The 72089-nt window shown below is 40.1% G+C and overlaps 2 protein-coding genes across 2 annotated transcripts; both read left to right on the forward strand.

Moving 5' to 3' along the window:
- Positions 1 to 24590: 24590 nt before the first annotated feature.
- LOC148037959 (uncharacterized) lies at positions 24591 to 25264 on the forward strand. The gene has a single exon (XM_087677375.1). The coding sequence runs from the start codon at positions 24601 to 24603 to the stop codon at positions 24958 to 24960; it is 360 nt and encodes a 119-aa protein (XP_087533501.1). The 5' UTR covers positions 24591 to 24600; the 3' UTR covers positions 24961 to 25264.
- A 16471-nt stretch (positions 25265 to 41735) lies between these two features.
- Positions 41736 to 44596, forward strand: LOC148037960 (uncharacterized). The gene is made up of 3 exons (XM_087676997.1): positions 41736 to 42414; positions 42708 to 43326; positions 43553 to 44596. Exons 1-3 carry the CDS (start codon positions 41794 to 41796, stop codon positions 43933 to 43935), a joined length of 1623 nt encoding a protein of 540 aa, XP_087533123.1. The 5' UTR covers positions 41736 to 41793; the 3' UTR covers positions 43936 to 44596.
- Positions 44597 to 72089: the final 27493 nt, after the last annotated feature.

The raw sequence follows: 72089 nt of genomic DNA on the forward strand, positions 1-72089 counted from the left end.
ATCATGGTTGTGGTTGACATGCTTACTAAGGTTGCGCACCTTATTCGAGTAAAGACAAACTATAAACCCTCAAACATTGCAAGGTTGTTTATCAAGGAGATATTCAAGCTACATGGGCTACCCATAAGAATCATTAGTGATCCCGATTCTCTCTTCACATCACACTTCTGGAGAGCTATCTTTGAAGCCATTGGGACTCAACTCTGTTTTAGTACAACTTACCATCCCCAAACTGATCGCCAAATGGAGCGCGTCAATCAAGTCATTGAGGATATGTTAAGGGCACACTACTGCCATGAAAAAAAAAGGTGGATTCAATACTTGCCTCTGGTTGAATTTTCCTACAATGCTTCTTACCAACAAAGCATTCAAATGACCCCTTTTCAAGCATTGTATGGTCATGACTGTCGAAGTCCCCTAAACTTCTCAGATCCAACCTTGAGGGTTGAAGCTTCAAGGAAGATGTTGGAAGAGATGGATGACCAAATAAAGTCAATAAGACAGGACATCCGAGGTGCCAAGGATAGACAAAAGGCATACGTGGATTTGAAGCATCAAGATAGAATCTTCGAGGAAGGAGACATGGTCTTCATTTGCGTACGCCCAAAGAAGATTTTCCTATCCTTAGGAGATTGCAAGAAGCTAAGTCTAAGGTATTGTGGACCATACAAGATCCTCAAGTGCCTAGGACCTAATGCTTATAGACTGCAACTCTCAGAGAACCGAAAGGTTCATAATGTATTCCATATCAGCCTATTGAAGAAGTATGTACCTAATCCTAACCATGTACTTGATGACCAACAAGTTGTAATGCCTAGTCAATGAGTCCTTGAACTAAGGCCTGACAGGATCTTAGATGTTAGGGAGAGACAATTGAGATCCAGAACCTTGAGAGAATGCCTCGTCCAGTGGAAAGACTATGCTGAGGAGGATGCCACTTGGATAGATGAAAGTTCTCTCAACCATCAATATCCCCAGTTTATCTTGAGATGAGGACATCTCGATTCCTCCAAGGGGGAGAGAATGTAATATTTCTGATTCCTCACCCGTGTTCTTCATAAGGACCTCCTCTTGATAGGAGGCCAAAAGGATAATATTGCAATAATGGCAATTTTTTTAAAAATTATCCCCTCCTTCTCCCAGCCGACGGTCGTGCTGGAGGAGAGGGAGGGGAGGCGCGATGACTGTGCACCGCATTGGATGCCATGGGGGGGGTGAATGTCATGCAAATGGCCGTGTGGGGGGACAAAGGTACCTCTCCCTTCCCTATAAAAACCCCCTGTGGGGGGGGAGTAAGGAGGAGGGAGATAGAACGGGACGCTGCCAGGCCATGAAGGAGTTTGAGATGGGTCGAAGCTACCGTTGTGTGCCGAGCTTTGAAGGAGGAACTGCCGCCGAATTCCGCTGTGCCCATCATCTTGGTCCTACCCGCCATTAACTCTACAAAATCATCTCCTCTTTCCAACATGGTTAACTATGACCACAGAAGCTTCCAAGAAGCTTCTTGGAAGCTTCTAAGGGGAGGGATCTAAGCCCCCTTTCCTATTGCCTTTACAAAGAAGGTTTTTTTTAAACCCCATCCCCGGGATTTAACCCCTTCACAGGCAGTCATTTACACTCCCTTTTCCCCCATTTTTCAAATCCACCAAGTCCATTCAGAACCCCCCCTTTCCCGTAGGGGTCCATCCAAGCCCCTTTAAAAGCCCATTTACCCCAAGAATTAAGCCCCTTTTCCCCCTTTTTCTTTTATTCCATTAGCCTAGGTTTTAAACCCCCTTTCTGTGGACCCTTTTCCCTTTATCCCTACAAAGTGGTTTTCACAAACTGAGGACTTAAGCATCCTTTCACCTTGCATCCTCGGAAATTGAGTACTTTCCCTAGAAATTCCAAAAAGCTCTTTTTTACAACCCCGGTTTCCTTTTAAAAGCCTTCCATTTTCAAGTCTTTTAAATCCATTCTCTACTTCGAGGAGGCAGCTTTAAGGCCTTCTAAGGCTCGATTCTGAAAGACGATGGAATCAATCAAGGAAGCCGATTCACAAAGGGAGTTTCACGTGCGAAGGAGACGGACAAGATCATAAATCTGTGTCCAAGGCAAGAAGGCCGAATTCGCGATGGCCCCTAAGAAGGCACAAGGCGCAACCCCAGGAGGATCATCTCCTAACATTTCACCGAATCCACAAGTCCAGGTTTTTCTTCCTCATTTTGATTTAGGTCGTAATATTTCAAATTGTGCATGGGTCATTTATGAAATTAGGATGCATTTTTTCGATTGAAATACTTTGGCTAAATAGCTTACGATCAAAGAATCGGTCAATTGTATTTTCAAATAAACGAATGAAAAAAAAAAGCATAAGATCTCTATGCATTCCTAGCAAGTGATTTTTATGCATTACAAAGTAACGAATTTAGATCAACTAAAGATCATCTTTGAAAAATCAAAATTATGGAAGTACACTCCGATTATGCATGGAAAGAATAAATCGCATGTCACATTATTTGGCATCTTTCCTTCGAAATGATTCATTAAAAGAAGGTTGCTTATAATCCATAGGAATTTGCAAGACATGGAAATGGTTCTTGAGCTGCATGAAGTAGATCAAACTCTAGTCGATTGGCTTAAATCTCAATCAACTACGTAATAGTTACGAAAGGTGGTGTAATGCTCATTCAGCGTACGAATATCTCATTTAGAAAAGAAGTTAGAAAAAGGTTGCATGGTTCACATAAAACCCTAGCGCTTAGTAGCATGAATCTTGAATGCATGTTCTAGAAGAATCAATGGAAGTTATACCGTAACTTAGCATATGCATTGATTTTAACAAAAAAAGTAGGATTTGTAAATCTACTCATACGTAGGCAATGAATCATGTGGTTACGAAAATGGTATCGTAAATATCTTCAAGAATAGACAAGTAAATTGGTTTAACCTAAACACCTAAACTGCGAGGGACTTGTTCAAGAATGGTTAAAGCGATGCAACATATCCCAAGTGCTAACTGGGATTTAGCACGTTGAGGACATGACCTAATCGCTCTTATTGCCAAAGCTGAAACTCTTAAACCTAAAGACTTGCCCACATTCACGGAATGTAGGGACAATAGGACGTACTTGCGAGAGACGATCTAGGGTTTTTACCCTAAGGATCGCTCGCTAAAAGGAGGAAACTCCACATGAATTTGTAACCCTAGGATCGACAATGTCGACCTAGGGAAATCAGGAATGGATTGTTATGAAGACACCCTAACCCTGATTTTGTGATTAGAAGACGCCGTCTGATGGGTAAAATAGTCCCATGGATTAGATGCGACTTTTGTGCAACAAGTTGCAGAGTTGCATGATCTTGTGATTTGATCACAAGGGAATGGCCAATTCCTCGGAATAAGATTGGCAGATTCTTGTGCAAGTTATCTTGCAAGAGGATGAGTAGTCATCCTGACATAGCACCTTTCTTGGGAAATATGACCAAGACAAGGAGATTAGATATTTGCTTGGAAGCAAAGGACCAAATCAATAATTTGGAGCAACATACTTACTGTTAATTGAACTTAAGGTATTGGTTAAGTTGGGTTAATAGGGTACGTCCCTAACCCAAGGATATAGGGTTAACAAACAAACCCTTGGGAATCTTGCCAAGTTGCAATTGATCTCGGATTGAGTGCTAGATGCATTCGGAAAGAAGAATCACTCCTTAGCAGTTGGCCAAAAATAACGACCAATGGAAATGATTGTGCTTGTAACAGTTTAAAGAGCACTATTTTGCTTTGTTTTTTTAAAGAATTAAAGGATAAAAAGATATCTAATCCTTCAGGTTGAAGGCTTGAAGGGAGAGGCAGCTTTAGTTACCCCCGATTGCCTGCCTGACCCTAACCAAGGGGGTTGTTAACCGCGCCGGGAAGGTGGACCGAACCTGCTGCGAGAGGTCTCTCCATTGAGTGCTACTTGGAGAAGGAGGACACTTGGGTGCCAGGGGGGGCGATGGCCGCAAATCCCTCGCCTTCCGGGCCCTGCACAAGAGGCCAACATGACTCGGGATTGGATCTCGAGGTCCGCATACTAGTCTACGGGCAGAATCTTGGATTAGTAATCCCTGTGGATTGTTGGATAGCCTTCGGGCGAATCATGGATAAGCCTACAGGTTGGATTTTATGAATGTTTTTCAAAGATAAATATAATAACATGTTGAAAAGGAACTTGTTTGATGCTATTTTTCTATGTCAAGTGTTATGATTATGTGAAGGAACCAGTGTTGCCTAACGGATTAATTAAGGAAGATGATTGATACATGTCCAACTAAATGTGGTAGGTAATTAAATAACTAAAAAAACTGAGGAAAATGTGGTGGATGTGGCCATGGGTTCGTCTTACGAATGGGTGGTCCCGGTTGGCCGGGAACTTTTCTCAATCATGATGGATAGCAAGAAGATCATTTCAAAGGACACGAATAGCAAGGGCGCTGACCTAGAGTCTAAGTTACAATAATCCTGGTTGATGCTGTTTTAGGGGAACGGAATGGGACTATGCCTTATGGCAAAGAGATCGAGCCTTGTATCCCTCTCGTTTCCTATTCTGCTTCAGATTTGTCCTGGAAATATTGATGGCAACTCAAGGTCCCCTTCCTAGTCAGATTTGTCCTGGAAATATTGATGACAGGACAGCAAATGTAGTCCCATTGCCAATTTTTAAGGGAGAGTACAATGAAGACCCTAATCTTCATGTAGCAGAATTTATGGTAGCATGTGTGGCTAACAATGCCAGAATCCCTGAGCATTGGTTAGCAATATTTCCCGCCACTTTCAAAGGCGTGGCATTTCAATGGTATGAGAAACAAGCAGCAGGAACTTTTGGCACATGGGACAACCTAAAGTTGGCCTTCCTCACTAAATTCAGGCGTGAAGGTTTTGAAGAGTGGATGCGAGAGGAGTTCATGAACCTAAGTCAGTTCTCTAGAGAATGAGTAGAAGCTTATGTCTTGTGAATGGAATCCATCCTGAAGAGATGGACTAACCATCATTTGGACGAAGGTATCCATAAATGAGTGTTTCTCAGATGCTTACAACCAAAAGTTTGCAAGTTCGTGGATTTGAGAAGACCAGTCAATCTGCAAGCTGCAGTGGAAGGTGTAAGATTGTATGACGCAAGGTTGTTAATGAATGCAAGAAGAGGAGTCTTACCTCCTCCCATGCCATGAATGGTATACCCACCAAATGCAATCCCAAGGACAGTTCCCTACCCCTATCTCCAAATGCAAACAGTGCTGCAGTATAATGCACCTAATCCACTGTGGTCGTCACAGACGATAATGCTTCAAATGATGGTTCAACCACAATAACAGTGGCCTCAATGAGTTCCTCCAATGGCCACTCAACAACATTGGAACCCTACCAACTGGAATCAACAATCTCAAGTCTCAACAGGAGCTCTGAATTAGAACCAAAACATAGGACCTTTTGGATCAACCCAACCAGTGTATGCAATAATTACAGAAGCTTCCCAAAACCCTACTACAAGTACTTCAAGAGGTGAAAATCTGAAGGATTACTTATCCAACTCAATTGCAAGTATCAAGAAAGAGCTTATGGATGTGATTACTGAGCAATTACAGATGGTGAAGGTGAATACTGCCAATATATCCACCCCTACAGGAGTTGGGAGAGATGTAATGCGCTCTAATACATGGTGCGGAAAGTGTCATTAGGCAGGACATTTAGCCACTGAATGTACCCGAAAACCAACCATTCTTGGATCCTTTTGTTCCTACTGTTTGCGGAAAAACCATACAAAGGATATTTGCTCTCTAAAAGAGATGCACGAACGAGGACAGAAAGATGAAAATGCAAGATTCAACTTGCTAAAATCCAAAATGACAACACAGGATATTGGACCAAAGCCTAGGGAGTTTGGTCCTAATTTCAGTCCAAGGAGGTTTCCCTCTCAAAGTTACAGAGGACGAAAGTTTGGCGGTGGTCAGAGATCCAAGGTGGAATGTTAGAGATGTGGGGAAAAGGGTCATATATAACCAAATTGTCCAAACCCCAGAAGATGTATGGATTACAAGCCCTTATGTAGCCGATGCAAAGGAGAAGGCCACACTGCAAAGGATTGTCCAAGTCCAGCCCTTGTCAAGGTCAATGCCATTGATAGCCAACAGAAGGTACAAGAGCCTGCCTCTAATTTGGTAGAGTTGAAAGTTACCGTTATCACGAGTGCCAAGAAGAAGGAACCAGTTGTCCAGAAAGAGAACAACTCTCATGCCAAGACTGTGAAGTTCAACTTGCCAACAGACAGACAGAGCAGTACAGGACAAAACAATGCAGTACAGAGCACTACAGTGCCACAAAGAGTCACAGAGACAGTCCTAGAAACAAGACCAGAGGTCCAGGAGATAGATCATACAGAAGCAATTCCAAAAACACAAGAAATGTTGATGTTGCCATTGCTAGAAGAAAAAGGAAAGATGAAAATCGGTGTAGCCCCATTCCCTAGCAGGCTGGAGAAGCATGTGGATCCTATCAAAGATTATTACTTGGCTATACACTTTTAAACCTAACTTAACATTCTGGCAGCTGCTAATGCTGTCTCCTAGCTCCTGAAAGAAATTCAAAAGCATCTTGATAAGAAGACGCATACTAATGATTGCTCCCCCAACAACAATAAAGTCCAACAGAGCCGCAAAACTTGCAAAGGAAGTAGATGTGGCTAACGCCTTCCTAGATGCTTTATCTTAGATGCATTGATTGATGGAGGTTCATAAGTTAACATAATGACGGATGTGACAATGAAGGACTTAGGGTTACAAGGAATTCATCCTACACAGTGGCTTATCAGATTGGCAGACCAAAGCAAAATTAAATCGTTGGGCATCCTCCCATACATAAAAACAACCCTTGCAGGAAGAGATTATTGGCTCACATATTTGGTGGTCAAACCAAATTCTTATGGGACCTCATACCCTCTGCTGTTGGGAAGACCTTCGCTTTTTGAAGTGAGGGCCAGGACAGATTGGTTCAAAGGAACCCTAACCCTAGGCAGAGGACCCAACAAAGTGGTGTTTAAGTTGTATGGATCGCAAAAAGGCAATGGATCCACATCCATCGAATTCATAGTTGAATCCTCCAATGAGGTACACCAGGAGATGAAGAGGCTATTAAACAAATCTTTCCTAAGAAAACAGAGGCACAGTCCCTAACAGTGGGCACTGCAAGTCAACTATCAAGGGAAACAAAGTCCTTGTCCATGGGAGAATACCTCCTGTCTCAACTAGAATTGACTTCTGAAATCGCCTCTAACAGTGATATAGAGCATGGATGTAGTGTTGTTTCTATTACATGGCAGTCGTAGAGACAATAGTAGAGACAGAGCCAGAGGCAAACGAAGAAGTAGACACAGAGGCAGAAGATCTGCTCTTCTTCTACAGAGCCTCTACAGAAGCAGAGACAGAGCCTCTAGAGGAAGAGGATGGACATGATGAGGAAGAAAATGAAACAGGTTATGAAAGTGCAGTCGAAGAAGATCCTCTGATAGTGGATGATGTTTTTGAAGTCCCTATAGAGACCTCAGAGGTTGAAGATCTCGGGATGTTGGAGGGAAAACCCATGGTTCCATTTGGGTTGACCACAATAGACCAAAAAGTATGTAGCATTTGCATAAGCAATGGATCAAAGGCATAAAATTTAACTTCACCAGTGGCTCCTATCACCCTGACCGTTCAATCCAGATAAAAGATGATGATGATGCCCCCTGCCAACAAAAGCCAAAGCTATCAAAGCCTCGGCTTCTAGAAGGTCTGTGCTATGTGACATTTCTGGATACATCCTCTGAAGATGAATCCCTAAGTCTAGAAGAAATCACTACTCATATAGAAGCAAACAAAGCTCTGATACCCTTCTAGCAATCTCAATAAAAAAATGAGTCATCTGTTCATAAGGAGGACACTAGTCCTAGTGGAACATTAGACGATGACACTACTCCCTTGAAAGAGTGAGATCTCTATCCAGAAGCAATCCGTGGGACATTTATCCGCGAAGTGGAAGGTGAAAGACAAGTAACATCTTGGATACTAACGGTACTGAACGCCACCTGAAAGTGGGCCTCAATCTTCCAAAAGAAGAACTAGTGGTCCTGGGAGACTTATTAAAGAAGAACTTAGACGTGTTTGCTTGGTCATATAAAGATCTAAAGGGGATTGATCCCACAGTATGCCAACATCACATTGACCTAGAGCCTGATGCCAAACCTATAAGGCAAAGACAAAGGCGTATGAATCCTAATTATTTTGCTCTGGTAAAGGTTGAATTATTGAGGCTTCTTGAAGCCGAGTTCATTTATCTCGTGGCTAACAGTGAATGGGTTTGGTCCATTGTGGTAGTACCCAAGAAGAATGGGAAACTTCGAATATGTGTAGACTTTCGAAAACTCAATTCGAAGACGAAGAAGGATCATTTCCCTATCCCTTTTACAGACCAACTGTTGGACATACTGGCATGTCATAAGCTATATTCCCTCTTGGATGGATTCAACGGATATATAACCAAGTCCAAATCATAGAAGAGGACCAATCCAAAACAACCTTCACCACAGAATGGGGGACCTATGCCTATAGAGTGATGCCATTTGGGCTTTATAATGCTCGTACCACCTTCCAACGAGTAATGATGGCTGCTTTCCAGAATCATTTGCATGATCTCATTGAGGTATATCTTGATGACTTTTGTGTCTATAGCTTAATCCGTGAGCACTAGGGACACCTAGAGCAATGTTTTGACAGATGCCGAGAGTATGGGATTTCTCTCAACCCCAACAAATATGTCTTTGGCATCTCATCAGCAGTTCTTTTGGGCCATATTGTCCTTGCACAAGGGATTGCAATAGACTCGGCAAAGATTGAGAAGATTACCGCCTTGACATCACCAACAAACCTCAAGCAATTGAGAGGATTTCTTGGCCATGTAGGTTACTACAGAAGATTTATTGTACATTTTGCAACCAAGGTAGCCCCTCTGCACAAGCTCCTAAGGAAAGATGTGGAGTTCCTTTGGACTAATGAAGGAGCCTTTAATACTCTAAAACAGTGCCTTATGCAAGCATCTATCTTGCAGCCTCCTGACTGGACGAAGGAGTTTCATGTGCACACAGATGCATCAGTCGAAGGGCTAGGTGTTGTTCTATGTCAAAAGGGCCCCTCTAAATTAGATCAATCGATATATTATGCAAGCCGGAAGGTCACTGATAGGGAATGGAACTATAGAGTGATAGATCTTGAGTGCTTGGCAATGGTGTTTGCACTAGAGAAGTTTCGACACTATTTATTGTCAACGCGTTTCAAGTTCTACGTGGATCATGAAGCCCTGCCCTTCCTAATGAGCAAATCAGATGTTAAAGGACGAGGATGAGATAGTTGCTCCTATTCCAGGAGCTCAATTTTGAAGTGGTCACTAAGCCTCGCCGTTTCAATGTCCTAGCCGATCATTTATCATGGATCCCTTAAACTGCAGAAGAGGAACAAGATGATCCAGACCTTCTTGATGCTTCCTTGTTTCTAGTTGAAACTGTTACTCCCTCGTATGTAAACATAGCCAACCTCCTGGAAACTCAACAATATCCTCTTGGCATCTCAAGTCGTGAGAAAAAGAAGCTTCTGTTAGAATCAGCCACGTACACCTTACTAGGTGGTGCATTGTACAAGAGAGACAAAGATGAAGTGCTGCGAAGATGTGTTGTAGGGGATGAAATCGGCATAGTATTGAAAGCATGCCATGATGAACCATGTGGTGGACACTTTGCAGGAGAAGCAATAGCCAGGAAGTCTCTGTTAGCAAGATACTGGTGGTCGACCCTCCACAAGAATGCATATGACTATTGTAAGAGATGTGATACTTGTCAGAGCAAATAGGGAAACCCACCAAAACAAGTGCCATGCCACTGCAACCTATTCTTCCCCTAAAGCCGTTCAAGAAGTGGGGGATTGATTTTGTGGGTCCCATTGATCCACCGACCAGATGGAAGTAGAACAGATACATTTTAGTATGTACGGATTATGTCACAAAGTGGTGTGAAGCTAAAGCTCTGAAGTGGGACGATGGTAACAGCATATCCCTGTTCATGTACAAGAATATTATCACCCGTTTCGGCAGTCCCCTCAAGTTGGTAAGTGAGAGAGGTACTCATTTCCTTAACAAAATCATGGAGGAGCTGACAGAGCTATATAAGATCCACCATCGCAAGTCCACTCCCTATTACCCCAAAGCCAACGACCAAGTTGAAGTCACCAATCGCATCCTCTGCTTGATCCTTACAAGAACGATTACTGCACATCATCGCGACTGGGACGATCGACTTACAGAGGCCCTCTAGGCATACAGAACCTCCCATAAGGCAACTACATAACAGACCCCTTTCCAGTTAGTGTATGGTATAGAAGCCGTCTTTCCTGTTGAACTAGAATTGCCCTCTTTGCGAGTGGCAGTTAAAGAATGCTTGGGAGATGATGAGTCACTGCAATGCCACCTCCTACACTTGGAATGCTTGCATGAGATATGGAGAATGGCCCTATAGTATGGAAACCACTCAAGCGCGACGCAAGGCCTATCATGACAGTTTCATTAAGCACAAGGAGTTCAAAGAAGGTGATCTTGTCCTAGCCTATGATTCAAGATTTGGCAAGTTTCCTAGCAAGCTTCAAAAATGGTGGATGGGCCCATACAAGGTACTTGTTGTCAATCCTAATGGCTCTGTTCAAGTGCAGACCATTGATGCTTGTGATGATCCTTTCCTGATCAATGGCCATCATCTAAAGAAGTACTTCTCTCCTTGGGGATCTTAACAATCACAGTCGACCTACCCTTTCCCTTTTGGGCATCACACTGTCCTTCTCTTTGTGCTTCTGATAGCCCTTATGATTCTTCTCATGAGGCGGTCTCATTCTGCTAGCCCCTCATAGATACCTCTCAATCCGAGCTTGTTCTCTTCTCGTCTGATCCAACAACGGTAGCGAGGTTGGTCCTAACACATGGTATTTCTACCATTCTCTTTCTTAATGAAAAAAAGAAAAAAGAAAAATACAAAAAAAAGCAAACAAACATAACTGTTATGGGAGAAAATGAAGAAATTTCCTATCATAACAGGCCGCGTTCCAAGAAAAGGTGGAAACACCCTTGGGTGGGAAGCTGACTATGGAAAAGGTGGTAACTCCCCACAGTTTAGGATAGCTGACTCACGAGCCGCACCTTTTCAGCAAGTAATTTAAAGCCACCTCCCTTAGTGCGATGTCTCTGCAACATCAGTCTGTCTGTCCTACTTAACAAACAATCTTTCTTACAAATCATTGAAGTACGAGACTTGTTGGCTGCCTCCCTGGCTGTGCCTCCTCTTTAAGATCCTGATGACAACAGTTGACATGATCTTCATTACCAACTCCTTGAGTGATGTGAGCTTTCATCCTAACAGGATGGGGACGTGGGTATGGGCTACCCTTTGTATCTATCAACGAGTGAGATAGAGGGTGGGGTGAGTGACCAATCTTTCCCTTCAAATTAAATGAGAGGTGAGATGTGCGAACAGAGTGTTGCATGCACAGGATGGGCCTCTCAATGCACAACACACGATCTATTCCTGTACACTACACCATAAGGATCCCTGGCCTTACTTCTTGCACTATATGTCGGCAAACGATGGGATGCACTATTGCACCATTAAAAGCGCACAAGGCATACAAGCTCTACACAAGTGATAGTGAGGATTACATTAATGGGTTTCAAGAATGGGCTACCCTCTGTATCTTTCAACATAGCATGAGACAGAGAGTGAACTAAGTGTGCCGGATGTTTCTTCAATCAAGTATGGAGAGGTGAGGATTGAGGGATGTTACAACAATTGGAGTCTGGTACATTCCCGTTTCCCTCTACACCCATGGGATGGGTCTCTGCCATTAGCACAAGACACGTCACTGTGTTCTGTACACAGTAATGCAAGGCTCCCTGGCCTTCCTGCTTGCACCTATGCCAAACGGGGTTGGATGCACTAATGCACCATCAATTGTGCACCCTGGCATACTCCCTCTGCACCACCCTCTTTTTGATTCCTAAAACGGGTGCGAGATCTAGGTTTCCATCAATATTAACTCGAGTGATGTAAGTTATGGGGCGAGGTACTGTTCTCTCATTCCATTTGAGTGCCCATAAGTTGAGTGACTCTCTTTCGTCAACGACACCTCCCCCGATGGGCTTTATCAACTAGCTACCTCCCTGGGTGCTGCTGCATGTCCCTGCCATGCTGGCTGAACACTCGAGCAAGCCGTGGTACCTCTCTTGCAGCCAAGTCCAACCCTTTTGTAGCAGTGACGGTTCCTTCAACCATACGTGAAACAGGCCAAGTGTTCCTAATCTTACTTTTCTGTTTGCAAGGGTATGTGATGTCTTAAGTGTGGGAATGCCAACGTTTAGTTGGTTTAAAAGTCTGTGGCCATGTTGATTAGTCTACTCTGCCCGTTAAGGTTTTAAGTGTGGGGACACGTCCCTACGTGTCTGATGTGCATACCCCCTGCATATGCCTCAAGTTGATCATGCATGTATGCCATGACCTCTTTCTGCCCTCATGGCGTCCCTTTCCCACCCACCCATCTAAGTTTATCCCACCCTTTGGGCCGTTCCTTCCCTATTTCCCTTTATCCCTTGTTTTGACGTTTTGCATGTGAACGCATCCTACGTTCCCCGAAATCCAAATCCAACCTTACAGCCCTCTTTGTCCCTTTTCACTGCCCATTTTTCCTTTTTACCAACCCCTGTTTCGACTGATGGTTCTTGAGTTATTAATTTTTAAAGCATTTCTCGTAAATTAGACGATTTTCTATGTGAACGCACCTTTATTGCTTCCGAACAACAATCTGACATGAGAACCTTGTCCTCCATCTTCCTCTTGATCTTTTTTCTTTTTTCTCCCTATCCTTCCGATGCACGGTTCATTCGATATTAATTTTTGTGCGTTTTTGAGCCCTTTTCATGTATATTTTTAACATTTTTCCATGTGAACATGCCCTATTTTCACCAAAAATCCAATTTCATTTGATTGCTGTGTCCCGCTAACCTTTTTTCCCATTTTTCCTTTTTTCTCCATCTTATTTCGACTACTGTATTTTTCATTATTAATTTTTAACTATATTTTCAGTTTTGTTTTCGGTGTTTTTCTCATGTGAACCCCTTCTAACTCCACCGGACGTGAGTTTAGACATGATAGTCCTGTGTATCCCCTTCATGCATACATTTTCTTTTTTTACTGCCCTTCATTTTGCTGCTCGGTTCTTTCTGTATTCATCTTTGAGCCCATTTTCGAGTTCATTTTTTGGGTTTTTTCTATGTGAATGCATCCTCTCTCGGTCAAAACCGTGTGTTGATGTGATAGCTTTGCCAGGCACATTTTTCATTATTTCTGCCCTGCGTTTCGGTGAGCGGATTTTTTCATATTAATCCTCGTATTTATTTTTGGAACAGTTTTTCATGTTTTTCTATGTGAACACCCTAGTTTTGCCCCAGAACCCGTGTTGCAGTTTTATGTCATCTTCCCCTCGTCTCCTGGCACATTTTTCCTTTTTACGGTCTTTCGATCCGGTGTACGGTTTGGGTTTTATTAATTTTTCTTTCTCTTAATGTGTGGCTACGTCTCTTGTGTCGCGGGTGAACGCGCATGTTTTGGTTTTACACGCCTCGGGACACCCCCGTGACCTTTGTGCCTCTCATGTCATTGTGTCTGCCCTGTCTAATCCTACCGATGCAATTTTTTTTACTCCCGCCCCACGCATGCGCGCGGTTCGGGGGTGCGCTCACCTTTTAATGGATTTCAAAACAGAAAAAAAAAACCCTAACAATTCACCCCTACCACCAAAAACAAAAACCCAAAAAAACAAAAAACAAAAACACCAAACACAAAAACAACAGAAAAAAAACACAAAACAAACAAAAATACAAAAAAACCAAAACAAAACCACCCAACCCTCAAAACACACCACAACTCACAAAATAATACTAATTTTTTTAAAAAAAACAACAAAAAAACCCGCAAACACACACCCGCATGCCCCATCCATGTTATTTCAATAAAAATTACAAAAAAATACCAACTACTTACCTATTCGGCCACATCCTCCATCGCCTTCCCTTCGTCCATGGTCCTCTCCCACCATCGTCTCCCCTCCCTCCCTCGTCCTCTTCTTCCATCGCTTCCCCTCCTCTCCTCCCCTTCTCCTCCTCGTCGATCACCTTCACTTCCCTCCCTCTTCCTCTTCATCGCCGCCTCCTCCATCCTCCTTGCCTCCTTCGCATCACCCTCCCTCCCTCCTCTCCTCTGCCGCCTCCTCCTCCCAACGCCTCGCTGCCCCCCTCCGTCTCCTCCATCCTCCTCACCTCCTTCGCATCACCCTCCCTCCCTCCTCTCCTCTGCTGCCGCCTCCCACAACGCCTCGTTGCCCCGCTCTGTCTCCTCCATCCTCCTCCCCTCCTTCGCATCACCCTCCCTCCCTCCTCTCCTCTCCTCCGCCACCACCTCCTCCCAGCACCTCGCTGCCCCCCTCCGCCGCCTCCTCTTCCTCCTCTCACCTCCTCTTCCTCCTCTCGCCTTCTCCTCTTCCTCCTCTCGCCGCCTCCTCCTTCCTTCTCCTAACCCTCCTCTAGTTACCTAACCCTCCTTTAGTTCACTAACTAACTTAGTTAACTAAGTTAACTGACTTAGTTAACCTAACTTAGTTAACTAACCTCACTTAGTTCACTAACCTGACTTAGTTAACTAACCTGACCTAGTTAACTCACCTACCCCTCATTTAATTAACCTCCGCTGGTCACACTAACCTAACCCCCCTCTAACCTAACCCCGGTTTCCCCCCTTCTAGCCCCCTTTCCTACCCCTACACCACTCTACCCCCACCCTCTACACGCAGGCCACTTGCTGCCTGGTGGTTCCGTGTCTACGTGTGTTCGTGTGGGTGCCATAGCTTCTTCACATGATCGGGAGCTGCCCGTGCTGCGTGTTCATGCACAAGGACGCGTGTTTGATCTTCCCCGTGGGGTGGTGCGTGCCGTCTCCAAGCACATACAGTTGTTTACACGCAGCCCGGGTATCTCTTTTGATTTTTCATAAACCCGAGAAAAATACCTTAAAAATGCCTTAAAACACTTTAAAACATTTAAAAAATCATAAAAATTCAATTAAATTTTTTTTACAAACAAATTCCTTACTGAATTGGGTAATATTTTGGTTGATCTTGCTGATTATAATATAGAGAATTAAATGCAAAAAATTTAACAATATTTAAAATCCTTTTAAAATTCACTAAAAATTGAGAAAATTTCATTAAAAATCCCTAAAAATCAAAATTAAATCCAAAAAATCACAAAAATATCCATCAATGCATTTGACTGCTTTTGGGATATTTTCTGAGCTGAAAACACCTTGAAACATGATCATCCTATTATTTTTGGACCCAAATGATAAACTTTTAATCTAAATTCATTAAAAAATTTATTTTAAACTCCAAAAATAAGTTGCCAAATTACAAAATAATTAAAAAATTTTACAAATCCATTGTTGAAGCCTAATGGTTTCATTTCCAATTAGGTTTGATTGATACTCTAATAAATGAAACATTCTAAACTAAAAAAATATACAAAAAAAACACAAAATACAAAATCAAAACACACTTAAATTATAAATTTTTTTAAAAATAATAATATAAAAATAAAATAATGATAATAACAATTTCGCCCAAACACTAATCAATATTACTTAAACCAAATGTGATCCCACTAACATTACCTTGATATTTATTTTGTTTTTTTAAATAATAAGGTGTTTTATTTTTTCCAATCAGTGGTTTTTACTTTTTTGTTGGATTCCTTATATTTGGGACTACTCACTGCGTCCTCAGTCTCTTGCATACAGACCCCTACTAGGTATCTATTTTTCGTGCTTTATTTATTTTGGTCATTCCTTAAGCATAGTTAATTGTTAAAATGAACTTTATTCACCCACTTTTTTACGTGCACTCGCGCTAAACACACATTTTTCTAATAACTTAAAATCAACCCGCTGTTCACTTTGCATGCGCTACGTGCGCTTCAGATGCACTTTAATTTTTTAATAAAAACGAACTAGCCGTCACAAAAATGTATGCCCTAAAAAAGAAGAGCACTTCAGACACATTAAATTTTTAATCAATGAATATGCATTTAGACACTTAAGTCTGGGGATCACAGTTCGGGTTTCGTTAAAAGCACTGTTTCACATTAATAAATTGTAACTAACAATTTAAAAATGAACCGCCATTTTCTTATTAAGGTTTACAACCTAATAAAATTTCAACCATTGTTAATAATTTCTTAAAATGAACCCTTCACTAAAATCATTCCCCTCACTACACATTTTTTTTCCTTTTTAATAAATATGCTTTGTGGGATGGGTATGTATAGTCCTTTAAGGTGATATTGCTTATCAAAGTTTTGGTTATGTCCTGATTAGGTTTTTGAGGTATTATGGTTTGATTGTGTGATATGATTATGGGTGCAGTTTGTAGTTTTCCTTTTTTTTTTGCCTGCTACGGGGTCTTGGATGCCTGCTTGTTGCATAGCATGAAGCTTTCGATCGCATATGTGTAGGGGTCATACCGAAATTTTTCTAAGATGTGCGTTGTTTGGGGTTGTCAATTGGTTAGTTACGTCTGTGTGTGCTTATTTTGATCGATTTCTTTTTTATAGCTATTTTGTTGTTTTGCAGGCATTCTCTGTGATTGTCTGTGTTTGTGGTGTGTGTGTATATTCCATCTGAATGGCGCCTCAAGCTCCTCCTCCTGTTCATATGTCCCATTGATCAGTAGGGATTATTCTTCCCTACTGACTTTTGAGCCTATCACGAAAGTTGACCTTGCATCTTTTGTGGCTGCTTCACTCCCTTTGATTCTCGACGATCCAGCCCTATGTGATGAGTTTAATGTGTCATACAGTAAGAAATCAGGCTTGGTTCATGGTACTTCCATGGTTTTGACACCTAGAGGATTAGGGAAGGCTTTGTCTCTTCCCTACAAAGGAGAACCCTTTGTTACAGCCGGACAGTTATTCTCAAATGACGAGATTGTCAAGCTGTTATAGAAGCAGACTGAAGAGGTCCTCGATGTCAAGAAGATAATTAACACTTTAGGAGTGTCTTTTTCAATGATCACTGATTCTCTCTAGAAGCTAGTCTGCCAATTTCTCCAAGATAGGTTTATGCCTGCCAAGACACCATTCCACTATTTGTCCAAGGAGCTCTTCACAACTTCCAAGATGGTGTTAAAAGGGGTTTCCATTGACTAGAGTACTTACCTTCTTACAAAGATGGACCAACATTTTGTCAAAGTGACCAAAGGGAATATTACCAATGTAACCTATGGTTCATATTTATATGCTTTTTTGACATATTCCCGCCTTAAGAAGGGTGTGCTTCCTCCTCCTCCATCTGATCAAGTTCCTCCCCCTCCACCTTCAGAGGATTCAGAACCCATTGACATAGAGGATCTTGATTCCCCTCCTTCATTGGTAATTCGGCAGAAGCGCTTGAAGTGTGTGGCAGAGAAAATTCCCCCGGTCATTCCTTCAGTAACAGTTCCTGCTACCTATGGAAGTGACCTCCCTGCCTACCTCACATGAAATAACTTATTCAGGGCACATCAAGAGGGTTCTTTGAAAATATCAGTTCCTTCGCTGAACAGTTTATTGTTAAGGGATACCATTCCTTTCCTTTGTAACGACATCCAGAGTTCTATTGAACTCAGAATGACAGCTTGTGTTCAATAGTTATATGCTTCTTTCTCTATGAATAATTGATACAATCCAAAGATCAGATGCATAAGGCAACCACAGAGTTAGCCTCTGCTAAAGACACTCTTGCTGATCTGTTTAAGCAGATGGAGCAGCAAACCCAACTGATTGAGACCTAGAGAGAAGAAATATCTTCTTTGAATTAGCAAAGGCTCAGTCAAAGGTCACTAGAGTTTTGGAAGAGAAAGAGAAAATATCTAAAGCAACTCCAGAGTTTAAGACTCTTTTAGATACGAAACTGCCAGCTTTGAAGATTGCTCACAATATACTAGAATCCCAAGCTTCCTAGATTAAGCAGTTCCAAGACCAACTAGCGCAGTCACGGTCCATTCCTCCAAGCCCTAGTGTTCCTATGATTCCCTCTATATCTTAGTAGGACTTGGCAGTTCTCCTAGAGACATGCCACATTATATCTGTTGTTTCAAGATACAGTGGAAAGATTGCAGTCCAAGTTGGATTTATTATGGTCTACATTTGAACAATTTCAGGAGTATGTTCCTCGTGACCATTCCTTTTTTGTCCACTATCAGTTGCAGAAGTTGGCCTTCTATATTAAGCTCTCATCGATGGATCTCCCTCTTCCAAAGGATGGTTGGAGTGGGGCTTGGTTTTCTGATTTGCAGACAGAAGTTGTACGTATGGTCTTTGAAGATTTCGTGATGACGGATACCATGTTGCTATCTTATATGTATCTATGAGGTGATCTATTAATTTCAGATGATGTCGATCTGGCTTGGTATGTGGGAGATGTGGTCTTACAAGCTACCTTATATGTCAATCATCTAGAGTTGAGGATAGATGACATGTTCCAGTGCTATTCTTCTAAAGTGGCTACTTGCACTGACACTTTATGGCATTCAATGATTGATTCTGTAGTCCTGAACCAACGTCAGAATACAGCTTCTACTTATGTGCAGAGCACTAACCAACTAAGGGTGGATCTCCTAGCTTATCTTTCCAAGAACCATCCATTTGATTCATCCTTCTTTGATGCCTACCATCGACGATCTGTTTTAGGTCCCTCTGTTCCTAGCTTATTATACTACCAACAAATGCCCCATCACTATGATGCTTATTTTTCCCTTTATCAATCCAACTCAGTAGCTATCTTACCTCTCCTTTTCCAACCTTAGGGTTTTCCTCAAATTCCAATCTTTACCTATTGTTCTTTCATTGAAGATTGCGTCTTTTCCCCTACTCTGCCATGTCCTTCTCCATCTATCCATATACCTTCTACTTTTCCTGCTTATCAATTGACACCTTTTCTAACTGATCCGCTTAAATTTTCAGCCACTCCTTTAGCTTATTCCTCATTTTATGATTTTTCCTACCCATCTCTTCATCCTCTTTTACTTATTCCACTTCCATCTCCTGCTACTTCTATTTCTTAACCCCCTCAGTTGGTTAGTGGGTACGAAGGATTAGATCAGTAGATTCTGAAAAGAAGAGGATGGAGCTCAACCGATTCTCTCACATAACCACAGATTAATTGGCCATTAATTCCAGGGGACTAGACAACTACTAGTCAAGCATACCAAAAGTACCTCCATTTTTCTCAACAATATTCACAATCTCTAGATCCTTTAGTAAGACTGACAGCCCATTTTTCTTGGTACTTAACATATATGCATAGGCATTGGCCATTCCAAAGCTTTGTATGAATGTCAATATGAACATTGATTCCCAATAGTTGGATGTCCTATATTTTCATGCCCTTTGTCTACCTAGCAAATACCTTGTTTTGCTAGAACGGATGTGTTGCCTTCAATTCTTTCACAATCTTGCAAAATCTTTTCTAGACGATTCTTTATCCCTGGATCGCTTTCGTAATCATCCAGCCTTCAAGAGGGATCATCTTCATTGATGCCCCTGGATGTATCTTTTGTGCTTCTTGGAGGTGCCATTCAAATGGTTTTGTTTGTGTGTGTGTTATATTAATTTGTATGTGATGATTTCGTACTGGTTGAATAATTTGTTCGAGAGCTCTCTTTTCAACTATTGATGGTGATGGTGGATGGCAAGCCTATGATGGACTGAAGAACTTCTTATAACCTCTCCAAATTTGTTATGAATTTCTATTGTTTATAAGATGTGTTAATGAATAACGAAGTTTTCCTTTAGTAGTATTCTTTTCTAGAGATACCGATGATAAGTTGGGGTCATGGTGGAGTGATTGTTGAAGATACTAAAGAAGATCAAATTGAGCTCTTTAGTGAACTTATATTCTTCTTTTCCATAGATCACGAGGATGCTTTCTTTCTAAGTGTGGGGATATGTTGAGAGTGGAAAAGGACTGAATTTTTGACTATTTTTGTTATTTTTGAGGTCTAAATGATTGATTTTTGATGGATTCAGAGTGATGTATGGTTGTTAATGGAAGTGTTTGAGAGTGTTTTGGATTATATTGATTATGTTTTGGAAGCTCATGATGATTTTTAGTAGAAATATGAGGCTCTGTGATGTTCCGATAGGTTCTGTTAAGGTTCTGATTGGTTTTGATACCTTCTGTATAGCCTTTATTTTGTTCTGATTTTCTTCTGTGTGAAGCCTGGATTGATTATTGATGAAGGTTGAAATATTTTGAAATTTTATTGAATAGTTTTTTATAGTTTGGAATGGTTTTATTATGAGTTATGAGGATTTATTGTTCTATGATGACCTTCTGTAACCCTCTGTAAACCTTTTGTAGAGCCTCTGTCTTTGTTCTATCTTTGCTCTGTTCCTGTTTTATTTTGTTTTGTAGATCTTCTGTAAGTGTTCTGTAGAATGTATGTGTGACTTTGGAAAAGTTTTCTAAATTTTAGAAAGGATGAATCTAAGTTCAAAAGGGATCAAATAAATGGAAGAAGCACCTGCTGAAGACTGAAGAGAAGACTGAAGTGACAGAGACAGTAGTGAGCTAGGAAGAGACACTATAGTGGCTCTGATGCCTCTTCGCATTAAACATACCTCTTGAGAGGTGCATCCACGACCTAAGAAGCATTATTGAGAATCATTATTGAGTATTGTAGTGAGGATATGATGTATTATTGAGAAAGAGAGAGAGAGAGAGAGAGAGAGAGAGAGAGAGAGAGCCAATTCTATCAAAACAATGTATCTGTGTGTGAGAGATCGAGAAAGAAAAATATGAATACATTGAAGATGAATACTATGTGATTGATTTCCATTCAAAAATGGTGTATTCTTTTGTCTTCTTTGTTCTACTTATGGATTCTATGAAGATATTGAAGATTATGGTTGATTCTATCAAATCCGTGGGAGATATCTACTATGATGATGTGTGAAGATTTGTTGTTTTCTTTGTTTTGGTTATCAAAAGAATAAAATAAAAGCTTATTGATGTTACAAGATATATTTTCTTGCAGTAGAATGCCCTTTTCCTTGGTGTTCCTCTTGGGGCTCCACAATCCAAGGAAACAACGAGTTTCATTATGAAACAAATAGTTTTCCGTTCCAGTCCACCTAAAGAATTGGTGTCTAATTGTGGGACACATTATCTAAACAATGTTATAGAATCCTTAGCTGAAGCTTTAAGAATTAAACATAATAAAACCACCCCATATAATCCCCAAGCAAATGGACAAGTAGAGAGTACTAACAAGCAGCTTTTGTGGATTTTATCCAAAATTGTATCAGAGGGTAAGCAGGACTGGGACAAGAAACATCATGTGACTATTTGGGCTTACAATACGACACTCAAGAGAGCAACATGCCACACCTTATTTAAACTAGTATATAGGAAAGAGTGTATTTTACCCTTGGAAATTGAGTTACCTACTGTGAGGTTTGCGTTGAACCATTTTTTGGGTGAAGAGGAATCATTGCAAGAAAGGTTGACCTCCCTAGCATATCTTGATGAGATCTAATTGTAGGATTTGTTATATCAAAAGCACTTCATGACCTTTAAGCTAAAATATATAAATTTATGAAGGGATACTTGGTTTTATATTATGATACACATCACGAATCATTTCTTGGAAAGTTAGAACCTAAATGGGATGAGATCATTCGAATAGGAAAGCATGACTCTACAACCCTTTTAGTAGACTTGCAAGGGATAGAGTCTAAAACAAAAGTAAAATTTAATAATTTAAGCCCTATTATGTATAGGGGCTAACGTTGAACTTGGTACCTTTGCAGGTCTTTCAGGATCCAGTTAAACTTGTAGTAGGTGCCAAGGCAATTGGATAGGCAGAATCATTCCTTATCTTAAATATCCATATTAAGAGCAGCATTACCACCAAGGTTGAGTGATCTGGTGGAGTAAAGGTTATCATATTACTAATTGGCAAGACCAATCTTTTACTTGGGATATCAAGGTCTACTGCCACAATTCTCATAGGGTTCTTGTTAGCGTCTCTATTGAGTCTAGTGTGAGGAAGGAGGGATTGTACCTATCATACATTCCCTCTCTCAGCTCGACTTGAACTATCATAAGTGCAAGTAGATTGATCCGTATGGTGTGGCCTATCAATGAAGCATGGGTCTATACTTTGTATTTTGATAAAGCTTCACAAGGGCCTGCTAAGCATGCGAGTGTTGGTATGGTTAATAAAGACCCCTGACATAAAGTCATTACGAAAATGGGAGTTTATTTAGGCACCGCTTTCACTAATAATATAGCAAAATAAAAGGCCTTAATCATGGGGATGAATATAGCTAGACATGGTGTATCTGCCATTTATTAGTGAGAGGAAACTCATAGTTAGAAATCAATCAATTGAATGGGACTTATAGTCTAAGGAATCCCATTCTGCGAATGGATTATCGTGCAACCTTGGATTTACTGTAGATTGAAACATTGACTTGTCAACAAGTTCCTCATCGTTGGTGGAACCACTTTGTGGATTCGATTTGGTAAATTATGCCCTTGTTGAAGAGGTATTTCTTAATTGTGGTCTTGAGGGGTTATTAGAATTGCCTGATCTCATTAGCCTAGGACTATTGTGGGGATTGCTTTGCTGACATGTCTTGTTATGGTCACCAATATTTACTATGGGCGATGAGCTAGGTTACAATTGACCATCTTCCTATTCTTTCGTGGACATATAGGATTGTTAAATGACATATTCGTTGAAAATCCCTTACTATTTATGCAAGGGGTTAGCTAATAATTTGATGCATTTAGTGTAGGGCCTAAGTGATCCATCCCTTGGTTTTGTGTTGTCTTTCATTCTTATTTTTTAGAGGGACCAAGGGTTTATTTTCAGCTATGGGATGCTTATTAGTGTGCTTTATATTCTTGTTTTCTTTACGCCAAGAGGGCCAGTTTCTTTTGTAGTGTATTGGTTGATTTCATAAGGCCAAGAGGGCCTTGTATTTTTTTGATGTGGGTGTGATTAATGTTTTCTTGTCTTAATGATGTATCAGACAGATTTGATGGAGCACCTGGAGTGAGGCTCTTGCTGCACAGAAGCTTCTTGTGGCCAAGTCCAGGTGATGTCCTTTCTTTATGAGTTCTTTCCCTTTGTGCGATATATATATATGTATGTATGTATGTGGGGAATTTTCTTTTTTTGGAAATTGACAGTCAAGGCATGAAGCCCCAAAGTTTAGGTTATATATGTCTAGGGAGGTTTGAGCAGTTGTCCACCTCGTATAAAGGTATTGTTAGACATTTAAAGATTTTTTTTTGGAGAAGTTCTTAAGTGACCCTGTTCTACTAGCTTGCTAGGTAGTTGTTTCTGTTAGCTATATATAGTCTAGTAGCTATATATTGTCTGTCTATATATAGCACCCCAGGTCCTCTCTATATATTCCTATCATGTGTGCTCAATTGACACACTTCTGGGGTTCCACTTCCGGTGTCTCGTGTCTCTCTTCACCTCTCTCTTCCTCCGTTCCTCGTCTCCCTCGCACAATGTTCAACATGGTATCAGAGCATACTACCAACCCCTCAGTATGCTCCCATGGCCGTTATTCCCCTTGCAGTCCGCGCAGATTCCTTGGCCTTCTCCTCTTTTTGCTCCAGGTGATTGTTTTCCTTCTCTTCTTTGACCCCTTGCTCTGCAGTCTGAGGCGCCGGTTTATCGCAGTCTGCATTCTCATGAGTAGGTCGGAGCTGTGCTTCTTTGCGAAGTGGTTGGCTGTAATTCTTGGCGAGCTTTCTCGATGGCATGGCGCTCTGTAGGTGAGCCAACATCAGGATCAAATTCCCATGTCTGCCGTCCAACATGATCATTGAGCGTGTGAAGCCAAGGGCCGGAGCCATCGGCAATCTTCAAGCGCCACATCGAGAAGGCTGAATTAATGCCTGATTAGCTTGCAGCTTCGATTTTGACTGACTGCGCTAGAGTTGAGGCTTTGCCTTATCTACGTCTGTCTTTCTGCGAGCAGAGGATTTCTCTGGTTTTTTTTATCCCTTTCTGCTAGAATAGGGGAGAGACAGATAGACATGGCGATCAAAGGCTCATCGCCAGACCCATCGCCTCTGTTGCTTTCTCTGGTTTTTTTTTTAATTTTAAAATCTCTTTGTACTGGAACAGGGGAGAGACAGATAGACATGGCGATCAAAGGCTCATCGCCCTTCCTCTCCGCAGACGCCTCCTTTCTTCGCTGTGATTGATCTGCAACCCTAGCATCGCTTTCAAGTCAGGGCGCTCCCTCTTGTTCCTGCCTTCCCTCCGTGTGCAAGGAATCAAGTACCTTCCGTTCCAAGGCCTGATTTGTTTCAAGACCAGCAGCATTTTGCATACAAAAGGAGCGTGGATGCTTCTCTTGTATCTCCATCTTTGCCTATGCCTGTTATTTTCGGGCGATCAGACGCCATGCCTCCAGATAGAGCTTCTTTTGGGACAGACCTGGAAGAGATAATAGTTTCTCACGAAGACCTCACGATCGTCCTCAGCCAGGGTGCCTTCTGCATCGCGTACCTCATCTTCATTGGAGAGAATCTGGCCTCTGTCTTCAGCAATCACGATGATCCCTCTGTATCCCAGCCTCGTCGCTTCCCTCGTCAGCTTGTCTCGGCTATCAAGGAGCTCCTTGATGATCCCTCTGTATCCCAGCCTCGTCGCTTCCCTCGTCAGCTTGTCTCGGCCATCAAGGAGCTCCTTGAGCAGGCAACCTCTCATTGCAGCCGATGTCATCAGTGGCTTTTCCATGGTCATCGTGATGCGACAGGATAGGCTGATCGTGTTGCTGCAGGATGTAAGTACCATCGTAGCACTAAGGGTGTTGATTTACCGGTAGCATATCAGGGTTTGAATACAATTCCCTTTGCTGTGGGGGTTGCTGTCTATGCTTTTGAGGGTTTTGGCCTAGTTTTGCCATTGGAATCTGCTATAAAAGATGGAAGTTTGGGAGCGTGCTTGGGCTTGCCATGCTATGCATTGCCGTGCTGTACACGCTGTTCGGGCTTCTAGGGTACATGGCGTTCGGGGATGGCACATTGGAAAATATGAGTGGGAGATGATACAGAGAGGTTGTTTAGAAACTGGTAGCTTACGAGAGCCACTTAGCAGATAAGCTTCCTCTCGATAAGTTTTCTCTCTATCTCTCTCTCTCTACATTTTAACATCAACATTACTTTTGGATGTTGATATTGCCATGCTTCATAATGATCATCCTCGTTCGTTATTCCATTGATGAGCATCTATATTCTAGCTGATGATACATTGTTTCGTTTATATTCTTTCTAGCTGATGAGCGTCTATATTCCAGCTGATGACAAATTGTTTTATTTATATTCTGTTCAGGGGGCCCCACATGTGCTATGTTGTCTATAGAGCGGCGTCGCGAACCGTCTCTATAGACCTTGTGTTGTTCTAATGTCACTGTAACGTTTTTCTTTAAGTTTTGATGTGACAGATATACTACTTACATCTCAAGTTTAGTTGAGGGAATTTCTTGGAGATTTTATCTTTTGCAGTGATGTTGCTTATCGAAGGAATTTCTTGGAGATTTTATATTTTGCAGTGATGTTGCTTATCAAAGGAATTTCTTGGAGATTTTATCTTTTGCAATGATGTCGCTTATAGAAGGAATTTCTTGGAGATGTTCAGTTGAAGGAATTTCTTGGAGACGTTGATGTTGTAATTCATAGGTGATGTAGCTCCTTTGATGCCTATGAATAGGCTTTTGTAAGTTCAACTTTGTAATTTTATATTTTGAATATTAATATAATGGTAGGCCTATATAGAGCTATGGGTTTTTCCCTTGATCCCCCAAGGGTTTTTTCATCCATAGTAAGGGACCTTTATTTGAGCGTGGGTGTTAGCTATATATAGTCTAGTAGCTATATATAGTCTGTCTATATATAGCACCCCAGGTCCCCTCTATATATTCCTATCATGTGTGCTCAGTTGACACACTTCTGGGGTTCCACTTCCGGTGTCTCATGTCTCTCTTCACCTCTCTCTTCCTTCGTTCCTTGTCTCCCTCGCACACTGTTCAACAGTTTCTAGAAGCTCTTGTTAGTTCTGGGGTAGATAAAGAAGCATGCCAAATAAAAGAAAGAGAAGAAATAATGAATATGTCTAAAGAGTATAGTATATGGAGGTGTGTGAAAAGGGGTTCTAACCCCTGAAAAAAAGAAATACAAAGAAAGCGAAAATTTTCAAGAGTAGATGATCATTGCCTTGTGCAGGCTTGGTAGGTTTTGGGGATGAGTCAGACCCGCTTCCTTATCTGGGGTGGCATATGGCCGGAAAAATAAATAAGGATGATTTGAAAAAAAATAAAAGTGAGCGAAAGAAAAGGATTTAGTATTGTCTCGTGAGAGCTTTGTAGATTCATGGGTGCTGAGACAAGTCATGAGGCCGTTGACCTATTCTCCTGGTGCTATGAGAAGCATGATATATTAGTTCCAATGGTTATATAATTAGATTCTATTCCTGTCAAGAAATTGGTTTATCTTGCTGATGACACAACCTGTCAAGTCAAAGAAGATATAGGTGATTTACATCTCAGTACTCTTTCTTCAATAAGAATTTTACATAGAGTTTTACATGTCCCAGATCTACAAAGGAATCTTCTTTCAGTTGTTACAAGACTTTTGGATCTTGATCTTTTCACCACAAATCATTTCAAATATTTGCTTGATATTATTCACAACACTGATATTTGTGGACCTTTTCCTTTTCCGAAGTCTCAATATCGGTATTTCATGACTTTTATTGATGACTTCTCAATATACATTACTATTTTTCTCTTACGACATAAATCAAAAGCTTTATTATCTTTTAAGCAATATCAAAAATCTATAGAACTTCATATTGGTCATCACATGAAGAAACTTCGGAGTGATAATGGTGGAGAATACATTTCAAATGATTTTGATGATTATTGTAATAATCAAGGTATTCATCATGAATATATGATTCCCCACTCTCCTCAATAGAATGGTATTGTTGAACGTAAAAATAGGACTATTCTCAATGCCATGAGATGTATGCTCATTCATCTAGCTTATCTCGATTTTTTTGGGCTGAAGCAGTCTTAATAGTAGTATTTGTGCAAAATTGTCTTCCTACAACTGCTCCTTCTGGTAAAATACTGATTACTACTTGGACAGGTGAAACTCCTTTTGTTTCATATTTTTCAACTTTTAGATGTATTGTTTATATTCATGTACCCAAAGAGACTTGTAGAAAACTTGATTCTCCTTGTTAGAAAGTTATTTTCATTAGATATTCAATTTTTTCTAAGGGATACAAGTTTTATGATCCATTTTCCAACAAGTTAATTATAAGTCGTGATGCTATTTTCAATGGGCAACGCAACACATGGTCTCAAGAGGATGCTGGATGGACATGGTCACTAGGGGACGTTGATGATACAAAGTCATTACTCGCTTCTTTTTCTTTTCTATATGATGATGAACCTCCTTCATAGGATAATATTGACTCTTTAAATCAGGATTCACAACCTGTACCTATTATTATTGTTGATGATGACCTTGGCATTGATCTTCCAATTGATAATGAGCATGGTACTTGTCATGTTTATGATGCTGATATTATTGAGAATGCTCTCCATATTTTTGTAGACCCTATCTCTTATAGTGATTCCATGTCATCCCCACAAAAGAAACAATGGTAGGAGGTCATGGAAGCTGAGTATGAATCTCTTTTCTCTAAAGGTACATGGGTTCTAACTGAGTTACCGCTTGGATGTACTACTATTCAATGTAAGTGGGTTTATAAGGCTAAAACAAAAGAAAATGGAATATTTGATAAATTCAAAGAAAGGCTAGTTGCCAAAGGTTTCTCACCAATTTGCAAGAGTTGGTTATCAATAAACTTTCTCACCTATTGTTCGTATTACAAGTATTCAGGTCTTGTTAGTTTTTGCTATTGAGTTTGATTTGGAGGTTCACCAAATGGATGTGAGAGCTGCTTTTCTTAATGGAAATTTAAAGAAAAATATATAAATGAAGCAAACAAAGGGATTTGTAGTCAAACATAAGGAAAATCTTACTTTGCAGACTTCATCTAGCACTCTATGGTCTCAAACAATCTTCACGATATTGGTATCAAAAGATTGATGTCTTCCTTACAAAATAAGGTTTTGTCTCTTGTTCTTTAGATTCTAACTTATATGTCGTGCACTACAATGATAGTTTTGTTATTCTTTCTCTATATGTTGATGATACCATACTTGTTTCTAACAATCTCAACTTCCTTCAACAAGCAAAGGTTTTATCTTCTATGTTTGACATACACCTCAGACCTCTTGGTTATCTTTGATAGGAGCTTGGGTTCTTCCCTTATGCTCCTTTTTCATCCATAGCTAGAGACCTTTGTTTGAGTGGGGGTGTTGGAGCTATATATAGCTCACCCTATCTAGACTAGGTCTCACCTATATATATGTAGATTGTGATTAATATGAAATAGTCTTTGGAAGTGTATAGGGTGTGTCTCTTCTCTCTCTCTCTATCGCGTCTCGACATATCTATATCTCAACACTTTTCAAAGAGATAGACCATGTCCAGTGCTGTCCGCCTTGCAAATTCAATTGAGGATGTCTTGATCTCCTTCTGTGAGATCCATTGCACTAAATTCGATAACTTATAAATCATCAAAGGTATCTCTAGAGTAAAACACCCTGCAATTGCAATCGGTAGTACAAATTGCTAGAAATTTAAAGCATTACAAGCCTAGAATCGACATAAAATAGTAAAGTACTAATTGTACTTCCTATCAAGGCCGGAAAAAACCTGGCATATATTGTGCCACTCATGGAACTTTAGTCCTATTAGTTGGTCATCTTTAGAGAAAGGAGACTCGAGCGAATACATTATACCTATTGGGATAGGGATAGATCTAATTATTTTCTTCACTATGGATAGGACCCAAGGAGCATGAGGTAGTTGCATACGACCATCAAAGCTCATGAACAAAGCATGTCCATCTTGCCTACCTCCTCCTTCAAATCCATCTGTGCCCCTATATTATCTCTCTTTCATATGATATGGTCCTACAATAAGCTATCCACATCCTTTAAAAGGTGCATAGGATCCTGATCTATAAGTGGGTCCAATATGGCAACTCATAGAAAATAGAGAACCATTGTATTCCACTTGAAAGCTATTCCTCGTGGACCATTTTTTACTCATACTAGCTTTGGGCATTCGTTCGTATTGGAGGTCATTCAAGAAATCTTGCCCTTCATGGCCCTCCATGAAGAAAGTAGCATGCCCTGATATACCATCTTCTTCATGATTTGGGACCTTCGAGATTCTACTAACTGTGGTCCACCAACCACTTAATGCATATTCATAATAACCTAAAGTAACACGACCTGTCACAATATACCTATCTAATCAACACAAACATAAACAAGCCATGTTAGATATCAGCAATGAGAATGGAAGCTCATTGACTTGAGTACTCCCGGAATCACCAAAAGTCATGCATGGTCCACATAAGAATGGCTCATATATTAGTGGACCACCAACCAACATGCTTGCTCATGTCTTCCATATCAATCCCCTCCTCCCACAAAATCTTAGTCTTATCAACTAATGGACAGAGATAGACATCCATATTCTTGACATTATAGCATCCAAGAATGAGCAAGCTAAGGATCAAGTGTCCCTTTTTTGTAGAAAGCCATGGCGGATGTTGTAGTTTACATGGACTATAGGCCACACACTATAAGAAGTTGAGTGGAGACCGAAGGGATTCACGCTATCCATAGCAAGACTAAGCTGAAGATTCCTTGGCTCTCATGCAAAGCCTAGAAAGGTGGAGTCAATGTGACTCCATGCATGTGAATCTACTCATATTCATTGGACTCCATTTGTGGATCTATTTTGTGCATGCCACATTGACAAGCTCACAATGCTTGACATGAAAAATATGACATATACGCGGTATAAGTGAAAAGCGTTTAAGAATCTTATGAGACTCGATTTTCCCTTGCAAGTCCTATCGATACCTACTGTGAGCACCACACTCTCAGGCATGTCTCCATAGTCTTATAGTCTCCTCAAAGTAGCACATAATCTTGACACATGCAAGAATGCTATTGTAGTCATAGTAAGCTTCCACAATACCGGTTGTATATCAGCACAAGATTGAGGCATCGTGTTCCCAGGTGGCAATACGTGATATTTTAGCAATCTAAAGAAAAACCCAAGTACTTTTGAAGAGCATAAAAACCATTTTTATAATAGAGTCAAAGACAAAGGGATATAGTATGTATTTGAACAACTCAATCACACTCGCATCGCTCCATCCATACTTTGCATGTACACTTAGAAGCACAAGTAGTGTCTTTAAGAGAGATACCTAGCACCCATCATATAATGGTATGGACACCTCCTCTCTCAATGGATCAGATGAACTAGAATCCATGGGCAGTAATGCATCAATCATTGCCTCCATCTCAAGCTCCAAGATTGGAGGAAAGTTTGAAAGGCCCACCATCTCTTCTAGTGTTGAGGGCGTAGTTTTTGGTGTGCCCTCCAATAGCTTTATCGACTTAGGCAATCCATCCATTGTATGCCGATGAACTCTTTTTACAAGTTGCAATAGGTGCATTCCTTAGGATGAAACGGTACCTCTCTCTAGAAATTTTCAAGGTACATTTAATATTATTGTATATGATATTTAATTATAATTTCCAAGGTACTTTCTCTCTCTCCCTTCTCCCTCATTCTTCTTTTGTTTCTCTACCTCTGTCTCCCTCTTTTATCTTTTTCTCCATCTCTCTATTTGTGTCCCCCTCCCTCTCTATTTCTCTCTCATCCATCTCTCCACAAACAAAAGTAAAGAGAGAAAATAAGAAACTTAAAAAATAAAGAAATTATGGGAAGAAATGTCTCCCTTCTCTTTATATCACTCTTTTCTCTTCTCTCTCTCCCCTCTCCCTCATTCTCTTTTTGTTTTCCTATTTCTCTCTCCCTCTCTCTGGCTCTCTATTTTTATATTTCCCTCCATCTCTCTAGTTATATCCCTCTCCTTCTCTACTTGTTTCTTATCCGTCTTCCTCCTTCCCCCCTCCCTCTCTCTCTCTCTCTCTCTTCCTCCCTCTCTCTTTTTCTATCTCCTTCCATCTCTCTATAACTTTCACCCCCTCTCTCTTTCTATTTTCCTCCATCTCTCTATTTGTCCTCCCTCCCTCTCTCTTCCTTTCTCTCTCTTCCTTCACTGTCTCTCCCTTCTCTCTCTTCCTTTCTCTCACCCTTCCTTTTTCTCTCTCCTCTCTCTCTCTCTTCCTCTCCCTCTTTATATTTTTCAAGAATCCCCAGAGAGTACTACCGAATATTTGGGGGGGAAGGTTGCCTTGAAGGGAGGGGGTAGTAGAAAATGGTGCAATTTATCCAACCTATGGTGGATTTGAAGGGGTGCACAGGGGTGTGTGGTGGTGGGATGGGGGTGAAGGGAGCACAAAGGACAACTAAATGGCACGGCACGAAGTGGGACATTGCATGTCTTAGGTGGGAGGGTGAGTGTGTGTGTGTGTGTGTGTGTGGTGTGTGTGTGTGTGTGTGGTGTGTGGTGTGTGTGTGGTGTGTGTGTTGATGGTGGTGTTGGTGGTTGGTGGTTGGTGTGACGTTGTTGGTTGGTAGGTTGTTGTTGGTGACGTTGTCGTTGTTGTTGGTGACGTTGGTTGGTTGGTGCTGGTGGTTGGTTGGTGGCGTCGTTGGTGGCGTGGTGGTGGTGGTGGTGGAGGTGGATGGAGGTGGATGGGACGGGGGGGGGGGGGGGTGGGCTCCCCAAATGGGCATGGGATGCTAGCACATGCCTACAAAAAACGTGGAAAAGTAAAGTGCTTTCAACATGATGGATGCTGGATATGTGAAAATATTTTAAAGGGAGTGGATAGATATCTAGATATGGCATCCGAAGATATATGCATGGACACATTTCAATCAGACCTCTTATGAGCGTATCAAGAAAAACATCAAAGCAAGGGAGCAAATGGCAAACTTGCTTATTATAGTATGCATATCTATCCTTCATGTTGGGAATCCTACATGCAGGCAAAGGCATAGATGTAGCCATACATAGCCAACCCACTCTCAGTGGTATTTAGACGCAATATTGCACAACTTCGAACTCGATCACACACTTTATTGATCGAGATAGGTGCATGGAGTGGACAGGCAAGAGAGACGAGGTTATGCAAACTGTGTGGACTATATAGTGTAGAATCAGAGGAGCAAATGATTATGACATGTCTAGCATATACACACATATGGACTAACTTTGATATCCCTTTACATGGGCCACTTCACCAATTTTTGACCACTACTCCTATATCAAAGTTAAGGGCTCTCATCACCCGCATGTTACACTTTCGGGAGAACCACATTGCATAGATCGTTCTTTCACTGTAGCTACACCTTTCCTACCATGGGGAAGGAGAATCATTGTATATCTGAAAAGGTCCTATGGGTCATAATTTGGCCTTTCATGGGACGATAATAAACTACTCTACTCTCTCTCTCTCTCTCTCTCTCTCTCTCTCTCTCTCTCTCTCTCTCTCTCTCTCTCTCTCTCTCCTACTTGATGAATCTTACTCATCATAGTCTACCTCACCTCTCCTTATATAGCAAGTTAATCATAGGACCCAAAAGTGCTCCCAAAAAGGCCTCCTTCCACAAAGTTCCCTCTAAACTTCTTTATTTAGCGTTGTCTAGTATTGAATTTATTCCAACCTTTATATAGTCCCCTAAGGAAATCATATACATAATGCACTCATGCCATGCATATAAAATATGATTCCATTCTGGCATACTTAGTATCTAATATGTCAACCCATCCTTTTCTCCTCTGAAGGGTAGGGATATCGATATTTTCTTATGTTTTTCATCTCATGGATTGTGTATGTTTTTCATATTTTATGTGACCACAACAAGGAAAAGAATGCCAATCTCCTCAAATCTTCATGCAGCTATTCTCCCATGACTTTAACTTGAACAAATTTGATTATTCTCTTCATATTCTTCATAGAATTCATGAAGAGACAACAAAAACACAAGAGAATATACCACTTTGAATGGAAATCATCACATAGCATTCTTCTTTAAAGGTTCCATAGCTTTCTCTCACAATATCTCACTCATAGTGTTCCTTCATAGCTCAACAGTGTCATTGTCACTTCTGTCTTTACTTGAGTCTTCAACAGCTACTTCTTCCACTTCTTTAAGCTATTTTGAACTTGTATTCATCTATTTCCAAGGTTAGAAAACTTCCCCAAGCTACACATTTATCTCGCATAACACTTATAGAGGCATATAGAACAGAAACAGAGGGTCCATACAGAAGCTCATCAGAAAGCCTTTAGCTCAACTAAGATCAATAAAAACCATCAAGAATCATTCAATAAGCTCTCCAAACACTCTCAAACTCCGTCAATCATTATTCCAATCCCTCACATAGAAGAAAAAAGAGCAAAATGTAAGCTTAACAAACTCAATCAGACACTAATAAGACATTAATAGAACATGTTAGAACATCATATCTCCACTATAAAACATCATGAGCTTCTCAAACATAATCAACCTCATCCAAAATACTCTTAAATACTTCCAAATTACTATAAAATCCATAAAAAATCAATCATTCAGTCTCCTCAAAAACAATAAAAATCAGTCAAAAAATCAAGTCATTTCAACCCTTTAAAACAATATGCGTATGTTGTCTTTGGTTGCTTGACAAGTTTTGGAAAGACATTAAGATGTCTCCAAACTTCCATTCTTAGAAATGAAAGTCATAATGTGCTTGCAAAATTTTTCATGATCCCAAACAACTCTCTCCAACACTCCCAAGTCATGTTTACTTGTTTTCCTATATGGTTTCCTAGAAATCGTCTCGCTTTTAAGCCTCCCATAGAGACATTGGCCAATACATCTCTTTTTTTTCTTGACGTGTTGGATCTTTCCTTAGGTGAACTTGAAACCCATGAAAATCCATTTTCAAAATTAATATCTCATATTTTTCAATACGCTCATCTGATAAAGACAATGGCTTAATTGAATATCCATAGTCAAGATGCGACTTAAGAAGCTTGTCAATTATTCTAATCTTTGTATGCAAAGTATAAATATAAATATTTCTAAGAGAAATTGACATAATAGCATTGCATATGTCTTCTATATTTTTAAATTTAATTAAATATATAGAGTATCTAATTGGGGCTCTTCTTGCCAGTCACAAACTGGTCCAATATTTAGACGGAACACTTTCCATGCAATAAACACAAGGATATTTTACATTTTTCCATTGCATATTCCAAGCATACATATGATAGTTTTTAAGTCAATGTCATATGCCATTCCACATTACAATTAGTGACATTCCTCCTTCCCTTTGAGACTTAATAATATTCGGAATACACGTATGAGTGAACAATCATTTTACTATTTCATGATTCTCAATTAGTACTTGAGCCACACAAATCCACCAAGTCTCCGTCTTGGATTGGAACTTATACACTAGTGCTTGACACTCACCATTGTTGTAGTTCAATACCCTATTCATGATGCAAAAATTGACTCTTTTCATCTTCCATTCTTTTCAAATATTTACTTCATTCAACTTCAAGATGAACTTTAAAACACACTAAAATCTTCTACTGTGAGTTTATAGATGTGGACCATTGCAATGTGCACTCTTCTTATATCAATCCATATATTGTCAAATGCATTTTATATATTCTTTTCATAGGGCATAGACCCTTCGATATGAATGTACCCTATTATATCTAAGGTTCTTAATGTATAATCTAGAGATATCATGATAACCTTTCGAATTAATAACCCACAATATGACATGTCTCTACAATTTCATCTAGTTTTACCATACCTTTTAAGTCCTTTACTAACTCTTTGAGAGTTGGGCCTCTCAAATCCACATTTTTTGGTGACTTAAGAATCCTCAAATTATATTTCTTATTCATGGTTTCCTTTAAAAGTTTGATTCTCTCCTCGCTCTCTCAGATATTAATGCTTGATATGTTAGAGAAATATTTCTTTGCAAGATTTAGTCTCTTTTTCTTTACTCTCTCACACAAGTTGGTTATATATTTTTAGTGGTCTCTTCCTCTTTTTGAATCCTAGTAGAGTTTCTTTCAAGTGTGTTAGCTTGTCTTGTAATGACTTATTAGTATTTTTCCAAAATTTCAATCTTATTTGTGAGCTATGTATGTAGTCTAAGATGTAGAGCATAACCTCATATAGTAGCCAAGTATCCCATTGTAACCTTTTTCAATATATATTATGCAGTCATGCATATTGAAAAAAGGACAACGTTTACCTATAGAAGCGTCCTTGAGATAAATATTTCCAGCCACCCACAAATCTATACGCTTCTTTCTTGAAACAAATATATCAAAAGAATAAAAAAATTAAACCCTTAATAATTTATTTAAATGAAAATGATACTTCAAGCTTCTTTCAATGGTGCGAATATATACCTTAAGACTCTTCTAATGGCGTGGACAAACATAGAGAAAGAGAAGTGCCAAGAGAAAAACAACAAAGAAGAGAAACTAGGTTAAAAAAACAACAGAAGAATACGTGGAGAGAAGAAAAGTGAAAATATTCAAAATCTTAAGGCAAAAAAATTATAAGTAAAACTTGAAAAATAAACATCTTTAGTTATTTAATACTAATTCAGCCCCTAAAATTAGAGAAAAATATGTAATTAATAAGGTGTCCTTCCTTTATAATTTTTATCTAGTTAGGATATGATTAATAGTTAATCAAAATCCTTACAGGGCCATTTTGGCCTCGAAATTCACCGTAATGACTCATGACTATAAGACTCGCTATTGTCTCAAGAACATAGCTTTATGTGTGAGTAGGTGCGATTGTGATTATTCAAGGATTGTTCCCTAGCTTAATTGTGCCTAATTGTGAGGAAAGTATGCTAGGATAAAGGGCTTGATTATGTAGTGTTTCGAAGGAAACCTATTACTAGATCCAAGGGCCTAATGAGTATATGAGTACCCAAGTTGATGTATCAGTGCTAGACCACTTTCCTCTACACTTGTGTTATTTGTGTGCACTCACTTCTTTGTGGGTTTCAAAGAGTGCCTAACTGAAGGGTGTAGTATCCAAGATTCTAAAGTAGCATGCCTAAGAGTTTGTGAATTCTTTTTGGTTGTGATCAAGGTGCACCTGGTGTGTGACTAAGCTAGATGTCTACTATGTGTCAATTCCTTATTATCTAGGTGAGTGTGGGGTGCTTAGTTGAATATTGACTTTGCAACAATGGTGCCTACGTGACAACTTGGAATTCAGTTGAATCTTTGGGATGTACTAGGCAGATTTTGATGAGGGTTATGCCTAGATGTGTGTCTAAGGGAATGTGTGGATAGTTAGATTGCAAAATTCAAAGGGTCTAAGGGTTGATGTGTCTATGCATAATTTTCAACGTCCTAGTTGATGAAGAATTTCAAGGCACTTATAGAGTTGTGGATGGGTTAGATGGGAGTGAGAATGAGATGGTAGATGCAGTAGAGTATGCATGTGATGGTCCAAATTGGATGAGTGGCTAATGGAATTTGTTAGACTACAGTCATGTCATGAATTAAGTGCTAGGGTAAAGGATTTGTGCCTAGGTATTTGCAAGCTTCAAGGAGTGTCTAACCTAGCTGCCTGGAACTAGTGTCCTATTCTAAGATTACCAATTAGTATTCCCTACATGACAAGTATGCTCTTCTCACAAGTTAGAAATGATTGTGCACAATAATGGACATGTCCTAGCATGGGGTTTCTGCATGTGGTTTAGGGTCGCCAAGGTCTAACATGTCATAAAGATAGGCCTTAAAATAGAAAGGACCAAGCCTAAGGGAAGCGAGTGAATGTGCAAAACCTAGAGTGGTTAGGTGGGTATGTTCTTAGGTGTTGGTTTCCAATCATGGAACAAGGCATCACCAATGTAGCTATTGTGGTCACATTGGCAATGAATCATGTTGAACATAGAGTTTTATATTTTTTTATTTTCAAAATATTTTTCAAACCTTAATTTTTAACATTTCTACCTTGATACTAAAATCTAAATCTACCTGTAATCCACAACAAATCAAATCCAACACACATATTTGAATTTATAGCCTCTCGACTTGTTGTCCTACTTTCATCATCTGTACAATGTTTTGAAGTACAAGCCCCTATTCCATCACTTGGCCTAGAGTGCACATGCCTCGTTGCACGAATCCATTGGTCTTGGAAGTGGAACCAAAATGTCATTACTCTCATGAGCTACCACCAAACTTATGGGGATACTTATTGTTTCAACCATTTCAAGTAACATGGCAATGGCTACCTCTCACATAGCCATTGCAAGCTCTCCAAATGAATATAACAAACTCATCGATTTACCTTCTCGTTGTACTCTATCCATGAAAGGCTCATCGATGGCTCCATGATTCTTACAATAATGTACCTCAAGGGAGTTCCACCTTCTTTACTTCGATTTTCATGCAAGATTTGCGATGTGGGTATAACTTTCTTGACCATGGCCACTCTGATATCACCAATAGTTGCATATTTATGATCACTAGCTCCTAATATTCGGATACACATTAGTTTTCAGGCCCCATTGTTGTTAGCTACGTTTAAGTAACTTTGAGATTGAATCATTCATTGATCAAAAAATAGGATATAATATACTGACCTACTTTTATTTTGTCTATACATGCAGAATCTATAAATATGGGTGGATAACATCAAATTTTAATATTATCTTGTAAACATATATATACATTTATTTATAAGTTATTTTTTCACTATATTGCCACCACTCTATTTAGAATTTCTTGTTTTGGTCTCCCTTCCTTCTTTTATTCCTCTCTCACTAATACTTACTTATTTTTCCTTTAATCCCACAAATCCAATGGAAAAAGAAGAAGGAGAAGAGGAGGAAGCAAGTGCTTCTCCAACTGGTCCCTCACTTTACCTCACACACACACACACACACACTCTCTCTCTCTCTCTCTCTCTCAAGGAAGAAGCAAGCGAGAATTAAGAAGCAAGAAGAAATCCCTCAAGTTTGCACACCACAAGAATGAGCTTATCTATTTACTTTCTAGTTTTTATACATGGCCTAATGTTTAGGCACCCTCCTTTTGGATTTATCTAGATCTGCCTTCTCCCACTTACACAGACCACTTACATTCTTTGAATTGTTGTTTGACTAGCTTGGCCAAGATTAGTTGTTAATAGTATGCTATAGGAGATATAGTACCATAGCAAATTCACATACAAAATTCATGTAAATGGAGGTGGAGCTTTGACATGCATTTTTTTTAATTCTCTTCTCATGGACCACACCCTATATGTGAACCCTTACTATCATGTGAGTTAAAATCTTGATTTAAAAAACCCTTATCTATAAATTTATCATGAGTAGAACACACACTTTTCCTATTCAACTTATGATGATATGAGATTTTCAACTTCTTCATTTTCATCAATTTAGGCATGATTGATTTTTAAAAGTAAATTTTTGAACTCTCGCCCACCTGTTTGCACCTCAAGCCTATTGTTTGGGGGGGAAGGGTGTTTTGGGGGATGTCCTATAGCTTCCATGTAGGACTAGGTTCAAGATAGCATTTACTTGAATTTTAATCTAGTATAGTAGTGTATAGTTAAACCTAAAGAGAAATTTTTGGGAAAGGTTAGTTAGACTAGAATTCAATGCACATGTAGACAAACGATGAAACATATGGATATCTAAAATTTACATTAGCACCTCCAATCAATAATGTTAAAACTGAAACTTGGTTTAATTTGAATACAATGTAACCTAAAACTAGAAGTGAGTAAGTATACATAATAAATACAAAGTATGAGGACAATCTACATGGCATGAAAATGGTACATAAAAGTGACTATGTTTATCTAAAGGTTTTGGGATCCACTAGATTTCATAAAGCATGAAACTCACAATTCCAATATTCAAGATATTGCTTCAACCCATAGATTGACATTAAAGGAGACATATGTAGTTACAAAAGATATGATCTTGCAAATACAATGGCTGATCCATATACATCCTTAGTGAGCTCTCCATTAGGGAATGACATTTGAACATCCATTTGATGTTTCCCCTAGTCAATGTGGGTGTTAATTGCCATAAGAATGCAAAAAGTATCCAACCAAAGCGTGAGGAAAAAAATCTCATAGTAGTCAATACAAACTTATGAGTAAAGCCACTGCAAAGCTTCTCCTTGTGATTTGGAGAAAAGCTAGAAAGAGATGTAAGGACACTCAATCCTTTCCTAGCAACGAGGAAAGAATAGGTTTCGTGTCATTGGGGCAAGAAGAAACTTGAATAGAATTAGCCTTTAGATTCCTCACTTCCTTTATAGCAAGTATACTCTCTAGGATTGGTCTTTGATTTCTAGGGATGTGACAAGTTTTTATCATTAAATTTTGGGGGTTTCACTAGTGTAAGCATCCACAAGAGAAGGAGAGGATGGTAGAAGTTGAACAAGTAGCATGGAAGGAAGCAATGTGGTGTTGTGAGGTGTTCTTGTGATCTACATAATTGAAGGGACTACATTTAGAGCCCATCAAGACTTACTTTGATTTTTGAATTGTTCACTTGCCATACATTTCGACTAGGCCAAACCATACCCAACATGAAACATGTGGTTTTGAATTATTTCTCCTAATGGGGCTAGTACATGTGTTCCTATGGATGTCAATATAGGCATTGGTATGGTCATGGGTGTCCATTGACATTGATACTAGTGGTGTGGACTTTAGTGAAATACATTAGGTGGGCAATGTGAAGGGGGGGGATCTTTCATGATCATTTTTATTATTTACAAAGAGTTTTTAGAACTTGAGAGTGAGAGTGTGTTCTTAGAGAATGTGCTAAATTGATCAACTTGTAATCCTTTGGAACCAATTGTATAAATTCTATGGACTTGTGAAGCAAGATCTAGACGAGCTTAAGTTCGAACTTATCCTAAAGCCTATTCAAATTTGAGAAAATCCTTCTCAAATTGGTAGGAGAAGGAAAAAGATCCTCTTTGAAATTTCCAAGCTTTAGTGGAAATTAAAGCAATCTATGGAGGAGACTTTGCTAAATGGTGATTTTTTTATATTTCAAGTTATAAGGATAAGGCCTTCATTGAAGCTCAATCATACACAAAGTGTAAAGCATGGTAGCATTAATGTATCTAAGGATAAAGTTATTCTTATTTTTGTTCTTATGCTAGATTCTTCTTGATATGTTTACCTTTCATTGTAGTCAATCATGGTAACTCCTTTTATATGGGGCCACGCCAAGAATATTTGAAAGGAGAGTAGTAGGCTTACCCATTTTTGATGGGGTAGCACCTCTTTTTCCTTTTCTTCCTATTTAATAAGTTCAACTTATTTACTTTTGCATCTAATAGTTTGACATATGGAGTTTGCTTAAGATTTTACAAGGCTTCATTTTTCTATATAGATACACAATTTGTAACCTATCATGGGTGTACAAGGCGCTTTACTATGTCTAAACCCAATGTGTTATGGTTGTTCAAGGCCTATTTATAGAGTGACTTAATTGTGAACATAGAATTCATAAAATGCACACCTTGTCCTTAAAAGCATCTAACCATTTTTTTAAATTCCTAAAATTTCCCTCCTTTAAGCACATTTTTAATTTTATTTTTCTATTTTGTATTAATGGAGATGTAGGCACATATCTTAATGAGTGACCCAGATCCCCCTCACTCGGCCACAAAAACAATCCCTAGCTCCCCTCCCCTCGAGGGAAGTACAAAACTTCTAGCTCTACAAATGCATAACACTTAAGTTCACCGTATGTATACATGTGTTTGTGTTTTACTACTCTCAGTATACTATTGCTTTGCATTATACTATCATTTGAACACATTCCTTATTTTGGACTTCATGGATCAAGTTTTTGTCATAAGTGCGCTAGGAAAAGTAAATGTACTACATGCTAGCTTGCGTGCTTCATGTAATGACACAAGGTCTACTATACTGTTTGGCAAAACTCATCAAAATGCTTCACACTCTAAGGGTCAAATGTTTGTCTTAGGGAGGTCACAAGTGCCCTATGCCGATTAAGTGTGCCCATGCTGAGTTGAGCTTAAAATGACACAGATGTGGGTTAATGCGGCCTTGCTCACATGCGGTTCTTCTAATGTTCTATATGGGAGCTTGAAATCAATCACAATCTCTCTTTCTCTCTCTCATATACTACGAAGTCTCAAACAATCCATAAGGAAACACCAGTACTCTTCACGGGAGAAAAGGACGGGTCGACGTGTTAGATACTAAGTATAGTGCAGGGCACGGGCGCATTATGCATATGATTGCCTTAGGGGACGGTATAAAGGTTTGGAATAAATTCAGTGTCAGAGGATGCTGAATAAGACAGTTTGGAGGGCACTTTGTGGAAGGACTTTTTGGGAGCGCTTCTGGGTGTTGTGAATAACCTGCTATATAAGGAGAGGCGAGGTAGCCTGTGATGACTAAGATCGATCGATCGGACGAACTAACGAGAGAGAGAGAGAGAGAGAGAGAGAGAGAGAATATGGCGCAGCTCAAGCGGCCGACGTCTGACTTGCAACACGCCGCCCAACGGGAACCCGCAGCTACTGGAATTAAAGCTAGAGCTGGTGGAATTAGAGCGTCGGTGCCTGTGGCGTTGTTCCAAGGCTACAACGCCGTGCGCGGGCAGGGGATGAACACGGCCGTGAAGGGCAAGTGGGAGCTCGTCGGGGGCACCAGCTTCGTCAAGTGCGACATCTGCTTCAGCAGCGCCAAGCTCGTCCAGTCCCTCAACATCGACCAGTCGCTGTCGGTGGGCTACTCGCCCCTGGGCACCATCTCCGAGAAGCTCCAGTTCGCCCGGAGCATCAGCACCACCTCCACCACCACCTTCATCGTCGTATACGCGCGCCACACCAAAGGCCAGGAGGTGGTCACCAACGTCGAGGGCCTCCAGGACGGCATTAAGCCGCCAAGCACGACCGAGCTGGCGCAGTTCGTGCAGTTCTACGGGGACAGTTACCTCTCCAGCCGCACCACCGGCGGCGAATACTACGCCGTCTACTCCTACTACGCCGACTCGTTGGAGCAGCAGACGCAGCTCAACGCAGATATCCAAGCGGCAGGCATCTTCTCCGGAGTCAGCGTGGACGCGTCCTTGCAGGTCAGTTAGTATATAAGGGACAAAATTGATTTAAGGAGCTAGCCCCCGTGACTAATCGTTGGCGTGCTGTGGCCTCCCCGGTGCTGTGACTCGTCACTACTTATTTAGAATGCCTTAGTAGCCGTATGCAATATATTGGTAGTAGTAGTATATTTCAGCCACTAGCGAATATTATTGGGCTGGCCAATAGTAATCAATTGCTGGATTCTCATGCACATCCGGATCCTTCTCTCTTCCTTAACGATCCTGATGCCTTCGCATTAACTTGATTGATCATTGCAATATGCATGCAGGTGAAGATCAGTTCTCTGAATTCATCCAAGAATCGGCGCATCTCTTTCCAGCAGTACATGTCCGGCATAGCCAATCCTTCATTTCCCACTTCGGATAAGATCACAGAGTTCGCTTGCCAGTTCCCCAGCCTGGAGCTCACAGCCCCCACCATTATCCAGTGGGCCGCAACCGGCTACGAGCAGGTCCCCGGCATAGGAACCGTGTTCAACACCATTGCAGCGAATCGCGAGCTATTGGCAAGCCCTGAAGCGTCTGCCACTTTGAGCAAGCTGAAGGCGTTGCAGGGAAGCATTGACTCTATCAGGAAGGTGTACAATCTTTACGGCGGGTATAAGCAAGACACCAAGCTTGACAATGTAAAGGCTGAAGCCGATCGCGACGAGAGCACGGTGGCTTCCTTGAAGACTTCGTATCTTGAAGATCCCACAAAGCCTCTGCCAGCTGGTCCACTCAAGCTTCCTTCCATTGACAACGGGATCCCATCCTTGCAGTTTGGGGTTAGAGTAGTTCCACTCGTTTATGGTGCGGTCCCGGGCCCTACTAAATTCGACGACGTGCTGGATGTCAAGGACTACTTTCAGCAGCGCAAGAGGATCTCATCCGTGCAGCTGCGCTCAGGTCACGAGTGCTCCAACCAGAAACGTTTTTGCACGCTCACTAGAAATTGTGAAGGGACTTTTGGATCAAGGAATTACGTGTATTTATCACTTTTATAATTAAACTAATCCTATGAACGTCAAAGTTGTAAACCTTCTTTTCTAAAATTTGAAGGTATTTTCTTTTTCGGAATTGTTGCAATTTATTTTATATTATTAAACCTTGATTTGTTTGAACAATGGTGCAGGTCCCCGCCTAGTGAGCTGCCTTGTGGTTACATACTCTGGTGAGAACATCCACCCCGAGACATTCCACCATGGTACTCATAACCATGACCCTGATAGCCAACTCACCCCTATGCTGCAACTCTTGCCCGGTCGCTTTATTGATTCAGTGAGGGGCTTGAGAGGTTTGGTTCCTAGCATGGCTCCACATCAAGTTGTCATTCGGCTTGTGATATTTCCTAACAGTGGTTCTGGAATTGATGGTGGTGGTACTAATGGCTATAGTTTCTCATGGTATCGAAGCGACTCATTTATCTTGGGCTTTAGAGGAAGCCATGGTTGGTTTATTGATGACCTCCAACTTGTTTGCGCATCATTTTTCCCTGCAAATTGGTCCTCCTACTAGTGACCACCTCCATACCTCACATATTCTTGCATTCGATCTCTAAATACTATTAGGTGAAGGTGGATAGAGTTTCACTCCTTAAGTGGAGAAAGGGAAAAATAAAATTATCATAGAACCAAAAAAAGGAAAAGCTTACAACAAAAATATACAAAACCTATAAAAAACTTGTAGCTACATGCCATCGAGTATGATTGAATGCAAAAAGTGGCCCAGCATGATCTAAAAAGGCCAAGTAAAAAGAGGACAAGTATATTACAAGTAGAACAGATAGAACTCTAAAAAAACATAGCTACATGTTTTAAAAATCATTATATACAAAACTAGCATATGATTTGGCGTTTTTCCACTATAGCTTCTCGAAGAGCATGGGGGTAAATGTAGGCTATGGCCTCACATGAAGAGAAAGTTGCTCTGAATATAATCTTGTTTGCCCATTATGCACAAATTAGCCTAAATAGGTATAGATGGCTTTATACATATTATAGAATCCACTCAATGATCACATCTACCTAAATATATAAATGCAAAGCATAATAATGCATACCATGCTGTGGATCTTTTAGAAGCACCTGCCTTGTCACATGAACTTACATAATATCTATAAAAACTCTTTAGCAATTACTTATACCAAGTGTTGTGTGTGTGTGTTGAGGTACTCATGGGTCAAATTTATTTTGATTACAATGTTAAATTTATGTTTTGCCACCAGCCGGAGGTGCTCATGAGTCAATTTCTTTTTGTTTATAGCATTAAATTTATATTTAGAGAGAGAGAGAGAGAGAGAGAGAGAGAGAGAGATAGATTATCCTTCGTAAATGTTTTGATTCATTAACCTTGTATTTTATCAAAAAGGTTTGTTGATAAGTAAATGGATGGATTTTATGAACTAAGAATAAAAATATATGGGTCAATCTATAGTCATGATTATTTGCATACTAAGTGTAATAAATCCAACTCTTTTAATCAAGTGTGTGTGACTGCCCTATATTTTCACCCCTTGTCAATGAGTTTTTGTGTTTTTTGAATTAAATTACATTATTTATATTTATTCTAATTTTATTTAGATGTATTTTAATCATCTTCAATTATGGATATTTATTATCATTTTTTAAATTTATCCTAGTTATTTAAAATTTTAATTTTTTTTCAAAAATTATTATAACTTTTAATAATTTATGTTAAATATTAATACTTTTTCTGACATATTGAACTTATTACTAAAGTTTTCTATTTATTAAAAATTAACTTAATTTTTCATGAAATTGTATAAAATTTCTAAATATCTAAATACTATCGAAATTTTACAAATTTAATTTTAAATTTTAGTAACCTTTTTTTCAAAAACTTTTAATTATATAAGTTTCTTTTAAAATTATATATACACACACACCCTTATTCTAGTAGATTTTGTCTTTTCTTCTAAACCTTAATATACAACCAAAACTCCTCCCTAGGTAGCTCGGGGGGTTTACTATATATATATTCTCTATATAACATGCGTTCATGGCCTATTTATAAATATCCTAATCTATAAATTTTTCTTGAATAAAACACAACCCTTTTCTATTCAATCTGCAAGTAACCCCTTTCTATAACACCCTTCTGTATAATGTAAAAAATGTATAAAAATAGTATTTTAAAAATCCCTTATTTTGAACTCACGTTATATATACATATATTCATGAGTGACCCCCCCTTCCCCCCCCCCCGAGCTAGGTAGTAAAATTTTAAAAAGCCTCATTTACTAATCAAACATACACTACAAGATACATACCTTATACCAATGTTAAAAGCGACAAAAATGTAAATAAAAAAATTTACCTCCATCGTCACAAAAAGCGTCATTATTGGCGATGCCATAGAACAATCAGTATTAGCGTCGTTATCAACGTCGCTATTTGCGTACCGACGCAAATAGTGATGCTGATAACGATGCTTTGCGACGCTAATAACGATGCCAATAACAACGCATGTAGGTAAATTTGTGACGCTAATAGCGACGGTAACATGGAAAAAAAAAGTTGTGGCAAGCTGCCCTGCCACATATAGCACTATGTGCTTTATTTGGGCCATACAAAATAGTTTTCGCACTATGTACAATACTCTGTGTACAATGCTCGTGTAAATAAAGACAAAGTGTACTTAAATCATAACACTGATACATGAAATAAATACATGATCGCATGATGAAAGTGACTTGTACAATCATGGCAAGATATCACTACTACATAGAAAATGTCTACACTGATAAGGTGACCAAAAAAGAAGGGTGTGTGAGCTCCAGGGATCCAAGGGCGAGCTATAGATCCTCGCCTTCCGAAAGCTCGTCCCATCGCAAAGGAGCATCAAACGGACTTTGCAAAAAAAGAAACAACTACACATTAGTCCACCATACAATAATGCATTCTAATTAAACATGGTAACTACGAACAAGAAAGATGAGTGACTTACAGGGCCGTCGCGTCTATACAATTGGTCGATCAATGCAGTGAGGTTGTGCCTCTCTACATATCAAGTCTCAAGGTTTGTCGGATCGCGATTTGTAATGGAGTGCTGCAAAGGAAACAAAATACTAACTGTTAGAAACACGATTATCAGTACAAAAGATATTGCAATGCAAAAAAATAAGCAAGCAAAACAAAAGAAAAACTTACAAAGTCCTCCAAATATGCCCTATGGTCACCACTCCCAAGATGATGGACCACTCCGGCCTCTAGTCGTGCCCTCGCTACCTCGCGCTACTAACTCCAACGTCTTGGAGAATCTGTAGCCTCCTCCGTCAGTGGGCGCTAGTCGTCCGCATCTAGCCACTCGGGCTTTGCAGTCCCACTCTTGAGTGCCTTGCGTGCGTTCGATCATGTGTGTGACATATATGCACGCATGCACTCCATCATCCAGCCCATTGAAAACCTATTTGCTATGGGTGGTATCGGAAACTCCTCATGCAAGGATGCTACTAAGTAGTCCTTGCTCCTCTCCGGTATGTTTTTCCAATGATCCAAGATGTTGTGCCAAAAAACTTGTTGGCATAACTCTCTCATGCGAGCCATCACCCTCCTCCCCTCATCATTCATGATGATGGCTCCTGGTCCTCTCCCACCTGCGACCACGCTGCTAGGCATATCCAAGAGACCCCTGTACATCTGGTGTACCGACCGGGATAGTATCTTTCAGAGTAGCACCCATAGGGGTGCCACCTGCGGACGACTGAGGAAAAGCCGGAGTAACTGGAGTAGACATCCCCACAGGTGTGACAAATCCCAGAGGTGACACAACTCTAGCAGAACGACGAGACAGGGACACCACGTCCGTGCCTGCACAACAACCACCTGAGCCACGCTTTCCGGAACCGTCACGAGAGCGAGGAGTAGCACCTGTATCCCGAGCCGACCGTGGGCTTACTGCATTCGTATCTCTACAGCATCCCTCTGACCCTAAAGCACTCCCTCAGTTTGGCCCAAGTCTAGAGCGTCGACCTCGTATGCTCAAAGCTGAAGCATCTGATCGTGCTGAAGTAGGTCTAATAGAGCGGCATGACGATGTCCGAGACAGCTCCTAGTCCGCCGTGTCTCTGAATCTCGCCATCTGATCTGGAGACATGCGTGTTAAGATATCCTGCAACTCCTCATCGCTCATCCCTTGACTCATCCTGATGATCTAAGTATCCACAAAGGTCACTTGCACATACAAAAAATGATGTTAGCATAATCAATTTAAATCATACAAAGCACGATAATATAAATCTTAAAAAAATGATCTTACTTAAAATACATATCTTATGTACACTTATAAGCAATTAGTCAACCAATTGAGTAAGTGGATGCTCCAAGTATGAAGTATCCTATACTCCCATGTCACTCTCCTGACAGAACTCGGCATAAATTAGACGGTCGATAGACATGTCACCACAAAAGGATGAGTCCACCTCGTTCTGAAAGAGTTCTTGGACTCTTATATTTCCATCATTGTTACTGGATACTGGCTCCTCTACATGCTCCAAGCTTTCGGTGGCCTCCACCCCTTGCAATATCGGCCCCTCTGTTTACATATTATCCTCATCTATGCTCGGAACATTACTTTGATCATATACTCTCGCACTTCGAGGAGCTGAAGGTATAACATACCACCATCGAGGTTGTCGAGGGTTTGGATAGAAGATTACCTGTTCACAAACACGTACAAGAGATATTAAACTATTGTGACATGTACCATGTCGTAATACAATAAACAAACAAATGAGTTTATGCACCTGTTCACAATGGGCCAGCAACACAAAGGTATCGCGTAAATCCATCTATTTTTTTTCAGAATCTATTTCAAGAAATCCAGATGGACCTCATCGAACTGTTGCTCCAGCTCCTTAAAGTACCACTTTGAACCACTGCACATCGAATAGTATCATGGAGAAGCTACGATAATCCACTGTAACAATACTTTGCAAGTTCCCAAAATACTCAATCTCATCTATAACCGTGTTTGGATCCGTTGCTCATTGTCGGCTCTCTTGCTCGAACCTTGCCATGATACCACAGTCTGTTGTGGAGCGCATTTTGTCAATACGCTCCACACGAAAATGTTGTCCGCGTGACCATGCTGCACTATATATTTTGTACTGTACATTGAAACACTCAATTAGTTGTCGCATATAAAATATAGATAGGACAAATACTGAACACTTCATCAAATTGCCAGCTTGCATTGAGAGCAAGGACATGGGACACGTTGATTAAGATGTGCCTCGCGATCTTGAACATCAAGACCTTCATCATTTTCCATTTTGTCTATGTTACGACAAACAATTTGTTTTTGTTATCATTCCATTTTTCTTTCTTAAATTGTTTGAGAAGGAATTTCTTCTCTTGTAACTCAGCAAAAATTAACATATATAAAGTCTCAACCTACCTACCCACAAATTAACGTATGTCGGAGTGTTTCCCGTCTCGTGGTGTTGCACAGAACCTCGTTACCACTCTCTCTTTGTTTTTTATCCATTCATTATCTCCTCTCCTTCCATCTCTCTCTCTTTTTCTCTTTCTTTATTATGCTATATGTTTATTCCCTCTCTCTCGTTCCTTTTTTTTTTCTCTTCCTCCCCCTCTCTCATTTTCTTTAACAAAACATACCTCTCTCTCTACTACTACGACAACAACAACAACAACTACTACTACTAGTACTACAACAACAACAATACACAAGAAAAAAAAAAAACTACTATTACTACCACTACTACAACAACAACAACAAATAAGAAAACTAAACAACAATAAATAAGAAAACAAAAAAACCATTACTACAATAGCAACAACAACAACAACAACAACAACAAACAAGAAAACCACTACTACTACTACAACCACGACTACGACAACTACGACTACGACCAGGACCACGTCCATTCCAATCACTACCCTACCTCTTTCTTTCCATGTTATTTGGCACGTTCACTTGATGATCCATAAAGGCTTTGCTCAACACTAATCTTTTTATCATTGAGGCAAGAATGCACGGAGGACAATGTTACCAATATAGATATCTATCACACACACACACACATACTTAAAAATAAATAATGGAGAAGGTGAGATCTCACATGGAAAATGGTGATTAAGGGGGAAACTACTACATGAAATACTTTGCATTTAACTTGAGGAATGCTTTCTAATTCATGCTTCTTAGGTGTACTTTTGTTTTGCTTCTTTTCATGAAGTTCAGTGCATGCTATTGGGAGATGGTTTTTTAGTCTAGTCATTGATACGATCAATAGCTTAAGTAGGACTTGAGCATCCAGGGGTCTAACATCTTATTGACTTCTTTGTGCCATTGTAGTCCCTTGTTAATATAGCATTTATTGAGTATCAAGAGGGTGTGTTCGGAATATGTATTCTAGTCTATAAAGTGTTATTGTGGTTTCACTCATGACCCTCTTGTTATATCTCATCATCTTCAGTCTTGTCCTCTTGGGCCTCATCTTAAATCTTATCCTCTCGAGCCTCATTCCACTTGTAGCCTATACAAAGGCAACCCTATTTGGCACCCTGCACATTGTGCTCTAAAATCATCATTTACTCACTCTTGGTCGGTCCTTCACTCTAAGACCAAACTTGCTGTGAGTGTCCATGATTTAGAACCATTGGATGGTCTTCTTGGAGTGTTGAAAGAGAGGATTCTTTTAATCTATTTATACAAGGTTGAAAGAGAGGATTCTTTTTATCTATTTTGGAAATGCACATGCATTAGAAAGGTATGGAAGAAGTTGCGCAACTGGCACACTTCAACTAGTTTCTAGCTTTTATAAATATCAAACCAGGTTAAAAGGTGGTCAACATTAAGTTATTGATCAATCATAGTTACTTTCATCGAGATTGATGTACTACCAAAGAGGAGTAATAAGAAGAATTTTGCAAAATTTCCTAAAAAAGGGTTGAGAAGCAAATCCATACCAAGTGGCATGAAATAAATAAAATAGACCCATGGATCCTTCCTACTTAGGGAGTCTCATCCCAATGGGGGGTAGTTTATGGCCCTTAAGATGCTCTATATCTACATTTAGCATGCATCATAGTTGATATGTCTTTTAAAGCACGCTCTTGACTTCTCAAAAGGTGGATGTGATATCACATGGTCCACTACCTTAGGGACTTTATATTGATATTGGTACACATTCTATTATTAAGACATACAAGGTTGCATCCTTGAGGATGATGGGCCATTAGAGTTGATATTGAATGGCTCTCCTAGCCATGATGATGTAGTGAATAAGTTTTAGGCTTAGGGACTTTTTAGGAAATTAGATCATAGAAGCTAGGTAGCTATAGCTAGATGTAACCTTCAGCCTTTGGGTTTATGTGAAAGATAACTTCTAGCCCTTGCAAATGGGTGAAATGTATCTCCGACTAGAGTAGTTAGTTTAAGGGCTCAAGACTTTATCATATATAGTAACTAAGAATATTAACTTTAATGTGTAACTATTAGTCATTGTGTGATTAAGAACTGTGTAACTAAGAATCTTAACTTTAGTGTGTAACTATTAGTCATGCAAAATCTTATTAAAAACATAAGATTAGTCATATTCCAATAATCTAGCCATATAAATGTAATACAATGTAAGATCGTACAACCTTTTGACCATGAATTTGCATAGAGTTAGCAAAAATAACATAGATTATGGAAGTAAGTTATATTGTGACAATTGTTTATTAAAGCTACTTAAAAACATGTGTATTCTAAAACATTGACAAAATCTTGGAGGACTTGTATGAAAAAATAATAAAATATGTAGAAAATAAAATTCTATTCAATTCACTACAAATGGTAGGTTGATTTTATTTTAAAAATCACATTGTTATTAGTTTTGTGATCGCTTGAGATTGTTAACATTATTTCTACCATTGTTTAAATCTAATACTTCCAATGTATAAAATGAAGCTTCAAGTTCCATTTTCATGATGATAGCCATGTCACGTCTTGGTTCATTTTTAAGTTATCCATATGCCTTTTTGCATGCTAGCTAGATGACCATTTGTACATGTAATTACTCATGCAAGAACATTAATCATGTAAACAAGAAAACATTGTAAAATTAGTTTCTAACCAATCACCAATTCATATGCAAATTAACATGGAATTTTTGAAGAACCTATAACTAGCATGGGATTGAGTGACTAGTAGTTTAACCCTAATTTTTTTGGTAACCATTTTCCACAAAAAGGAGTCGGGTTTTCGACATAAGATTAGACTATTTTAAATCCCTATTATGGGCTATAGAGAATGGAATTCCCTAATTGTGTGGGCCATAATTTCATACTATGATATATGGGAAACGAGGTTCCCTAGTTATGTGACCTATAAATCTATAGTTCAAGATATGGGGAATGGAATTCCCTAGTTATATGTGGGGAATTCATATATGCATATCTATGGTTTCCTATTGTGAGGTGTGAGAAATGTAATTCCCTAGTTATATATAGGAAACACATATGTAGATACCTAGGAAATACTAGAGAGTTTCCTAGATTCCAAGGTTTTTCCTGTGTAGAAATGGTTTAAAAGCTCCTTATGCTATAATAGAAAGAAATCATGAAAAGGTTATTTGTGCACTTCACATTGCCAAGTTTTTAGTTAATTTATTTGAGCACAAAGTGCCATATTGAGAGCAAATTTTAGAGCCATATTTTGAAAAGGCAAAGAGCCTGAGAAGCCATAAAAGACGAATTTTGCATGGAAAATGAAACAGTTTTGGATCGATGAGTTGGAGTTTTCCTTGATGGAGTTCGATGCCAAGAACCCAACACAAGTCTCAGTTCATCGGTCAAAGTCCGTTTGACCCCCCATTTAATACCCGCAAGCACTATAAGATATAGGCCTTATACCAACGTTAAAAACAACGAAAATGTAAATAACAAAATTTGCCCTCGTCGTCGCAAAAAGCGTCGTTATTGGCGATGCCATAGAATAGTCAATATCAACGTCATTATCAGTGTCGCTATTTGCATCGGTATCAACATTGAAAATACTGACGCAAATAGCGACCCTAATAACGACGCTCTGCGATGCTAATAACGATGCAAATAACGACGCATGCAAGTAAATTTGCAACGCTAATAGCGACGATAACAAGGAAAAAAAAATTGTGTCAGGGCAGCAAGATGCCCTGCCACATATAGCACTATGTGCTTTATTTGGGCCATATAAAATAGTTTCTGCACTATGTTCAATGCTCGTGTAAATAAAAATAAAGTGTACTGAAATCATAATACTGATACATGAAATAAATACATGATCACATAATGAAAGCGACTGGTACAATCATGACAATATATCACTACTACATAGAAAATGTCTATAGAGATAGGACGACCAAAAAAGAAGGGTGTGTGAGCTCCAGGGATCCAAGGGCGAGCTACATATCCTCGCCATCTGAAAGCTCGTCCCGCCGCAAAGGAGCATTGAACGGACTCTGCAAAAAAAGAAACAACAACACATCAGTCCACCATACAATATTGCATTCTAATTAAACATGGTAACTACGGACAAGAAAGATGAGTGACTTACAAGGCCACTGCATCTATACAATCGGTCGATCAATGCAGTGAGACCGTGCCTCTCTACATATTGAGGCTCAAGGCCGATCGGATCGTGATTTGTAATGGAGTGCTGCAAAGAAAACAAAATACTAACCGTTAGAAACACGATTGTCAGTACAAAAGATATTGCAAAAAAATAAGCAAGCGCAAAACAAAAGAAAAACTTACAAAGTCCTCTAGATATGTCTTGTGGCCACCACTCCCAAGATGATGGACCACTCCGGCCTCTAGTCTTGCCCTCGTCGCCTCGCGCTACTGTCTCGAACGTCTTGGAGAATCTGTAGCCTCCTCCCTTAGTGGGCGCTAGTTGTCCGCGTCTAGCCACTCAGGCTTTGCAGCCCCACTCTTGAGTGCCTTGCATGTGTTTGATCATCTATGTGACATATATGCACGTATGCACTCCATCATCCAGCCCATAGAAAACCTATTTAGTGTGGGTGGTACCGGAAACTCCTCATGTAAGGATGCTACTATGTAGTCCTTGCTCCCCTCCGGTATGTTTTTTCAATGATCCAAGACATTGTGCAAAAAAACTTGTTGGCACAACTCTCTCATGGGAGCCATCACCTTCCTCCTCTCATCATTCATGATGATGGCTCCTGACCTATCATTGACAAGATAGGCATATCCCTTTGGGGTATGCCTACTTTAGCAATAGAGCTACATTAAGCATATCAATCTCTAGCACCAAGCTAAATCTCCATTATGGGTTCCAATATTAGCATTGTGATGTTTTCTCTTCAAAGGACCTTGATGTATGTTTGTTCTTCTTGTCCTAGTCTTGATCTCAAGGGCAAGAAAAAAAGAGGGTTCATGAGGGAGATGAGAGCCTTACACTATGAGAATGAAGATTTATTTGCAAGAGAAGAGAGCCTTGCACTATTAGAACTTATTTTTCTCATTAAAAAAGTAAGAGAAGAGAGCCTTGCACTATTATCCTTGGAGAGTGGGCCCCATGGGCATGTAACCTTTATGTAATTTTATAGTTTGATATGGAGTGGTAGTAGACTGAGACTAGCTGCATGTAGAGTCTACTGCATGCATCTCTAACATACTATCCTCCCCCTTCTCCTCTCTGCAAGTCATTTGTGAGTGCTTGCATGCTATGTCAAGCCAATACGTTGATGCAATACCTATGTTTTCATTAGCTTCATAGTGTTGCTCTCTACAAGTCATTTGAGGATCTAGGACTAGTAGCTCCATCTACTAGGAGCTTCTTGAAAAGCAGCTATGCATCAGCCTATTTTGCACGGAGCAAGTCCCCTTACAACTTGTTTGCTGACCCATTCATGGATTCTCCCTTCTCAGAGAAGTCTACTACTGATAAAACACGATTGGGTGGGTCCAGTTCAGAAAATGGCAAACTCAAATCTCTTTCAAGCTCTAACACCACTTCCAAGGCCACTCAGCACTATAGAGGGGTGAGGTAAAGACCATAGGGAAAATTTGCAGCAGAGATTTGAGACTCCTCAAGGAAAGGTGCATGCATTTGTCTTGGCACATTTGATACAATAGTTGAGGCTAATCTTGCTCAATTTCCTCCTGCACGATCACACTCTATAGCAATTATGATCCAATGAACTGAAGTTGTAGATAGTGTGAAGCTTACGGATAATGTTCACATTCTGTGTCACTTGACAATGCACATGCTAGTAAATTGATTGGGAAGAACTCAAGTAATAGCAACACGGTTGGCAAACCCATACATAACCTTAAAGCACATGATGGGAACAACATTCTATTAAGGTTCAACTCTTCTATAGCTATTGCAGGGGGGATTACCAAGCCAACCTGAGCTCGTCAGTATGACTCAACAAAGGAATGTAATGCAAAGGGGATTCTCGGGATGGCAAGCTCTACCACTAGTAGTCATAAGCTAGATTTTACATCATATCATTTGAACTTACGTGCAAACCCTTTACAAGATGGTCCTATGTTTTGTGCTGACTAATCAAGCTCATCAGTCCTATGTTGTATGATTGTACCCTACAAGGTTGATAATTATCCACTCCTAGGAGTAGCACACCTTCAGAGCCTAGAAGAAGCACACCTTCAAAGTAGCACACCAGGTTCAAGCTCTAATTCTGGTTTGGATTGTTGAATCTGTGAGTATGTAATTATATCTTACTCTAGGTATGTGTTTGTAGTATCTTTCAAGAGGGTATTTGCCAAACCCTTGTTTGATGCTCTCAATGAGAAAAATAGAGAACTTCAAGCTCTAATTCTAGTCTAAGTTGTTGAATCTATGGGTCAAGCATTGCTAAATCCTCTCTCAAATTGCATGATTTGACTAGAACTTGCACTCTAGAGATTGTAGAATTGGATTCAAAGTAATCCAATTTCCTGTTTTTATGGATGCAAGTGTGAAAGGATCCAATCATGAGGAGGATTTCGAGTATGACCAAGGTCCTATGGGGCCTCCAAATTTGGGAAAACCTAAGCTCGGAATGGAGGATTTGCCCGATTGGGTGGTCTCAGTCTCTACGGTGGAGATCAAGATAAAGAAGGGCTACCTCCAACATGACATCATGGATAATTAAAAGCTTGACTTCCACTTCACAAGTGGGCCTACCTTCCTCAAGATAAGAAAGCATGATGTGGAGGTGTGTGCATATGTTAAATATTCTCTTCAAAATTTGTTTTCATTGCTAGCATGATGTGTGGAGCTGTGTGCATACATTAAACATGCTCTTCCAGATTTGTTCTCATATCTAGCATGATATCCAGCTTGGAGGTACTATGTATGCATTGAGCATGCTAGTCTTCCAACTAAGAACTTATTTCCATGTCTCATATCCAGCATAATATGGAGGTACTATGTATGCATTGAGCATAATAGTCTTCCAAGTTACTAAGAACTTGTTTCCCATTCAAGAGAGTAAAAGGTAAGGAACTCCTCTTAGTATGCACAACAATTTCCTCTACCCCAAATGTTTTTTGAAGTTTGTATCTTACTCTAGGTATGTGATTGTATCTTTGAGACCTAATGGCAAAAGTTGTAAACCAGAAACTAGCATATCTAAGGAACTTTACGGTTGACCAAGTTGGGTTAATAAGGTACGCCCTACACCGGAATGTAAAGGATCTTGCCAATTTACAAGACACCTTGGGAACGAGTGCTGATACACTCAAAAAGGAAAGAACACTTCCTTAGCAGTTTGCCAAACAACACGGTTGATTAATGGAAATGTTTTTGCTTGCTAGAGATTTAGGTCTCTGTTTGAATTATGAATTACAAATTAAAGGAGTACCCATACTTCAGGTTAAAGGCCTGAAGGAAGAGGCAATTTCAGTTACCCCCGACTACCTGCCTAACCCTAACCAAGGGGGTTGTTCACCGCGCCGGGAACGTGGACCGAACCCACCACGAGAGGTCTCTCCATTGACCTCTAATTGGAGTAGGAGGACGCTTGGGTGCCAGGGGGGCTCTGGCCGTAAATCCCTTGCCTTCCGGGTCCTGCACAAGAGGCTAACATGACTCGGGATTGGATCTCAAGGCCCGCATACTAGTTTACGCAGGCGGAAGCTTGGAATAGTGATCCCTGGGGATTACTGGATAGCCTTCGGGTGGATTATGGACAAGCCTACGGGCAGAACTCCTTGTATTTCAAAGATAAAATGATGAAATGTTGAAAAGAACTTGCTTGATATTGTTTTTCTATGTCACGTGATAAGATTACGTGAAGGAACCAGTGCTTAACAGGATTAATTAAAGAAGCTGATTGTTATATGTCAAATTAATGTGTTAGATAATTACATAACTAAAACAAACCGAGGAAAGTGCGGAGGATGGGCCATGGGTCCGTCCTACGGTTGGGTGGTCCCGGTTAGCCGGGAACTTTTCTCAAAGATGAGGAAGAACAACGGGATGATCATCATCATCAAAACGAATAACGAGGGCGATGACCTAGAGTTACGTCTTACCCGATTTACGCTGTTTTAGGGGAACGGAATGGGACTATGCCTTCTGGCAGAGAGGTTGAGCCTTGCATCCCTCTCATTTTTCATTCTCCTTGAACCAAGTGTAGCGTGAATCCGCTTCGGACCTGGCGTTTCTGCATAAAGTAGTTCACTCGGGTCTAACGCTAGTTGCTGTTAGCTAATGACCAATCAGGAAAACCCTAATTCCGGTCGATTCTAAGTGGGAATGGCTAGGATACTTCCGCTACGTGGCAGACGCGGGAAGACCTAGATCGCAAAACCCGTAACATTCCATGGGAGTGCCAGGCGGAGTTTTCTAGACATCCTTTCCGATGGACTGCTAAGACGTGTCCTGGATGATACTAGGGGACACGTTACAGTTGATATCAGAGCCGACCAACAACGGAATTGTTTTTAAGAAATTTTAATAAGAAGAAGTAAAGCAAATGTTACTGTCCCAAACATTTCCTTACTTTCAATGCTGTCTTGCAGAATTATGAAGCATGGAACAGGTTCTTAGTGTTTCGAGTCATGTTTATGACCACGATGCATTCCACAGATTATCGACAAAGGATTGAGATAATGAACATCCTAGACCGCATTTACAATCCATCGCCTGTGTACATGGAACGGAGATGGATGGGTGTTTCAGGGATTTATTACATAGCTGCCCATTGACCTGCGTACCTTCAAATTAACTTGAAGAGAATCAAGTGGATGGAGAATTTGAAGATCGTGAAGCTGTTAGTCTTTGTTGAGGCTCACGCAAACGCGACCCTACAGGTCGGAGGTCGAAGGGTTAACCAGAATAAGTATGTATACAGGGAAGTGATTCGAAGAATCCCTGCCGACCGACTCAAGGTTTTGGGACGTCATGAGAAGAATGGATATCAAAGGAAAAGATACCCTAATCTTCCAATGAACTATCGATTCCTGAAAATCGATGACCCCAATCCGTACTACTACTCAGTTCCTGTAGCTGAATGCAACAACATCTTATTCTCCTCGAATTAATGTATCAACTTGTTCCATCACCCCAAGAAATAATTGTACCTCGAAAGGGCTATGCTGATATGAATGGAATAAAACTTTTTTTAAAAATCACAAAATAATTTGTGAAACTAACAATAGTTATCCTATAGACCCTTAATCAAGGATTTGAGTTTGGCTTCCTAATAAGATTTCAGTTGAAAATGTCGAATAAGATCATCCAATCTCATAGATAATGGAGGTAGAAAGCATCATCTAAAGACTCAATTAATATGGAACACAATAGAGTCTACATTCCCTTTGTAATATTGCATATGCTACCTGCAAAGTGAAGCATGCTAAATGCCATATTTCATGGCAATCCTCTACACACTATGAATCGACCATTCGAAGGAGACACTATCCATACATGAAAATTCATGTAGAAAGTTGTCAAGTAGTTGTCACATGTAACCATTGAAGATTCCATGTTCCTTTCACAAGACAAGTTTGTACTTTGTGCTCTAAGCTAGTGCAAGGTGCACACAAGCAAAAGAAGACATACACTACTTTTGTACTATGATAGTGTAGTATTCCACATCTCCATTATTTTCATGAAGTAGTTGCCAAATTGTGGAGACAAGTCGAGTATTGCTCGCCTAATTCAGGAGTGAGTGAAAGAATCTTTGCTAACCTAATGGAAAAAGGGGTTGAATGGAAAATCGGTGCTGGTTTGGGCTTGTGATGACAATGGAAGGGGGATTTGATGAGCTGAAGGTAGCTATAATGATGGTGATATAGCATCATCACCTTGTAAGAGTTACAACCATTCAAGTTGCATGAACATTAGGGGTGAGAAGGATGAGTACATCAAATGATCTATATACTAGGAGAGCATTGCGATGACTTTGTACATGACATCGATTGTGATAAGGACTATTGAACCATGTCAAGGATTTATTGTGTGGTCCTCATGGGTCTCAAGGTCAATACTGGCCATAACGTAGAAGCTACATGTCCTAAACCCAAAAGTTCTAGAAAATTACCTATACATATAAACACTCGAATGAGGATCTATGACCATCTAACCATCATCATTCTAGAGTCTCACCATATTTTCAAATGTAGGGCATACATGTAAGCCACAAAATAATTTGTGAAACTAACAATAGTTATCCTATAGACCCTTAATCAAGGCTTTGAGTTTGGCTTCCTAATAAGATTTCAGTTGAAAATGTTGAATAAGATCATCCAATCTCATAGATAATGGAGGTAGAAAGCATCATCTAGAGACTCAATTGATATGGAACACAATAGAGTCTGCATTCCCTTTGTAATATTGCATATGCTACCTGCAAAGTGAAGCATGCTAAATGCCATATTTCGTGGCAATCCTCTACACACTATGAATCGACCATTCGAAGGAAACACTTTGCATACATGAAAATTCATGTAGAAAGTTGTCAAGTAGTTGTCACATGTAACCATTGAAGATTCCATGTTCCTTTCACAAGACAAGTTTGTACTTTGTGCTCTGAGCTAGTGCAAGGTGCACACAAGCAAAAGAAGACATACACTAGTTTTGTACTATGATAGTATAGTATTCCACATCTCCATTATTTTCATGAAGTAGTTGCCAAATTGTGGAGACAAGTCTAGTATTGCTCGCCTAATGCAGGAGTGAGTGAAAAAATTTTGCTAACTTTAATGGAAAAAGGGGTTGAATGGAAAATCGGTGTTGGTTCGGGCTTGTGATGACAATGGAAGGGGGCTTTGATGAGCTGAAGGTAGCTATCATGATGGTGATATAGCATCATCACCTTTGTAAGAGTTACAACCATTGAAGTTGCATGAACATTAGGGGTGAGAAGGATGAGTACATCAATTGATCTATATATTAGGAGAGCATTGCGATGACTTTGTACATGACATCGATTGTGATAAGGACTATTGAACCATGTCAAGGATTTATTGTGTGGTCATCATGGGTCTCCAGGTCCATACTGGCCATAACGTAGAAGGTACATGTCCTAAACCCAAAAGTTCTAGAAAATTACCTATACATATGAACACTCGAATGAGGATCTATGACCATCTAACTATCATCATTCTAGAGTCTCACCATATTTTCAAATGTAGGGCGTACATGTAAGCCACAAAATAATTTGTGAAACTAACAATAGTTATCCTATAGACCCTTAATCAAGGCTTTGATTTTGGCTTCCTAATAAGATTTCAGTTGAAAATATTGAATAAGATCATGCAATCTCGTCGCGTTCGCATGTTTTGGATTTTTTTTTGGAATATTTTTTTTTTTTTTTTTTTTTTTTTTTTTTTTTTTTTTTTCGTTCGATGGGCCGTTTGGTGTAAGTGAAGCATGCTAAATGCCATATTTCGTGGCAATCCTCTACACACTATGAATTAGCCATTCCAAGGAGACACTATTCATACATGAAAATTCAAGTAGACAGTTTTCATGTAGTTGTCACATGTAACCATTGAAGATTCCATGTTCCTTTCACAAGACAAGTTTGTACTTTGTGCTCTGAGCTAGTGCAAGGTGCAGACAAGCAAAAGAAGAAATACTCTAGTTTTGTACTATGATAGTATAGTATTCCACATCTCCATTATTTTCATGAAGTAGTTGCCAAATTGTGGAGACAAGTCCAATATTGCTCACCTAATGCAGGAGTGAGTGAAAGAATCTTTGCTAACCAAATGAAAAAACGGGTTGAATGGAAAATCGGTGCTGGTTCGAGCTTGTGATGACAATGGAAGGGGGCTTTGATGAGCTGAAGGTAGCTATCATGATGGTGATATAGCATCGTCACCTTTGTAAGAGTTACAACCATTGAAGTTGCATGAACATTAGGGGTGAGAAGGATGAGTACATCAATTGATCTATATACTAGGAGAGCATTGCGATGACTTTGTACATGACATCGATTGTGATAAGGACAATTGAACCATGTCAAGGATTTATTATGTGGTCCTCATGGGTCTCAAGGTCCATACTGGCCATAACGTAGAAGGTACATGTCCTAATCCCAAAAGTTCTAGAAAATTACCTATACATATAGACATTTGAATGAGGATCTATGACCATCTAACCATCATCATCCTAGAGTCTCACCATATTTTCAAAAGTACGGCGTACATGTAAGCCACAAAATAATTTGTGAAACTAACAATAGTTATCCTATAGACCCTTAATCAAGGCTTTGATTTTGGCTTCCTAATAAGATTTCACTTGAAAATATTGAATAAGATCATCCAATCTCATAGATAATGGAGGTAGAAAGCATCATCTAGAGACTCCATTAATATGGAACACAATAGAGTCTACATTCCCTTTGTAATATTGCATATGCTACCTGCAAAGTGAAGCATGCTAAATGCCATATTTCGTGGCAATCCTCTACACACTATGAATGAACCATTCCAAGGAGACACTATCCATACATGAAAATTCAAGTAGAAAGTTGTCATGTAGTTGTCACATGTAACCATTGAAGATTCCATGTTCCTTTCACAAGATACGTTTGTACTTTGTGCTCTGAGCTAGTGCAAGGTGCACATAAGCAAAAGAAGAAATACTCTAGCTTTGTACTATGATAGTATAGTATTCCATATCTCCATTATTTTCATGAAGTAGTTGCCAAATTGTGGAGACAAGTCCAGTATTGCTCCCCTAATGCAGGAGCGAGTGAAAGAATCTTTGCTAACCTAATGGAAAAAGGGGTTGAATGGAAAATCGGTGCTCGTTCGGGCTTGTGATGACAATGGAAGGGGGCTTTGATGAGCTGAAGGTAGCTATCATGATGGTGATATAGCATCATCACCTTTGTAAGAGTTACAACCATTCAAGTTGCATGAATATTAGGGGTGTGAAGGATGAGTACATCAATTTATCTATATACTAGGAGAGCATTGCGATGACTTTGTACATGACATCAACTGTGATAAGGACTATTGAACCATGTCAAGGATTTATTGTGTGGTCCTCATGGGTCTCAAGGTCCATACTGGCCATAACATAGAAGCTACATGTCCTAAACCCAAAAGCTCTAGAAAATTACCTATACATATAAACACTCGAATGAGGATCTATGACCATCTAACTGTTGAGATATCGAGCTCCACTTGTGATACGCCAGGGTTACCGTTGTGTATTTATGTCACCGACTTGTTAGTTGCAGATGCGGTTGGTACACTGCCCCTGAATAATAGCTACATGATAGCTATCCTTATCTACTCTAGTTCATGGCTCAGTTAGTATGCCACCTTAGTTAGTTGAGTTTGGTTTGAGACCCATATCTAGGGTTCATCTATTTCTTTGTACTTGAGTTCTTTTGGCTTCCACAACTAAGAAGAGGAAAACTGTTTTCAGCCTCCACCCTTGTGTGTATTCCCCCATTGTGCAAGCAAGAAAGCTTCAAGTGAGACTCCTTCCTTCTCTCCCACAATCTTGACATGGTATCAGAGCCTTGTTCGTGGTAAGGAGCTCAAGAAAGCAAGCCAAGATCGCGGTGTTCTGGTAAGAGGAGCAGTGTTGCTTTCATTTTCTGTTTTGGGAGCAGATCTCTACAGGTAGCACAGCCGAAAATTGCAAGAGTGCATTGTCTCAGGTTGAGACGCCGTTCGCGGTGAAGCAAGACCCTGTTTTTTTTATTTGAGGCCATTTCGGGGCCTGTTTTGAAGGCAGAAGTTTTCTGCACGGTCTCAGGAAAAGGCCCTGTTTTATGCTGTGCGACCACTGTTCTACAGGTCGGTGAAAAGTTACCATAGAGATTGCATCGTATGCTTGTGTGCAGAGACATTGGGAGTTACAGAATCATCAATGTTGCCTGTTGATGCAAAATCGTCACTAGGAAGTGACTGTGTGGTCAAATACCACTTTCATCAGTTTTGCAGATTAGCCCTTCTGAGGCTGAAGCTGTGTTCTTTGCAGTGACAGAACTTTTTGCAGTGTTCTGTAATGGCGTCTGATTCTCTCTCACAGATTGTCACTGAAAAGCTTGACAAGAACAACTTCCAAGCATGGAAGTTTAGAATGAAGAATTTCCTTATGGGAAAAGGATATTGGGAATTTGTTGCAGGAAATGAAGAAGAACCAGTTCTTCCTGATGTTCCCAATCAACAACAAATGCAGGCATTTAAAGCATGGCATGAGAGAGCCAGGAAAGTTATGTATTGGTTGTCTATCAGTATTTCAGACTCTATGATTGTGCATATTCAGGATGCAAGTACGCCAAAGGAGGCATGGGATACTTTGTCAAAAATGTATAGCACAAATACTCAAGCCAGGAAAATGCAGCTCAAGCAAGAGTTGCATAATGTGCAAAGAGAAAATATGAGCATCAATGACTACCACATGAAGGTGAAGAAGATTGCAAATGCACTTGCTTCCATTGGGTCGCCAGTGGAAGATGATGATTTAGTTTCTGTGACCTTGAATGGTCTAGGAAAGGATTATGCGCAGTTTCGGACATCCATTTCCGTCCGTGAAAGATTTCCTGATTTTGAGGAGTTGATTGCTCTTCTAATTTCTTAGGAGCAGAGAAATGGTGGTGCATCTTCTTCAGGAGGAACTTCAAAAGAAGTTGTCTTCTACTCAAATGCTAGAAGAGGTAGAGGCAGAGGTAGAGGAGGCCGATTTGGAGGCCGTGGTAGAAATCAGAATATGCAGCAAACTCAAGAAAACCAGTCCTATGGAGGAGGACGTGGTAACTCTAGAGGCAGGGGGAGCCAAAGAGGTCGTGGTGGATGGCAAAGAGGTCAAAATGCAAACAGTAATGTTGAATGCTACTACTGTGGTAAAATGGGTCATATGGCTAAAGACTGCTATAAAAAGCAGAATGACATCATGAATGGAAAACTGCAACAAGGGAATTATGCATCTTCTAGTAGACAGGGTGATGACAGAAATGAGCATTTGTTCATGGTGCAGCACATGAACAATTCTGTGACAAGTGCAGAAGAAAGCAATGATGTATGGTATATTGACTCAGGTGCATCAAACCACATGACAGGTCATGCAGAATGGATGGAGGATGCAAGGAAAATGGAAAAACCAGGATTTGTGGAGACTGGTGATGATACTGCACATCCTATTGTGCAGATTGGAAAAATTCCCTTATCTATGCAGGATGGGAAAAAGAAATACCTGTCCGATGTATTTCATGTCCCGAATATCACCAAGAATCTGGTTTCTGTCGGTCAAATGGTTGAGCAGGGCTTGCAGGTCAGATTTAATCCTCATGGATGCTTTGTTGAGGATATGAAAAATAAAGGTCGCTTGATAGCAAAAGGAAAGAAGAATGGCAGAATGTTTACGTTAGATGCAGACATGTCTGAATTGAGTGCAGCAATGTTTGCACATGGGACCGGTGTAGTTGCAGATATTGATATCTGGCATAAATGCATTGGTCATGTTAATGTACAGCGACTTAAATCAATGCAGGCCCAAAATATTGTTGCAGGATTGCCAAGATTCAAGGTTGCAGAAATACATAAGGTATGTGAAGCCTGTCAGTTTGGAAAACAGGCAAGGAAACCATTCCCTAGACATGTTCAAGAGAGTGAGAAGCCACTGGAATTAATCCACTCTCATGTGTGGACTACTAAAGCTGCATCTCTTGGAGGCTGTCATTATTTTGTCACTTTTATTGATGACTATAGCAGAAAAGTTTGGGTGTATTTTATGAAAAAGAAAAGTGAAGATTTTGGGCATTTCAAAACCCTTAAAGCTATGGCTGAAAAAGAAACAGGTCTGCAAATAAAATGCCTAAGGTCAGATGGAGGGGGAGAGTACCTCTCAAATGAGTTTGCAAAGTTCTTGCAGGAGCATGGCATAAAGCAGCAATATTCATGCAGTTATACCCCACAACAAAATGGAATTGCAAAAAGGAAAAACAGGCATATTGGAGAGGTATCTCGTGCCATGCTCAATGAAAAAGACTTGCCAGATTTTTATTGGGCTGAAGCAGTTGCTACAGCAATCTACATAATGAACAGGACTCCCACTGCAGCAATACATGGAATGACTCCAGAGGAGAGGTATACTGGTAGGAAACCAGATATTTCTCATTTGAAAATTTTTGGTTGCATTGCCTATGTACATGTGCCAGATGAGCTGAGATCCAAGTTGGATCCAAAAGCTGAGAAGTGCATCTTTATTGGTTACTCTCTGCAGCAAAAAGGGTATAGATGCTATAACCCTTCTACTCGTAAGTTTACGGTGAGCAGAGATGTTGTTTTTTATGAGATGAGTAGCTGGTATAAACCAGTAAATGTGATTGATGATGTAGATGCACAAAATGGTAATGCTGCACAGAATTCATAGCAGCAGTCACAAAATATTAGTGGACCTGGAGGGTCCTCTAGCAGTGGTTCACATTCTTCGCCATGGACAGGCAGATTGAGATCAGGAGAATCTTCGCAAAGCAATGTAGATAGTGGTATGCAGGTATCACGAAAAGGAAAAGAGAAGGTTGATCAGCCCATGTTTGATGTGAATGCAGGTCACTCTTATGTGGATGGTGAATCCAGTGGCTCAGAGCAGAGCATTGATGATGAGTTGGGTATTCCTTCTATTGTTACACCTGGAGTAAGGAAGACCAGGGATGTTTTGAGAGCACCTGGGAGTAAACCTACTTTGCGCAGGTCTACAAGAGCTAGGTATCCTGTGGATAGGCTGAAATATGATGGATTTACAGCCATTCACTATGCATATATGGTCAAAGTGATACAGGAACCAGAACCCACTTCTTTTGAGCAAGCCATGGGAAAAGAAAAATGGGAGAAAGCCATGGATGAAGAAATGGATGCCTTGGAAGCAAATGCTACATGGGAATTGGTACCTTTGCCTAAAGGTAAAAATGCAATTGGCTGTAAGTGGGTTTATAAGGTGAAGCACAATGCAGATGGTTCTGTGAACAGATACAAGGCAAGATTAGTAGTCAAGGGGTATGCACAAACATATGGCATTGACTATGAAGAAACATTCAGTCCGGTTGCAAGGATGGCAACCGTAAGAGCAGTCATTGCTATGGCTGCATCAAAGGGATGGTCTTTACATCAGATGGATGTAAAGAATGCCTTCTTGCATGGTGATTTGCAAAAAGAGGTATATATGGAGCAGCCACCAGGTTATGTGCATGCTGTTCATCCTGAGTTTGTTTGCAGGTTGAAGAAAGCCTTGTATGGCTTGAAGCAAGCACCTAGAGCATGGTCTGACAAGATAGGACAGTATCTTGTCACTATTGGCTTTCAGATTTCCAAGGCACATTTCTCACTTTATGTGAGAAAAACAGAGAAAGGTATTATGCTACTTGTCATTTATGTTGATGATTTGATTATGACAGGTGACAGTGATGAAGATATCCTTCATGTGAAAATGCTATTGAAGCAGAAGTTTGAGATGAAGGATTTGGGAGAGCTGCGCTATTTCTTGGGCATTGAGGTGATTAGATCACCAAGTGGGATACAGCTCTTGCAGAGGCAGTATGGATTGGACATGCTGTCCAAATATGGGATGACAGGCTGTAAGCCTATTTCAGTTCCTTTGGAGCATAATGTGAAGCTGAGCACAGATACAGGTGAGCTTCTAGAAGACCCTACTATGTACAGACGCATAGTAGGAAGTTTGATTTATATGACTATTACCAGGCCAGATTTGAGCTATGCTATTGGATTGGTAAGTCAGTTTATGTAGGCTCCAAGGAAACCACATTTGGATGCGGCTAGACGCATACTCAGGTATGTGAAGTCCACATTGCAGTATGGACTATTTTATGAGACTGGGGTTCAGATACAGTTGCATGGATACACTGATGCTGATTGGGCTGGTAGTATTTTTGATAGACGATCTACCAGTGGATATGTGTTCTCTTTTGGGAGTGCTGCAGTCACTTGGAGCAGCAAGAAACAACCTACAGTTGCCTTGTCGAGCACAGAGGCTGAGTACAGGGGTGCAGCAATGGCTGCATGTGAGGTAGCTTGGTTGCATAAGCTACTTTATGATATGCATCAGTCTACAGATGGGCCAGTTGTCATTTATTGTGACAACATGAGTAGTATACACTTGGCAAATAACCCAGTCTATCATGCTAGAACAAAGCACATTGAGGTGCATTATCACTATGTGCGAGAGAGGGTTTTACTAGGTCTTATTGATCTAGTTTATGTCAGCACAGAGGATCAGGTAGCTGACATATTTACGAAGGCATTACGCACAGAGAAGCTGCGCAAGTTCAGAGACCTGCTCGGTGTGCAGGAGTTGGGATTGAGCTCGAGGGGGAGTGTTGAGATATCGAGCTCCACTCGTGATACGCCAGGGTGACCGTTGTGTATTTATGTCACCGACTTGTCAGTTGCAGATGCGGTTGGTACACCGCCCCTGAATAATAGCTACATGATAGCTATCCTTATCTACTCTAGTTCATGGCTCAGTTAGTATGCCACCTTAGTTAGTTGAGTTTGGTTTGAGACCCATATCTAGGGTTCATCTATTTCTTTGTACTTGAGTTCTTTTGGCTTCCACAACTAAGAAGAGGAAAACTGTTTTCAGCCTCCACCCTTGTGTGTATTCCCCCATTGTGCAAGCAAGAAAGCTTCAAGTGAGACTCCTTCCATCTCTCCCACAATCTTGACACTAACCATCATCATTGTAGAGTCTCACCATATTTTCAAATGTAGGGCATACATGTAAGCCACAAAATAATTTGTGAAACTAACAATAGTTATCCTATAGACCCATAATCAAGGCTTTGAGTTTGGCTTCCTAATAAGATTTCAGTTGAAAATGTTGAATAAGATCATCCAATCTCATAGATAATGGAGGTAGAAAGCATCATCTAAAGACTCAATTAATATGGAACACAATAGAGTCTACATTCCCTTTGTAATATTGCATATGCTACCTGCAAAGTGAAGCATGCTAAATGCCATATTTCGTGGCAATCCTCTACACACTATGAATGAACCATTCCAAGGAGACACTATCCATACATGAAAATTCAAGTAGAAAGTTGTCAAGTAGTTGTAACATGTAACCATTGAAGATTCCATGTTCCTTTCACAATACAAGTTTGTACTTTGTGCTCTCAGCTAGTGCAAGGTGCACACAAGCAAAAGAAGAAATACTCTAGTTTTGTACTATGATAGTATAGTATTCCACATCTCCATTATTTTCATGAAGTAGTTGCCAAATTGTGGAGACAAGTCCAGTATTGCTCCCCTAATGCAGGAGTGAGTGAAATAATCTTTGCTAACCTAATGGAAAAAGGGGTTGAATGGAAAATCGGTGCTAGTTCGGGCTTGTGATGACAATGGAAGGCAGCTTTGATGAGCGGAAGGTAGCTATCATGATGGTGATATAGCATCATCACCTTTGTAAGAGTTACAACCATTGAAGTTGCATGAACATCAGGGGTGAGAAGGATGAGTACATCAATTGATCTATATACTAGGAGAGCATTGCGATGACTTTGTACATGACATCGATTGTGATAAGGACTATTGAACCATGTCAAGGATTTATTGTGTGGTCCTCATGGGTCTCAAGGTCCATACTGGCCATAACGTAGAAGCTACATGTCCTAAACCCAAAAGTTCTAGAAAATTACCTATACGTATAAACACTCGAATGAGGATCTATGACCATCTAGCCATCATCATTGTAGAGTCTCACCATATTTTCAAATGTAGGGCATACATGTAAGCCAGAAAATAATTTGTGAAACTAAGAATAGTTATCCTATAGACCCTTAATCAAGGCTTTGAGTTTGGCTTCCTAATAAGATTTCAGTTGAAAATGTTGAATAAGATCATCCAATCTCATAGATAATGGAGGTAGAAAGCATCATCTAAAGAGTCAATTAATATGGAAGACAATAGAGTCTACATTCCCTTTGTAATATTGCATATGCTACCTGCAAAGTGAAGCATGCTGAATGCCATATTTCGTGGCAATCCTCTACACACTATGAATGATCCATTCCAAGGAGACACTATCCATACATGAAAATTCAAGTAGAAAGTTGTCAAGTAGTTGTCACATGTAACCATTGAACATTCATGTTCATTTCACAAGACAAGTTTGTACTTTGTGCTCTGAGCTAGTGCAAGTTGCACACAAGCAAAAGAAGAAATACTCTAGTTTTGTACTATAATAGTATAGTATTCCACATCTGTATCATCACTCGGTAATGTGTAGTCTCCAACAAGCTTAAGTCTCCAAGGTAAGAAAGTACATCTCTCACTATAACAGTCATGATAATCTTCTCTATCCTGATAGTCATTATAGCTAGTTGATCCTAAGAGGTATTAATGTTTCTATTGTACTATAATATCATTAGTGCAACTATAATTCCCCATAGTGTGATTAGGCATGAGAGTTAAGACATAAATTTAATCGGTCACCATTAGTACCACCTCTTGATAGCTTGGGTACTATTTAGCAATAAGTTTCAATATTCTTCTTTAAGTATTTTTAAAATATATTATGGTTGTAAGAATGTCATGTCCTCATAAGCATAGCTAGGCATTGAGAACCATGGTCATAGTCTTAGAGATTAAAGGCTACAAAAATATGGTGCATTTGCTAACACATAATTAATATACATTAAATAAAATGTATCAAAAGAAGCGTTGATTGTTACCCTTCACAACGTAAGAATCTGATCCTTAGTCTAAACTTGCCCATTGTTATCTAGGATTAAGAGCAAGCTACTTGGACAATGGTTTCTAAGACTTAAAGTAATGCACCCTTGGCCATAGCTCTTTGGGATGAGAACCATGGTTATAGTCTCAGAAATTGAAGGCTACAAATATATGGTGCATCACCCCCCATTGTCAAGTTCTTTCGATTTCCCTACTATTGTCTAGCATTTGCCCTACTGTAGCCATGAATACCCTCTTGAAATATGCTACAATCAACATTATTTAGATTAGAGCTACAATCCAATGAGAGGAAAAACTTGCCATAGTAAAATACAAAATCCAATAATGACTGCATTGTCCAATTCTGTTTTGAGCAGCCCAATTTGCCATTAAGTCTCAGAGATAGTCATGAATACCCTCTTTAAAGATACTACAATCATATACCTAGAGTAAGATACAATCTACTATTAAACTCTCTTCAATAATCATAATTGTAGCCATGAATACCCTCTTGAAAGATACTACAATCAACACTATTTAAATTAGAGTAAATGGATAATCTCGCTCGTAATTTATAATGCTTGACGCAACTCGAAGGAAACTAAGTTCTATTCATTATCATTCATTCAAATAAGCTAAACTTCTTTATTACAAATAACTCAGACAAATATATCCTATCCATAGCAATTTCTCTTTGCATGATCGACTTAAAATTGAATTAAAGCCAAGAAGAAAAACCTGGTTTTGGGGTGAGATATCCACATGGATACCGGGAGATGACCCTCCCATGGCTATGCCTTGGACTTTCTTAGGAGGCATTGCAATTGTAGTCCTTAAGATGTAGAAGAAGCTTTACACTCCTTTTCGGAATTCCACCGTCGCTCCCTTGCACTTCAATACTCTTCTTCTTTTTCGAGTAGGGGAAAAACCCAAAGTCCCAAGGGTATTTTGAAAAGGGCAAGGAACGGCTAAGGGGTTTATAAAAACATGGAGGGGAGCCCAAGGAAAGGGAGCCTAAGTAAACTTTAAAATCCCAAGGGAGGGGTAATAATAGGCACGAGTAGGGCCATTGGAGGGTTTTATGGCATGGGGGTGAAAGGGGTTTCAAGGAATAAAACACCGGGGGGGGGGGGGGGGGGGGGGGGGTGATCCCGAAGCCAAGGGATAGGGCTTTTAGGGATTATACATGGGAAAAGAAAAATGTAATGAGACCCTTAAGTCCTTCCTGCTCTTGAGGGGAGTGACTCCAACGCGAAGGGAAAGGGGTTTTGGCATGAGGGTGAAAGGGGACTTAAGGGGTTTTTAAAACGCGGCAAGGGGGTTCTAATACCCATGGAAAAAGGGGTTTTTGACAGAGGGGGGGGGGTGAGAGGGGGGCTTAGAGTGATTAAAACCGGGGGGGGGGGGGGGGGGGGGGGGAAAGGGGTTTTAGAGGGATTAAAACCGGGGGCGGGGGGGGGAAGGGGCTTAGAGAGCCCCCCCTTAGAAGCTTTAGACCCTTAGAAGCTTCTAAAGCTTCTAGAAAGAACTCGTGGCATCTGGGATATGAGATGGCGGCTGGCTACTGACAGACGGCAGATTGGCGGCTTCACGCTCTTCTTCTTCTCCACAGCAGCAACTAGGAGTCTAACAACTCCTCCCTCCACTCTCGGTGGTGATGTCAGCAGCCTCACAGCCCCCTCTGGACAACAGCTACAACCAGAATCCCCTCAACCTCTACGGTAGTGATGGCAGTGTCTCCACTCCTCCCTCCACTCTCAACCAACAAATTGATGGCCTTTCTCCTCCTGCTCAGCAGCGACACGACACAGCAGAGGGATGGCTTATTTCTTACCTCTCACGACCGTCCTTCCTCTCTCCCTCACGGCTAACAGTGTCTTGATCTCCGACGGCCCCTTCACAGCGTGTTGACCGTTTTCTCCTCAGCTTTGTCCCCCTCGATTTAAATAGGGGAGGGGAGGGGGGATCCTCCCTCCCCTGCATGGCGACTCCATAGCAATCAGAGATGAGGAAGCTCCAGCAAGGAGCTTTGCTGGCCATTCTATTTCCCTCCCCCTCCAGCTCGTCAGCCGGCTGGGGGGAATAAGGGGGAAATTTTTTTCATTAATCCAATTTTATTTTTATTTGAGACAGTTCACGCGTGTGTCTCTTTTAGCAAACGAGAATATTACAGCAATGCTCTCCTAGTATATAGATCAATTGATGTACTCATCCTTCTAACCCCTAATGTTCATGCAGCTTCAATGGTTGTAACTCTTACAAAGGTGATGATGCTATATCACCATCATGATAGCTACCTTCAGCTCATCAAATCCCCCTTCCATTGTCATCACAAGCCCGAACCAGCACCGATTTTCCATTCAACCCCTTTTTCCATTAGGTTAGCAAAGATTCTTTCACTCACTCCTGCATTAGGGGAGCAATACTCGACTTGTCTCCACAATTTGGCAACTACTTCATGAAAATAATGGAGATGTGGAATACTATACTATCATAGTACAAAGCTAGAGTATTTCT

This window comes from Lygodium microphyllum, chromosome 4 (genome assembly GCF_053477565.2).
Source record: "Lygodium microphyllum isolate KBCC chromosome 4, Lygodium_microphyllum_v1.1.10, whole genome shotgun sequence".
Classification (NCBI taxonomy): Eukaryota; Viridiplantae; Streptophyta; class Polypodiopsida; order Schizaeales; family Lygodiaceae; genus Lygodium; species Lygodium microphyllum.

Bases quoted from the DNA above. Each gene is read 5' to 3' on its own strand.
- LOC148037959 (XM_087677375.1), top strand. From the start codon at position 24,601: ATGCCTCCAGATAGAGCTTCTTTTGGGACAGACCTGGAAGAGATAATA.
- LOC148037960 (XM_087676997.1), top strand. From the start codon at position 41,794: ATGGCGCAGCTCAAGCGGCCGACGTCTGACTTGCAACACGCCGCCCAA. The intron at 42,415-42,707 runs GTCAGTTAGTAT...ATATGCATGCAG, and splicing joins GCGTGGACGCGTCCTTGCAG to GTGAAGATCAGTTCTCTGAA. The intron at 43,327-43,552 runs GTCACGAGTGCT...ACAATGGTGCAG, and splicing joins ATCCGTGCAGCTGCGCTCAG to GTCCCCGCCTAGTGAGCTGC.